This window comes from Vicia villosa, linkage group LG1 (genome assembly GCF_029867415.1).
Source record: "Vicia villosa cultivar HV-30 ecotype Madison, WI linkage group LG1, Vvil1.0, whole genome shotgun sequence".
NCBI classification, from domain to species: domain Eukaryota; kingdom Viridiplantae; phylum Streptophyta; class Magnoliopsida; order Fabales; family Fabaceae; genus Vicia; species Vicia villosa.
The window spans coordinates 210,778,648-210,850,736 of record NC_081180.1 but is presented as its reverse complement, the minus strand read 5'-3'; the positions used below and the strand labels follow the sequence as shown (position 1 = coordinate 210,850,736).

General features: G+C 37.4%; 4 protein-coding genes across 4 annotated transcripts; 2 read left to right on the top strand and 2 right to left on the bottom strand.

Annotated features, from left to right (window-relative positions):
• Window positions 1–14,617: 14,617 nt before the first annotated feature.
• On the bottom strand, window positions 14,618–39,954 carry LOC131644836 (uncharacterized). The gene is made up of 2 exons (XM_058915431.1): window positions 39,274–39,954; window positions 14,618–36,577 (listed from the first exon to the last, which is right to left on the bottom strand). Exon 2 carries the CDS (start codon window positions 17,203–17,205, stop codon window positions 15,925–15,927), a length of 1,281 nt encoding a protein of 426 aa, XP_058771414.1. The 5' UTR covers window positions 17,206–36,577; window positions 39,274–39,954; the 3' UTR covers window positions 14,618–15,924.
• A 6,611-nt stretch (window positions 39,955–46,565) lies between these two features.
• LOC131594411 (uncharacterized) lies at window positions 46,566–47,091 on the bottom strand. The gene is made up of 2 exons (XM_058866534.1): window positions 46,792–47,091; window positions 46,566–46,721 (listed from the first exon to the last, which is right to left on the bottom strand). Exons 1-2 carry the CDS (start codon window positions 47,089–47,091, stop codon window positions 46,566–46,568), a joined length of 456 nt encoding a protein of 151 aa, XP_058722517.1.
• Window positions 47,092–49,948: 2,857 nt separating this feature from the next.
• LOC131644835 (MACPF domain-containing protein CAD1-like) lies at window positions 49,949–53,780 on the top strand. The gene is made up of 6 exons (XM_058915430.1): window positions 49,949–50,475; window positions 51,712–51,950; window positions 52,041–52,236; window positions 52,345–52,528; window positions 52,615–52,769; window positions 52,917–53,780. Exons 1-6 carry the CDS (start codon window positions 50,200–50,202, stop codon window positions 53,559–53,561), a joined length of 1,695 nt encoding a protein of 564 aa, XP_058771413.1. The 5' UTR covers window positions 49,949–50,199; the 3' UTR covers window positions 53,562–53,780.
• A 3,354-nt stretch (window positions 53,781–57,134) lies between these two features.
• On the top strand, window positions 57,135–59,809 carry LOC131622248 (protein NRT1/ PTR FAMILY 4.6-like). Its single transcript, XM_058893276.1, has 6 exons — window positions 57,135–57,258; window positions 57,372–57,504; window positions 57,714–57,931; window positions 58,041–58,484; window positions 58,601–58,728; window positions 58,799–59,809. The coding sequence occupies exons 1-6, from the start codon at window positions 57,256–57,258 to the stop codon at window positions 59,682–59,684; spliced, it is 1,812 nt and encodes a 603-aa protein (XP_058749259.1). The 5' UTR covers window positions 57,135–57,255; the 3' UTR covers window positions 59,685–59,809.
• Window positions 59,810–72,089: the final 12,280 nt, after the last annotated feature.

Genomic DNA, 72,089 nt, shown 5'->3' with positions numbered 1-72,089 from the left:
TGTTACCTCCAAGGATCATAGAACCCAAATGCTATTCTAGGACAGGTTTTAACCAACTCAACTTCAGTGGGGAGGGTATCACCCATGGACTTCATGCAAGCCTTTAAACTTAAGGCTATTGTTTGATTTGTTTTTGTGTGCCACATGTTTGACATCATAACATCATAAGCATCATAAGCATATCATTTTTTCACTAATCATTTCAAGGATCAAAGAGTTTACCTTTTGTTATTGCAGGTAATGGCTCCCGCCACCAGAGATTACATCCGAATCAACATCTCAACGGCGCCATCTGAACTGAAAAACTTAGTATCAGAATTCCCCAGGAATGTTCAATTCACCGAAAAGCACGGTCACCTACTCCATTTGGTTACCTCAAAATTTGAAGAAGACATGATACGGGTCCTGTTCCAGTTCTTTGATCCCGAACATCATTGCTTCACCTTTTCTGATTACCAGTTAGTACCCACTTTGGAAGAGTTCTCTGAACTAATTGGATTACCTGTTCGAAATCAATTACCTTTCACTGGTTTAGAAAGGATTCCAAAACCTGAAACCATTGCTGCTGCCTTACATTTGCGAAAGTCAGAAATCGAGTCCAATTGGGAAACAAAGAGTGGAGTTAAGGGTTTGCTTGCTAAGTTCTTAATGGAAAAGGCTCGATTACTACTAGAAAACAAAAGTTACCCAGCTTTTGAGGAGGTTATGGCTCTTTTGATCTATGGGTTGGTTTTATTCCCTAATCCCGACCAGTTCATAAGTGTACACATTATCAATCTTTTCCTAACCCGTAACCCGGTACCAACATTGCTGGGAGACATTCTACATTCTCTACACACTCGTACCATGAAGAAACGAGGAACTCTCATGTGCTGTATACCACTGCTGGCTAGGTGGTTTACATTTCATCTTCCCCGATCAGTGTTGAGAAATGAACAAAGAATGCAATGGTCTCGCAGGATTATGTCTTTGTCTCATTCAGATATCCGGTGGAACAACTTCTTTCAAAGAGACATTACTATCATTGATCATTGTGGAGAGTACCCTAATGTGCCATTACTTGGCATCAAAGGAGGCATCACTTACAATCCCTCTTTAGCTTTACGCCAATTCGGATATGCACGGAGCAACGGTCCTCATGACATGATTATCCGTGGCATTGTGTTTGATTACGAGGATGATTCCCATAGACACCGACGAAGGTTCATACATGCGTGGGGAAGTGTCTATAGAATAGAAAGCAAAACTTTGGGACAATGGAATTCTATTCCTATGGAACCTTACCTCAGATGGGTTCGGGCTCATGCTCAGAAACTCATCATGCCATATCCGGCTATTCTACCTATGACTATTGAGCCAGAAGTCGAAGGAGACAAACCTCAAGTTATTCTACATCCGGATATGCCAACTGACCTGGAAGAGTTGCAGAAATCTTGGGTTCAACTAAAAGAGGAAAGAGATACCTTCAAAGCACACTGTCAAGACTATGAGAGAAGATTATTGGAGCTCACCGGACAACTCCAAGAAGAACAGCAGATCAACACATCCCTGGGTGCCAAGAGAAAGCGTCCATGGGAGACCTGAGGGATCCTTCATTTTCTTTATTTATTTCTGTTTTGTAAGCCCGAATGAGGCAAAAAAGAAAAAAAAGAAGAAAAAATAATAATAAATTGTTTGACTAACAAATGTTTGTTTTTATTTTGTTTTAACAAATCTAAACTCTAAGATCCTTGAAAACATTGCATATACATTTCATTCATTGCATACACATTTCATTCATTGCATATACATTGCATTCATACACATTGCATAACAGGTTCACATGACGGATTTCTCATCTCCTCGCTGTTTATTTCAGTCAAAAGAGATGGAATCTGAAACAAGCATCAAGAATCTCGAAGCACAGAACGCCCAAGTTCAAGTGGCAATTCTGGAACTGGCAAAGGGGCAACAAGAACTGAAAGCCCTGATAATCAAAAAGAAAAAGAAGTCCAAAGGATCTGTAGGCTTGAGCCAACTGAAAAGAAAGATCAAAATCCCAGCCAAAAAGTTCAAAAAGCCACCGATCCCTGAAATAGTCGGTGATGGTGAACAAGGAGACAATCATAGCAACCAGGGTTCTGCCAAACCCTCTCTCTCTTCTAATGAAGAAGATTATCATTCTGGAGACGAACATGTTGATAACAAGTATCAGCAGTTGGAAGAACGCATGAAAGCTATGGAGATACAAAAAATACCTGGCTTAGATTTCAATGATCTGGGACTCATCTCAGATGTCGTTATCCCTCCAAAGTTCAAAGTTCCTATCTTTGTGAAATATGATGGAGTTTCTTGCCCAAAACTACATCTGAGGTCCTATGTAAGGAAGATACAACCTCACACAACAGATAACAAATTGTGGATTCACTTCTTCCAAGAAAGTTTGTCGGGTACACAACTCGAATGGTACTACCAGCTGGAAAGTACAAAAGTTCATACCTGGGAAGATTTAGCTGCTGCTTTTTACAAACAGTATCAATACAATGCTGATCTTGCACCAACCCGTACTCAACTAAGGGGCATGTCCATGGCACCAAAAGAAAGTTTCAAAGGATATGCACAAAAATGGAGAGATATGGTTGGAAGGGTTCAACCACCCTTATCTGATCGCGAGTTGGTCGACATGTTCATGGGCACTTTAACTGGCCCTTTCTATAGTCATTTGCTGGGAAGCTCATCATCAGGTTTCACTGACCTGATATTAACTGGGGAACGTGTCGAAAGCGGCATTCAAAATGGAAAAATTCAAATAGGCTCTTCCTCTGGTACTACAAAAAGGCCCGTCAGTGGGAGAAATGAGGTCAACACAATGCACAGTCTGAAAGGTCGCAAAAGTGAGCAACACCAATCTGTGGGGGCAGTTCTGATCTCCGCATCTGCACCTCAAAAAGATCAACAGCCAAAATATACGCGTCGACCAGATGCGCCAAGAAGAAATTTCACCAGAATCAATATGCCGATCTATCAGGCATTGCAGCATTTGCTAAAAGCAGATCTGATCACATTAAAAGATCCTCCAAAGAACGTCAACACTTCCTCTCCGAGTTATCGCCCCGATGCAGCGGGTGCGTATCACTCAAACTGTCCAGGACATGACGCAGATCATTGTTGGGCCCTGAAAAATAAAATACAAGACATGATAGATGCTGGGGAAATTGAGTTCGATCCTCCAGAAACTCCAAATGTCATCACGGCACCCATGCCGAAGCATGACAAAACTGTCAATGCTATCCTAGACACTATTTACATCTATGATGTGACCGAATTGTCAACTCCGCTCCTCGAAGTCAAAGGAAAGCTAATCCAAGCTGGTTGCTTTCCAGGTTGTGACCCTGATTGCTTTTATTGCACTTACTCGCCCAACGGTTGTGAAAATCTGAGAATGGGAATTCAAAAGTGGATGGATCGCCGTATCATTATGTTTGAGAGGCTCCCTTCTATGGACGTGTTATGCGAAGTCTTTGCAAACGGGATGAGAATAGAGGATGTCTCAGTGATCTCCAGCTTACCATTCAAAATCTCTGCCAAGGCTCCTTTCAAAATTTCCTCTACACTCAAAGTGGCATCAGTAATCATTGCTAATCCAACTCCATTTCCATACACCTCAGACAAAGCTGTCCCGTGGGGTTACGACACTAATGTTTATATCCATGGAGTTAAACAGGATACCTTGACCAAAGAGGCCACAAAGTTAACTGCTCCAACTGTGGATAATATTGTGGGTACCAGCAAGATCACGAGAAGTGGAAGGAACTTTTCACCAGAAATTTCTCCAAATATTGCTGCTAGTCCAGTCCAGGTCCCAGTTCCTAATCAAAATGTCAACGCTCGAGGCAAAGAGCCACAAGTTGAACCAGTTCAAATACCGGTGGAGGTCACTGTTGAAGATCCATCGAAGCAAGAAATGGAGGAAATATTGAAAATCATCTGCAAGAGTGATTACAATATTGTCGAACAACTGGGGCACACTGCTTCAAAAATCTCAATGCTGTCTCTGTTAAAGTATTCAGAAGCTCATGCCAAAGCTCTGATGAAGTTCCTGAAAGCTGCGCATGTGCCTCAAGAGATTTCAGTCGATCAATTTGAAAATTGTGTTGCCAACCTAACAGTGACCAATGGCCTCGATTTCTCTGATGTTGATCTAACCCCAGCTGGAAAGAATCACAATAAAGCCCTACATATCTCCATTGAATGTAATGGCACCACTCTATCTCATGTGCTGGTAGATAACGGTTCTTCTTTGAACGTGTTACCAAAAACAGTACTGCAAAAGCTTGACTTCGAAGGAGTTGTGTTACAACCAAGCGATGTTGTGGTAAGAGCCTTCGATGGGTCAACAAGAACGGTGTACGAAAAGGTGAATCTCCCAATCAGAGTGGGCTCTCAGATCTTTGATTCTACCTTTTACGTAATGGAAATTCACCCAGCATATTCCTGTTTACTAGGACGCCCTTGGATACATGGGGCAAATGCTGTAACTTCTACCCTGCATCAGAAGTTGAAATATCTAGTAAAAGGAAAGATTGTCACAGTTTACGGCGAAGAGGAATATATGGTTAGTCACCTGAGCAATTCCAAATATGTCGAGTTGGATGACGAATTCATCGAAACTCCCTGCCAATCTTTTGAGGTGGTCTCTCCAGATGTCTCTACTACCAAGCATATTTCTGCTACTCCAGCTACAACTATGGCTTCTCTCAAAGATGCCAAAGTTGTGATCGAAAAAGGTGATTGCACAGTATGGGGACAGCTCCTCGATATACCTTACAAGTCCGACAAGCTAGGCCTGGGCTATGATAGTGGAAATCAAAAGAATGATCAAAGTCCTTGTTCTAGAGGATTAATGTCACATTTCATCAGCCAGGGAGTAAACGCCATTGAAGATGATGGAGTGTTCTTGAACCATATCATTCAGCCATATCCAGATGAAATTCCACCCATTTCCATAGGAATGTGGGATACTTTGGGAGATCCAAGCGGCGGATATAATTATCAATATGCCACACCTCAGAATTCTGTTATTGCTATGGAAGATATTACCCCAATTGGATGGGGTGATCAATTTGAGAATGAAAAAAGTCTCACAAGTCCCAGCACTCAGCAATATCAAAATCCACCTAAAGAAGTTTGGGATACGCTAGGAGAGCCAAGTGGCAAATATGACTTTATGGTGAAATATTCCGCTCCTCCGAGCTCACAAATCGCCATGGAAGACATTGTCCCAACTGGATGGGATGAACATTATGATGACAATTTTACTCCTGGAAACACCAAATAACGAGGGTTACTTTCTGTCACAGTACACTACTCAGCAGACTGCACAAGTCTCCCTCAAAGACATCATCCCGACTGGATGGGACGGCCTTATCGAGTATCTCGCTCAGCCAACAGAGGTACCTCAACCTGGATCCTCATATCCAACAGGTCATCCTACTTATCCTGAAAGATCACCGGCTCATTTCCCCACCAATGAAATCAATGCTGTGGGAGATGAAGAAGACAACTGCAACTGGAACAGCTGGATACTCCCTGCTCACAACAATGGATTGAACAAATGGAAAACTGAGGATGTGATCTCCTTCGATCAGGAGTAAATGCAATTTCCTGTTTTCTTTGTGTATATTGTGCAAAGATAAAAATGGTTCCTGTACTATCAAACCATGAGCTTGAAAGTCGTGTGCCTTGCCCGAAGCACACTGGTCCTTTTATAAGGGTTTATCATATCATGAGCATGTGCATTCAATAAAATCATGGGACGTTTGCATATTCAAATTTTGTGATCCTTTTTATTTCTTTTCTTTTCAAATAGCTATGTTTTCTTACACACACTCACATAAATAAAATGCAGATTCACATTCACGTTGGATCCAGTCGATAACGATTCTGCTATTGCCCGTCATGACTTTGAAAATCCGATCTACCAAACTGAGGACGAAAGTGAGGAAGATTGTGAAGTACCAAGAGAACTTGCAAGGATGCTAGAACAAGAAGAGAAGGCTATACAGCCTCATGAGGAACCAATTGAGGTTATCAACTTGGACAGCAACGAAGAAAAGAAAGAAGTCAAAATAGGGGCTGATTTAGAACACAGTGTCAAGTAAAGACTGATTCAAATGTTGCAAGACTACGTCGAGATATTCGCCTGGTCCTATGAAGATATGCCAAGCCTTGACACGGACATTGTGGTTCATCGCCTGCCAATCAAAGAAGGTAGCACTCCAGTCAAGCAGAAACTACGAAGGAGTAGGCCTGATATGTCAAAAAGATCAAAGACGAGGTTGAAGAGCAATTCAATGCCGGCTTCCTGAAAGTTGTAAGTTATCCTCCTTGGATAGCTAACATCGTGCCCGTACCTAAAAAAGACGGGAAAGTCAGAATGTGTGTAGACTACAGAGATCTAAACCGGGCAAGCCCCAAAGATGATTTCCCTTTACCTCACATCGATGTACTGGTTGATAATACTGCACAATGCAAGGTATTCTCCTTTATGGATGGATTCTCAGGGTACAATCAAATCAAGATGGCACCCGAAGACATGGAAAAAACAACCTTCACAACACCCTGGGGAACCTTTTGTTACAAAGTAATGCCCTTTGGTTTAAAGAACGCAGGAGCAACCTATCAACGTGCAATGGTAGCCCTATTTCATGATATGATTCATCAGGAGATAGAGGTGTATGTCGATGATATGATTGCGAAGTCCAACACCGAAGAAGAACATCTGGGTCATTTACACAAACTGTTTGACAGACTCAAGAAATACAGGTTGCGACTGAATCCAAATAAGTGTACCTTTGGAGTAAGATCCGGAAAACTCTTAGGTATCATCGTCAGCAGCAAAGGTATTGAGGTTGATCCTGCCAAGGTCAAAGCCATTCAAGAAATGCCTATACCCCGTACCGAGAAACAAGTCAGAGGATTCTTGGGACGTCTGAATTACATCGCCCGATTTATTGCCCACATGACTACTACTTGTGTGTCGATCTTCAAACTGTTGAAGAAAGATCAAGTGGAAAGGTGGAATGACAAATGCCAGTTAGCCTTTGACAAAATCAAAGAGTATCTCCAAAAACCGCCAATCTTGCTACCACCTGTGGAAGGAAGACCCCTGATAATGTACCTAACTGTGTTAGAAGATTCAATGGGGTGTGTACTAGGGCAACATGACGAGTCCGGCCGAAAGGAGCATGCAATCTACTATCTTAGCAAAAAGTTTACCGATTGTGAAACAAGATACTCACTACTCGAAAAAACTTGTTGTGCCTTAGCATGGGCGGCTCGCCGACTAAGACAGTATATGCTAAATCACACCACTTTCCTAATCTCCAAAATGGATCCTATCAAGTACGTGTTCGACAAACCTGCTCTCTCTGGAAGAATAGCAAGATGGCAAATGATCCTAACAGAATATGACATTCAATACACTTCACAAAAAGCAATCAAAGGAAGTGTGGTAGCTGATCATCTGGCTCATCAAGCAGTGGATGATTATCAAGCATTGAACTTTGACTTCCCAGACGAGGACATTATGCTAGTCAATGACTACAAACAACCAGGACCAGAAGAAGGACCCGAGCCAGGATCCCGGTGGACTATGGTTTTTGACGGAGCTTCTAACGCACTTGGCAATGGCATCGGAGCTGTGATCATTTCTCCTGCAGGAGGTTATACACCATTCACTGCCAGATTATGCTTCAACTGCACTAACAATATAGCTGAGTACGAAGCATGTATTCTGGGTCTCAAAGCTGCAATCGATCTCAGAATCAAATTCCTGAAGGTCTACGGAGACTCGGCCTTGGTAATTTACCAAGTCAAAGAGGAATGGGACACGAAGCACCCGAATCTAATTCCTTACAAAGAATATGTGCTGAGTCTGATTCCTTATTTCGAAGAAATCACTTTTGAACACATCCCACGCGAGGAAAATCAACTAGCTGATGCCTTGGCTACCATGTCATCCATGTTCAAAGTCAGGTGGGACAATGAGGCGCCGACGATCACCATTTACAGACAAGATGAACCATCCTACTGCAATGAGATCAATGCCGAAGGAACGGGAGAAAAACCATGGTTCCATGAAGTAAAAAGATATCTCGAAACTCAGGAGTACCCTGAAGGGGCGTCCATCAACGACAGAAAGTTTCAAAGGAGGTTTGCCGCCAAATTCTTTCTAAGTAATGGAACCCTATACAAACGCAACCATGACTCGACTTTACTTCGTTGTGTAAACAAGAAGGAAGCAGAACAGATTATGGAAGACATACACGAAGGTGCCTTTGGTACTCATTCAAGTGGACATACAATGGCTAAAAAGATCCTCAAAGCAGGTTATTACTGGTCTACCATGGAGACGGACTGTCATCATCACTCCCGAACCTGTCACAAATGTCAGATATATGCAGACAAGGTACATGTACCTCCAGTCCCGTTAAACGTGCTGACGGCTCCTTGGCCTTTCGCAATGTGGGGTATTGATATGATTGGAGAAATCAAACCTACTGCCTCCAACGGACATCGCTTTATCCTGGTCACCATTGACTACTTCACTAAATGGGTAGAAGCAGCTTCATTTGCTTCTGTCACCAAGAATGTTGTGGCCCGGTTTATCAAGCACAATCTCATTTGTCGGTATGGCATTCCCGAACGGATCATCACAGACAATGGCACAAATCTAAACAACAGAATGATTACTGAACTTTGCATACAGTTCAAGATCAAACATCATAATTCTTCTCCATATCGACCAAAGATGAATGGCGCAGTGGAAGCTGCCAATAAAAACATCAAGAAAATCATACAAAAAATGAAAGTAACCTACAAAGACTGGCATGAGATGTTACCTTTTGCTCTTCATAGTTATCGCACATCTGCGCGTACTTCAACAGGGGCAACTCCATTCTCCTTAGTCTATGGTATGGAGGCAGTTCTTCCAATTGAAATTCAAATTCCTTCCCTAAGGATTATGAAAGAAGCCGATCTAAACGAAGACGATTGGATTCAGACCCGGTTGGACCAGATAAACTTGATTGATGAGAAAAGGCTCGCAGCTATTTGTCATGGTCAGTTGTACCAAAAGCGCATGATCAAAGCCTTCAACAAAAAAGTCAAAAGTCAAGCATACCAAACCAGCGGCTTGGTTGTCAAACGCATCATCTTACCACAAGGTGATCCCAGAGGCAAGTGGACTCCCACTTATGAGGGACCATTTGTAATCAAGAAAATATTCTCCGGCGGTGCCATGTTGCTTACCACCATGGATGGCGAGGATTTCCCACACCCTGTGAATGCGGACATAGTCAAAAAATACTTCGCTTGAAAAGAAAAGCTCGCTAAGTTGAAAACCTGAAAGGGCAACTTAGGCAAAAAATGAGCGTCTCGGTGGATTGAAAACCCGAAAGGGCGGTCCAGGCAAAAATTAGAGACTAAATAATACTATCCCGGTAGGCTGAAAACCTGAAAAGGCAGCCTAGGCAAAAGTTAGGGAATAAAGCGTACAACTATGTTCTGTATAGCTGCCTACTCACCATCAAGATTCAACATATCGAATACGCCGATCAGTCCAATTACTTTCTTCCAACAAGTGAGGGATGAGATGCTCGAAGACAGATTGGCAATAGCAGAATTGAAACTTGACTGGATTGTTTTCACATAGCTATTTCACTTTATAAATATTTTTCAAAGCTTTATGACAATTTCCTACTACTAGGATTTTTGTTTCCTTGAACTAATCAGCCTATCATGGCTCTTTTTCAAAAATCAATGCAGCTTAGGCTCAAAATCAACATTTTCACTTTTTTCTGTTTTGAATACATAAACGTCCCAATGATAATTTTGAATGAACATGTGCATTTGAATATGATTGATATTTACCAGGAAAAACAGGAACAGCATTCAGGTAATGTCCCAATCATTTGGACATCATCCCGAAACCAGCATCAGAAGAAAATCCCCAAGAGAAATGCATTTCTCAGCAAATTCCTCGATAAGATTTTTCTCTCCAAACGAAGTGATTCGAGAAATCTTATCCCCCAGCAGGGCTGTTCCAGATTACTATCTCCAGAAGGTGTGGTCTCCACACCAGGACTTGGTCAAAAAGTGCATCGGAGGATTATGTATCTTCCTCATTCCCACTCAAAAGATCATCAACAATCACAATACCTTCATCTCCAAATGAGTGACTAGCTGGGATTTATTTTCCCAATCATACATCATATATCATACATCATACATCATACGTCATACGCATATTCATACACAGCATATAATATTTCATGACAAACGCATACATAACATGCATATTTCTCCTTTAGTTAGAGAATCTCATGCATTACATACATCATGCCATTGCATATCACTAACTTGATTTTTCAGGCAGACGGATGTCTTCAACAAAGATGTTCTCAATCACATACAGTGTTCCCCTTGAACTCTATTCAAATAAGCAGTCCTCTCAAATATAATCAAGCCAAGGATTCATTCTGAAGAGATCTCTCCTTTTCAAATTACTTATCAATTCAAAAAACAAGCAACGCAGATCTAAAGCTGATACCTCAGACGGTTCCAGAACGACCTACCATCAAAGATCTAAAGCTGATACCTCAGACGGTTCCAGAACGATCTACCATCAAAGATCTAAAGCTGATACCTCAGACGGTTCCATAACGATCTACCATCAAAGATCTAAAGCTGATACCTCAGACGGTTCCAGAACGATCTACCATCGAAGATCTAAAGCTGATACCTCACACGGTTCCACAATGATCAACTTTCAAAATCTAAAGCGGAAAAACTTTGGACAGTTCCGTAACGATCATCCTCCTAGACTTAAAACGGTAACCTTGGACGGTTCCGAAACGGTCGACGCAGAGGTTCTCAAATCCTTCATCCAGATATAATCAATGGATTCATTCTGGTGAACAAACCATCAACACAATTGCCAGATGGCATCTGAAAGCCCATCTCAGGTAATGTTTCAATCTTCCAACCACATTTCTCAGACAACATTCAAAGACAAATTCCAACATCACTCCCGATGGAGGTAAGTGCAAATTTTCAGGGCATCTAAAATATTCAATCATCTCCCACCTTCAGATTTCAGACAATCTCTTCAGGTTTAAGAAGATTGAATAGGGGCAACTGTTATACCTCAAAATTTGCCCGCATCTTTTTTCAAGAAAACTTCAATCTAAAAATTAAGAGTTTCATATAATCTTGGATTTTCACATCCTGATTTATGAATACTTGATTTTTAGAATTTTTTTCTTATCCAGTATTTTGGCTCGCTGTTGAATTTATTCTTATGCAAACGCCAGTTACTATTTATTACTTCACACACGCTATTTATTTGATATTTATTTACAGATAAATAGTACTGACACAATTGGCACAGAACTAAATCTTTTGCAGGCGCAGAGTCCGGGATTCAGACTGTACTGGTAACAAGTAAATTATTTCTAATTTTTGTTTCCCACTAACTTTTGTACTATATTCCATTATTTTCAAAATCTCTTTTCAAATCTCTTTTTCAAAAATCAAATCTTAACTTTATTCTACACATCTCTCTTTTTCCCAACACTATCATACACTTTCTTTCAAATCTTACTTCCACTCAAATTTTCCTTTTGTACAGAATCACTTCATTCCCCAACGTCTCTATCCTTCTTTTCATTCTATAAATACCTCTCATTTTTTTTCATAAAATCTCATATCAAATTCTAAATCATTTCTCAAATTTCAACTTCATATCCATTCTCTCTTCCTCCCCGGCAAAATGGCGAAGCGGATGGAAACATGTTTTCTTATGGTCATCACCATTGCTACGGTGATCATGTCCTTCTTCTGTCTGCATAGTCCTGAAAAATGTGGACCTGCGATGGTTACACTCCCGATCATCTATTTTCTGTTGGTCATAGCATGGGTTATTAATCGTCATTCTTAAAGTTTGTCGTATCTCTTATTTTCTTAAATGTACCGTTTACTCGTCGTACCGTTCATTATAGTATGTAATGTTTGTACTGTCAGTATTAAATGTTGTACTATTTGTCATATTGTTGCTTAATTATTCAGATAATATTTTGTGTGTTTTCTGCCAGTCAAATATTTATGTTTCTGTGCATTAAATGATTTTCAGGGTTATTATCGGTAATTTTGCTCGCGTACAGTAAATAATAATTATTTATTATGTCTGTGTTTTTTAACAAGTCATGTAAATAAACTTTCATCTTTCACATAAAACAAAAACAACAAAAAGAAAATTAACTTTGACTGTTGATTTTTCACTCTAGCTGTTACATGCCTGAATAGTCAGTTGACAGTCAAACTGCTGACAGTACAATTCTCCGTGTTTTGTACCATCAATCAAATCAAACTTATGCATTTCAAAATTCCAAGATTTTTGTCCTAGAAGTATTCTGAATATCACATGATTAGCAGAGACTCAACACTGCACAAAAATCAGGTACGCTTAACTGTCTCCTACACAAACAGTCCCTGATTAGGGTTTATTGTTTTTTCAGGAGAAACAAGTTTTTGAGACCTCAAATGGATTTCATGGACCTCCATATATCTCAAAGTGCCATCATACAAATTTTCAGACTTCAATTCACTCAGACGCACCGTCAGCAGCTCAAACAGTCAACAGACGACCCGTTTGACCAAAAAGTCAACAGACAGTCAAAAATGAAATTTTTTGTCAACATCCATATTTTGTCAAAGGATTCATCATTTGATCATTGGATGATCATAATTCATCAAGGAAAGATCAAAAATCAACAAAACCCTAAGATTCAAAATTAGGGTTTTCTCCTAAAAAGTCAACTGAACTTTGACTGGTCATAACTCTCTCATCCTTCATCCAAAACATTCAAACCAAAGCTCATCTTGAAGGAAATTAAATTATCTTTCAAATGCAATTGGTCCCATGGTCATTAGGTTCACCATTTGAAAAATATGAACCAAGACATTACAGGTCATTTTCAAAGTCAACAAAAAGACACTTTTTTCAAAAGGATACACAAGGAGCATCAAAAATAATTTTGACATGATACCAAAGAAATTGGTTAGAGGACTCTTTGATGTTTCCAAAAAGTGCAAGATCTCCTTCATATGACAAAAATTGAGGGATTTACACCTTGTTGAAGTTGGCTAAATTTTGGGAAAATGCATAAAACCAACATTGCTCAAAAATGTTTTTTTTCCAAATGGGACCAAGTTTTCATAGTTCAAACATGTTTGCCATGATATAATGGGCCTCCCACGACCAAGACAAAGCCCACACCATTTTTATCCATTTTTGGTTTAATTTTATCCTATTTTAAGATTAAATGAAAATGGAAAATGGAAGGATAATGGATAGGTTAGTTTCTAAGCATGAGTCATCCAAGAATCTTTAATTTTCTGCAGAAGATTGAGGTACAAGGCAAGAGCATTGAAGAGAAGCAAGACTTGGTCAACAATTCAAAGGTTTTAATATAAAAAAATCAAGAATTCAACAAAGGCAACCAAAGGCTTCTTGGCTTCAATTCTAAGCACAACATAGCTTATAAATAGGTTAGAGTACTTCACAAACAAAAAACATGAATTCAAGTCAGTTTCAATACAAACTAAACATTCAAACACCTTCCTCAAGTATCACTGAAACTATTCCAATCAGTTTCAAGCCTTGAAACACTCAGAATCATCCACGACACCTCACGGTTTGCTCGAACTAAAATTTACAAAAATCTCATCACACATGCATGATTAGCAAGATGTAGATTCATATTTAAGTTTAGTTTGAGGTCCTAATCATTTCTGGAAACTTAATTGAAGTTTGGACACCTATACGAAGAACCACCATTTTAGGGTTCTTACTTTTAAATTTAGGGCTTTACGATCCATGCAAAATTATAAACTCTAAATAGTACCATTAAACTCACGTGAACTAGACGAACCAAACCATGGCATCGCGCCAAATTTATATTGATGTTTGCTTGCATTCGCTATTTTCAACAGGTGTAAAAGGTTGGAGTTTTTACACCACCTACAAATGAAAGGTGTAAAAGATCCATCCTGGGGAAGAAGATGGTGCGTGGCGTCCTCTGATTGGCTGGAGGGCGCGCGCGTGTTTTTTTAAACTGACCTTGGATTCAGTGTTTTGCAGGTGTGTCACGTGCTATGGTCCCTCATGCTTTCCACCATCAGATCCATCCATCTCTCAATCCAACGCATCAAAACACTCATCCTTACCATGGACTTCATTTAATTCCCACATCTGATTACTATCTTTTTATTTTCTATTTTTATTTTAATTTCTTTATAAAATTAATTAAAAATAGTTTTAAATATCCAAAAAATACACAAAAAATATTTTTAAGTTTCTAAAATAATATTTTATTTTCTGATATAAAAATATTTTATTTTTCTTCATAATTTAAATATTTTGTATAATTAATTAGATAATATGCATATATTTATCTTTTAATTATTTTCAACCAATCAAAAATCATAAAAAATTTGTTCTTTATATTAAATATTGTTTATATATCATAGGCTAATTTTGTACATATTTAGAATAATTTTCTCTTTAAGTTTTAATTATTTGTGTAATTATTTATATAATTATGTGTTAATTAACTTAATCAATTTCAAATCAATTTCAAAAAACCCCAAAAAAATTAGTTTTGTTTTAAAATTAATTAACAAGCATTTTGAACATATTTTGAACTTAATTTCTAGGTTTGAAATTTATTTTCATCTTTTTTCCTCATTTTAGTTTAATTAATCATGCATTAATTATAATTAAAAAACAATCATAAAAAAACCAAAAACACTTCTTTTATTTTCTTGCAATTTAAATTCCTAGATAAATGTATAGGTTGTCAAATTCATATAAATAGCGTAGTTTACATTTCCTGCACAATCGATGTAATAGCGTAGATTTACTTTCCGTATTTTACATTTTCGCATTTTAAATTCCAGCACATATAAACTGCGTGTATGTCAAAGATAAAATTGAATCGTTAGATCACTAACTTCAAAGATAAAATATCTGAATCCAAACACAATCACACTTGCACCTCTTAGGGTAATCCCTTTCTCATTCTTTTCAAAATCAAAATCAAATTCTATTATTTCAAACCCAAAATCGAACTTTTGTTTATATCCGGTGAAAGGATAGATTTTTAAAGGAAATAGGATAAAGACCTTATAACTCAGGGTAGACCTCCTAATTTGCTTGCTCAAATCAAAACAAACAAATCTCTCATATATCATTGTTTTTTTTTCAAAATAAAACTTTCAAAAAGACAATACTTTGTATATATCCAAACAAGGATCATTACGAAGTTAACACTCTTTTTTCCAAAGCATCTTTTGAAAGATAAAAACACTTTGTATACATCCGCACAAGGATCATTACAAATTCAATTTACAAAGGTATTTGAAACCACACACGAGCATTTAAAAGCAATTGAAAACAAGTGAGCTAAGCAAATTAAAGAGCCCATGGATAACCATGGATACAAAGGGTGCTAACACCTTTCCTTTGTATAACCTACCCCCTTACCCAGAATTTCTTAAAGGTCTTTTTTCTGTTTCTTTTATAAACCTTTCCTTAATTGGATAAAATAAAAGGTCGGTGGCGACTCTCTGATTTTCAAACACAAAAGCAGAAACAAAAAGAGTCAGTTCGCGTATCTCTCCGCGAGAGGTATGGCAAAAAACCGAGCGCGCGACAATCTCATGCCAGTACTTGTACGTAACAACCATCTTTTGAACAATCTTTTTAATATTCTTATTTGCTGCTTCAACAGCTCCATTCATCTTTGGCCTATAAGGCGAAGAGTTGTGATGTTCAATCTTGAAGCTTTCACACAATTCTCTCATCATACTGTTATTCAGATTTTAGCTGTTATCAGTAATGATCTTGCTTGGTACACCATATCTGCAGATGATGTTGTTCTTGATAAATATGACCACAACTTGCCTTGTCGCATTAGCATATGAAGTGGCTTCTACCCATTTGGTAAAGTAATCAATTGCTACCAGGATGAATCGATGTCCGTTCGAAGCCTTGGGTTCAATCATGTTAATGATATCAATACCCCACATAGAGAAAGGCCATAGAGAGGAAATAACATTGAGAAGTGTTTGAGGCACATGAATTTTGTCAGCATACACTTGACACTTGTGACACTCCTTTACAAACTTGTAGCAATCAGATTCCATTGTCAGCCAATAGTAACCTGCTCTAAGCATCTTTTTAGCCATCAAATGTCCATTGGCATGAGTACCAAAAGAACCTTCATGAATTTCATGCATCAACATGTCTACTTCGTGTCTATCCACGCATCTAAGCAGGACCATGTCATAATTTCTTTTATACAAAACATCCGCATTGATGAAAAAACTGCCAGCCAATCTCCTCAAAGTCTTCTTATGCTTTTTTGATGCCCTAAGTGGGTACTCTTGGGTCTGAAGGAAATGTTTAATATCGAAATACCAAGGCTTCTCATCTGTTAATTCCTCAACTGCAAATACATGAGCAGGTCTATCAAGACGCCTGATTGTAATTTGAGGCTCCTCATTATGGAAATTCACTTTGTACATGGAAGACAATGTGGCCAATGCATCAGCCATCTGATTCTCATCTCGAGGGATGTGGTGGAATTCAACTTTGTTAAAGAATGTCAACAGCCTTCTGGCGTAATCTTTGTAAGGGATCAAGCCAGGATGACGCGTTTCACATTCTCCTTTAATCTGATTAATCGCAAGTGCAAAATCTCCATAAACATCAAGAATCTTAATTCTCTGATCAATGGCTTCTTCAAGTCCCATGATGTAAGATTCATATTCAGCAATATTATGTGTACAATCAAAACATATCCTTGCAGTGAAAGGAATATGTGAACCTTGCGGGGTAATAATTACAGCACCAATACCATGACCATGAATATTAGAAGCTCCATCAAAAATTAAACCCCATTTAGATCCAGGCTCTGGTCCTTCTTCTGGCAACGGTTCATCACAATCTAGAGATCTTAAATACATCACATCCTCATCCGGGAAGTCCATTCTGATAGATTGATGATCATCAATTGGTTGGTGAGCAAGGTATTCTGCCAACACACATCCTTTCACAGCTTTTTGAGCTCGGTATTCAATATCATATTCAGATAGCAACATTTGCCAGCGAGTAATCCTTCCGGTTAGTGCAGGTTTTTCAAATATTTACTTAATCGGATCCATTTTGGAAATCAATAGGGTGGTGTGATTCAACATATACTATCTCAGTCGGCGAGCAGCCCACACCAAAGAACAGCAAGTTTTCTCAAGCAGTGAGTATCTTGTTTCGCACTCGGTAAACTTTTTGCTAAGGTAGTATATTGCATACTCTTTTCGACCAGACTCGTCATGTTGATCCAACACACATCCCATTGAATTCTCAAGCACTGTGAGGTATATAATCAAAGGTCTTTCTTCAACTAGGGAAAGCAAAATGGGAGGTTCAAGCAGATATTTTTGATACTATCAAAAGCTTTCTAACAATCTTCATTCCACTCACATCCCTGATTTTTCTTTAACAACTTGAAAATTGGCTCACAGGTAGCAGTCATATTGGAAATGAATATGGAGATATAATTCAAACGTCCGAGGAAGCCTCTCACTTGTTTCTCAGTCTTTGGCGCTGGCATTTCCTGAATTGCTTTGACTTTGTCAGGATCTACTTCGATTCCTTTCTGACTAACAACAAAACCCAATAATTTTCCGGAACGGACTCCAAAAGTTCATTTGTTTGGATTCACGCGGAGACGATACTTCCTCAAACGCTGAAACAACTTTAAAAGATCCTCAATGTGCCCCTTCTCTGACTGGGACTTGGCAATCATGTCATCCACATAAACCTCAATCTCTTTGTGCATCATATCATGGAAAAGAATGGTCATGGCCCTCTGATACGTCGCGCCATCATTCTTCAACCCAAAAGGCATTACTTTGTAACAGAATTTTCCCCATGGCGTAATAAATGTTGTCTTTCCATGTCTTCGAGTGCCATCTTAATTTGGTTGTATCCTGAAAAACCATCCATGAAGAGAAAACCTCGAACTTTGTCGAGCTATCTACCAACATATCAATGTGAGGTAGATGAAAATCATCTTTTGGACTGGCTTTATTCAAATCTCTATAATCAACACACATGCGAACTTTTCCGTCTTTCTTCGGAACAGGCACAATATTGGCAATCCATTGAGGATATACAGAAGTGACAAGGAAACCTGCATCTATCTGCTTCAAAACCTCATTCTTAATCTTCTCCACCATATTGGGATGACTTCTTCTTAGCTTTTGCTTGACATGAGGGCATTCAGGTTTCAACGGCAAATGATGCTCCACAATATCTGTGTCCAACCCAGGCATACCTTGGTAGGACCATGCAAAAATGTCAACATACTTTTTAAGAAGCTCTAAATCCTCTTCTTAACATCTTGACCAAGAAGTGCCCTAATCTCGACTTCCTTCTTATCCTCTTCAGAACCCAAGTTGATGACTTCTATCGGCTCTTAATATGGCTGAATGGTGTCTTCCTCGTGCTCAAGCAGTCGGGAAATCTCATCAGGAATACATTCATCACTTTCTCCTTCCGCCTCATACACAAGACACTCGAAGTTGGAAGAGGGTGCAGGGTCATTACTTTCAACGGTTTTATTGATTAATATGCACAAGTGATTATTATTTCAGGAAAAGGAAAGATATATGCAAACATGTAATCGTGCAGATTATGGCAAATGAAAACATATTTTTAAGGTTTTTTGTGTTACCACTTTCCAGAAAAAGCAAAAAGATAAAAAGCATATATATGCAGAAACAAAATGACTTTTATTGATGATTTTAATGTTTGAAACAGACAGAAAAAACCCCAACAACTTCACTTTCATCTTGGGCAGAATGAAAAGATTTTTTGAAAAACATAAAAACAAATTACTTTGAAACATGAGTACAATCAGGAACATCAATGGTGATCCAATTCTTGATCATCTTTCCATGGATCACAAAGTTTGGCATCTCTGGCTCTGATTCATCTTCAATAATAGCATCCACCTCTGGAGGAGTCGGATGTAGGAACCCAGCACTATGAAATATCTCTTGATAAGGGCGAAAAGCAGATTATAACAGACTTGTTTGAAGCAGAAAATCCCAGACCAGTTCTATTCTTGTTATCTTGTAGACTCACCACTTGTCTCCATACTCCTGAATGCCCGTTCTGAACCACCAGCTGAGCATCTTTGAAAGAGGCAATGGAAGCTTCATCCTTCTTGAATTCATCATTAACAGACAGGGCTTGGAACGCGGTTCCAATGACTACTTCATCGGCTTATATAGCACGGAACGAAGAGAGATGACTAATCAGCAAAACTTGTTCTCCATTCACGACAACCATCTTTCCATCTTTCACAAATTTCAACTTCTGGTGAAGAGTCGAAGTAACTGCCCCAGCTTCGTGGATCCATGGGCGTCCCAACAAACAATTGTATGCTGGAAAAATGTCCATCACTTGAAAAGTAATCTTGAAGACAAACGGACCAACACAAATGGGCAAATCAACTTCCCTAACCACTGACTTCTTCGATCCATCAAAAGCCTTCACAATCACATTGCTATATCTCATTGGTGTGCCTCCATAAGACAACTTAGCAAGAGTGGATTTCGGCATAACATTCAACGATGAACCAGTATCAATCAACACATTAGACATCGAATCCTCTTCGCAACCAACAGAGATGTGTAGAGCCAAATTATGATTTCTTCCTTCCTCGGGCAAATCTTCATCGCTGAAGCTCAAATTGTTACATGCAGTAATATTACTCACAACCCTATTAAACTGATCCAAATGCAACTTATGATCTATATAAGTATTGTCTATCTCGTCATCCAATAGTTCCAAACCTATCAGTGTTTGAACATCATCTTGGAGGGCATCACATCCCATAGGATCTTCACCACACAAGGGACAACCATCATGACTAAAATAGATCACTCCTTTTCTAACAAACCTCTCATTTATCTCTTTCAAAGATCCACGTAGAGCACAAATATCAGGCACACGGCAGTGTCTCAAACTATGTTCAACCATATTGACAGCAGACGCTTCATGAGGCGGCAATGGATTATTTTGCATATTAGGACCAATGTCACGGAAGGAAAGCATACCAGAACGAACCAATCTCTGAACTTCATTCTTTAGAGGCCAGCAATTCTCTAAATCATGCCCAGGGGCATTCTGATGAAAAGCACAAGTGGCATCTGATACGCCCCAGACTGCTTTCGGGGTGATCGACTGACCCCACAAACCAACACGAGTCTTTTCAGCATGCTTTGACCTCACTCACACGCTTTCCGGGAAACTTCCCAGAAGGTCACCCATCCCAATACTACTCCAAGTCAAGCACGCTTAACTGTGGAGTTCTTATGGAATGAGCTACCGAAAAGAAGATGCATCTTGTTGGTATAGGTAGTGAAGGATAGAAAAACACTTAGAAAGGGGGGTTTGAATAAGTGTAGTCTAAAAACTTGAACGATAAAAACAATTTGCACAGTTATTTTTATCCTGGTTTGTTGTTAACTAAACTACTCCAGTCCACCCCCACAGAGTGATTTACCTCACCTGAGGATTTAATCCACTAATCGCAACAGATTACAATGGTTTTCCACTTAGCCCACGACTAAGTCTTCTAGAGTATCCTGATCACAACCTGATCACTCCAGGAACAAATGCTTAGACACAAGCTAAGACTTTCTTAGAGTATCCTGACCACCACGTGATCACTCTAATTACAACTGCTTAGACACAAGCTAAGACTTCCTAGAGTATCCTGATCAACACTTGATCACTCTAGTTAGTTACAAATTAATGTAATCAAATAAGAGTTTTACAATGCTTCTGAAAAGCTATAATCACAACAGTGATATTTCTCTTACAGTTTAAGCTTAATCTCACTAATATATTACAACAGCAATGTAGTGAGTTTTGATGAAGATGAAGTTTCTGAGCTTTGAGTTGAACAGCGTTTCAGCAAGTTTTTCAGAATAAGTTCGTTCAGAATTGGTAACCTTGCTTCTCATCAAAACTTCATATTTATAGGCACTTGAGAAGATGACCGTTGGGAGCATTTAATGCTTTGCGTATTCCGTACAGCATTGCATTTAATGTTTCACTCTTTTGTCAACTACCTCGAGCCTTGTTCACGCTGTGTCTACTAACGTTGCTTTTAATAGCTTATAACGTTCCTTTTGTCAGTCAGCGTAGCCTGCCACTTGTACTTGCTTCTGATCTGATGTTTGTGTATACAACGTTTGAATATCATCAGAGTCAAACAGCTTGGTGCATAGCATCTTCTTGTCTTCTGACCTTGAAGTGCTTCTGAGCGTGATACCATGAGAACTTCAGTGCTTCTGCTTCTGATCTCAAGTTCTTCTGATGCTTCCATAGACCCATGTTCTGATTCTGCTTTGACCATCTTCTAATGTCTTGCCATACCATGTTCTGATGTTGCATGCTGAACCTTCTGAGTCAAAGCTTCTGAGCGCTGATTTGTGCATACTCTTTATATATTTCCTGAAAGGGAAATTGCAGTGTATTAGAGTACCACATTATCTTACACAAAATTCATATCCTTGTTATCATCAAAACTAAGAATATTGATCAGAACAAATCTTGTTCTAACAATCTCCTCCTTTTTGATGATGACAAAAACATATATAAATGATATGAATTTGCGATCAGAAAGAGCAGACGGCTAAAGACAATTACACAGCTAAAGCATAAGCATGTGAATATGTCTCCCCCTGAGATTTACAATCTCCCCCTGAGATGAATAATCTCCCCCTGAAATTAATACTAGAAGAATTTTATAAATAAAAGACTTCCCTGAGTATTTCAGTAGAGACGTTCACATATGCTTGATCTTCAGAACATTCACAGCTTCTGATTCCTGCTTCCATCGGACAGCTTCAGAACTTGAATTTCTTTGATCTTCAGAACATTCACAGCTTCTGATTCTTGCTTCCATCGGACAGCTTCAGAACTTGAATTTCTTTGATCTTCAGAACATTCACAGCTTCTGATTCTTGCTTCCATCAGGACAGCTTCAGAACTTGAATTTCTTCTTTCATCACTTCATGCTAGATTGTATCAGAACATTGTTGAATGTACCAGAGCATCATCAGAGCATCTCTACATCCTGAAATGTTACAGAACAACGCTAAACGACAAAAGTCAGCATGAATGAGTTAGAACATATAATATGTATCAGAGCCATATAAAATGTATCAGATCCATATAAAATGTATCAGAACAAATAGACATAATGTTTCAGATCATATTCTATCATCAGAATATCTGAACATTCTTCCTTCTTGCTTCTGATCCTGAAGCTTTATAGCACTCAGCTTGCTTCAAGAATCCAAGAGCTTGATTCATCTTGTTGCTTCTTATGTTGATCTTTTAAAGAGAATCTTCAATTCCTGCAACAACACAACTTAAAGCATAGAGCTTTGCAAGTTCTGTTAGTAATGTGGGGCCTTTTTACCCGGTAACTGATAATATATTAATCAGATCATTTATCACATTTTCTCCCCCTTTTTGTCATAACATCAAAAACATAAAAGATTCAGATGAAAAACAAAAGGAAACAGATGGAAGAAAAAGATAACTTTCATTTAGGCTCAAGAAGACAGAAGTACAGAAGTACAAGAGGATAAGCAAGAGAAGATGCACAAAACAGATGCAGCAAAGCAAAAAACGAAAACAAAACAATTAAGACTCAATCTAAGATGACCCTAGCTTCGACAAGATCTGCGCCAGTATGTCATGAATCCTGTCAGTGCTTGCCGTTTGCCTTGCCATGAAGGAGAGAAACTCAGCATTGGTTGCTTCTTGCGTGTCCAAACGAGAAGGTTCACCAGATGAAGAAGCGCCAGAACTTCTGCCAACAGGGACAGCAATCTCAGCAGGGCGATCTTCTGGAAGGTCTTCAGCTTCTGCACCTTCCATCTCAACATCTGAGTCTGACTCAGAAGCAGCCTCAGCATATTCTGGTTCGGGCAACTTAGAAGCTCCAACTTCCAACGCCTGAAGAATAGCAGCAAGGTTTGTTGGAGGAGTTGGACCAGCAACTTCTGCAGGATAAACCACTTCTGGAAAGACCATGTGAGGAGCGCTTTCAGAAGGGTTCATCAGTTGCCTTTCTCTTTTGTTTGCGATCAGTTTCTTGATTTGATGAGCTTGACGAAGGATTCATGGTGACTTTGCAGATAGAGGAAACCGCTAGGGTTTATGATATGAATGCAAAGAGAGAGAGAGAGAGAGAGAGAGAGCGAGAAAAAAAAACTGAATGCAAGAGAGAGAAATATAAGAGGGAAATGAAACGTTTGAAGAGTATAAAAAGAAAAAGAAATAAACTGAAATGATGAATGGCATTTAATGTTACGTGACATGAGGAGAGAGACTTATGACAAATGAAGTGATTAGCACAGTTACCTAAGTAGGCGTCCCCTCAACTGCACGCATGCTTTTCCAGAGATACGTGAATACGTGTTCATTTTCTGGAGAGACTGGTGACATCTGTTTTGCTTTAAAAGAGCTTCTGAATCAACTTAGACAATGAAACGTTAGTAATAACAGGATCATTACTTCTAATTGATTAAACTCAGAACTTCTTATGGCTGCCTAGTCTTACCATATTTCAGAAGATACTCATACAAAGATCTTCTCATCTTCTCATTTTGGGCACAAGTCCATACTGATATTCTTCAGAATGAACTTAAACCTATCTTCAGCAAGGGGTTTTGTAAAGATATCAGCCCATTAATGGTCTGTATCCACAAAGTTTAAAGATATAACGCCCTTTTGAACATAGTCCCTTATGAAATGATGTTTAATCTCAATATGTTTAGCTTTTGAATGTAAGATAGGATTCTTAGATAAACATATAGCAGAAGTATTATCACAGAAAATAGGAATGTTACTCTCATATATCTGATAATCTTCTAGCTGACTTCTCATCCAGAGCATTTGGGTGCTACAACCAGCAGCAGCAACATATTCTGCTTCTGTTGTTGAGAGGGCAATAGTAGCTTGCTTCTTGCTGTACCATGAGATCAGATGACTTCCAAGAAATTGACAACTTCCAGAAGTGCTCTTCCTTTCAATTCTATCTCCAGCATAGTCAGCATCACAGAATCCTACTAAGTTGTATTCTTTGGATCTTCTGTAGACTAAACCAACATTAGTAGTACCTTTCAGATACCTCAAAATTCTCTTAACAGCAGTTAAATGAGATTCTCTTGGATCTGATTGGAATCTAGCACACAAACAAACACTGAAGAGAATGTCAGGTCTAGAAGCAGTTAGGTATAGAAGAGATCCAATCATACCTCTGTACAACTTCTGATCTACCTTCTTACTTACTTCATCCTTACCTAGGACACATGTTGGATGCATATGAGTTTTGGCTTCTTTGCTTTCAGAAAGATTAAACTTCTTCAGAAGTTCTTTCACATACTTCGTTTGATGAACATAGGTTCTATCAGACGTTTGGTTGATTTGAATCCCAAGGAAATACTTGAGTTCTCCCATCATGCTCATTTCAAATTCAGCCTGCATAGACTCAGCAAACTCCTTTCCAAGTGTAGCATTAGATGTTCCAAAAATGATATCATCAACATATATTTGACAGATTAAAATATCCTTTTTAAAGGTTTTACAAAAGAGAGTAGTTTCCACTTTTCCTCGAGTGAAACCATTTTCCAGAAGGAAAGAACTTAAACGTTCATACCAAGCTCTAGGAGCTTACTTCAATCCGTATAATGATTTCTTTAATTTAAAAACATGATTTGGAGACTTGGAGTCTTCAAAACCAGGAGGTTGATGGACATAAACTTCTTCATCTATATAACCATTTAAGAAGGCACTCTTGACATCCATCTGATAAAGAGTGATGTTGTGTTGAGTGGCAAAATAAATTAATAGACGAATAGATTCTAACCTGGCCACTGGTGCAAAGGTTTTTGTGTAGTCAATCCCTTCTTGCTGACTATAGCCCTGAGCAACCAGTCTGGCTTTGTTTCTTACCACTTCTCCCTTTTCGCTTAGCTTGTTTCTGAATACCCAATTAGTGCCGATGATGTTAAATCCTTTTGGTCTAGGAACCAAGTCCCATACATCATTCCTTGTAAACTGATTGAGTTCTTCTTGCATGGCAATTATCCAGTCTGGATCTTCTAGAGCTTGATCAACAGAAGTTGGCTCGATCAAAGAAACAAGACCTAATTGACAGTCTGCATTGTTCTTAAGGAATGCCCTTGTTCTAATGGGATCGTCTTTCTTCCCAAGGATCACATCTTCTGAATGAGCTGATGCAAGTCTAGGTGATCTTCTGACTGTTGGCTCTTCAGAAATCCTGAGATTCTCTAAAGATGCAGCAACTTGATCTTCTGATCCATTGCTTCTGAGACTATCAGCTTCTGCAGCTTTGCTTCTTGGTTCTACTGCTTCTGATATATCAATATCTATATCTGCAAAATTCTCAAACTGCTTTGGTTTTTCAAGACCAAGCTTATCATCAAACCTGATATTGATTGATTCTTCTACAATCAATGTTTCAGTATTGTATACTCTGTAGCCTTTAGAGCGTTCAGAATATCCAAGAAGGAAACACTTTTGTGCTTTAGAATCACACTTACCAAGATGATCTTTAGTATTCAGAATAAAACATACACATCCAAAAGGATGGAAATATGAAATGTTGGGCTTTCTGTTCTTCCACAATTCATAAGGAGTCTTATTTAGAATAGGTCTGATAGAGATTCTATTCTGAATATAACACGCAGTGTTTATTGCTTCTTCCCAGAAATGCTTAACCATATTGGTTTCATTTGATCATGGTTCTGGCCATTTCTTGTAGAGTCCTATTCTTTCGCTCTACAACTCCATTTTGCTGTGGAGTTCTATGACAAGAGAAATCATGGGCAATACCATTTTCTTTGAAGAACTCCTCAAAGAATCTGTTCTCAAATTCGCCACCATGATCACTTCTGACCTTTATGATCTTGCACTCCTTCTCAGATTGGATCTGAGTGCAGAATTCAAAGAACACTGAATGAGACTCATCCTTGTGTTTTAAGAACTTTACCCATGTCCAGCGGCTATAATCATCAACAATGACTAATCCATATTTCTTCCCTCTGACAGATGCTGTTTTGACTGGGCCAAACAGATCAATGTGCAAGAGTTCTAACGGCCTTGAGGTAGACACAACATTCTTAGACTTGAATGCAGGTTTGGAGAACTTGCCCTTCTGACATGCTTCATAAAGAGCATCTGATTTGTATTTCAGATTTGGGAGTTCTCTGACCAGATTTAGTTTGTTAATCTGAGAAATCTTTCTCAAACTAGCATGTCCTAATCTTCTGTGCCAGACCCATTGCTCCTCAGAAACAGACATAAGACAAGTCACCTTCTGCTTCTCAAGATCAGAAAGATCAATCTTATAAATGTTGTTCTTTCTCTTGCCTGTAAATAGGATTGAGTCATCCTTCTGACTTACAGCCTTGCAAGACTTTTGATTGAAGATTATATCATAACCATTGTCACTTAATTGACTTATGGACAATAAGTTATGCGTTAATCCTTCTACAAGAAGTACATTAGTTATGGAAGGAGAGTTACCGAGACTTATGGTTCCAGAGCCAATGATTTTGCCCTTCTGATCTCCTCCAAACTTGACTTCTCCATCTGGTTTAAGCACCAAGTCTTGGAATGTAGACCTTCTTCCCGTCATGTGTCGCGAGCACCCAGAGTCCAGGTACCATGACATTTTGCTTTTTGTCCTCTTTTCCGCCAAGGATATCTGCAACAGAAATTATCTTCTCCTTAGGTACCCACAATTTCTTGGGTCCTTTCTTGTTAGTTCTCCTCAAGTTCTGATTGAACTTGGGTTTAGCAAAATATTTAACAGGAGGAACAGCATGATATTCTTTAGGTTTGTCAGCATGATATTTCTTAGGATGTGTCACATGCTTCTTGGTGTGAACAGTGTTAAAGCTTTGTGCATGTGAAGTGAGCCTAATATCATGTGCATGGCCATATTTGAACTGATCATACAATGGCTTGTATGTGATCTTCAGATCATCAACAGGTTCAAACTTATGTGAGGTATCACCCTCATAGCCAAAACCAAACCTTCTGTTTCCATAAACACCATATATCATAGAAGCAAGATGACTTCTGCCAATACTTCAAGATAAGAACTTTCTGAAGCTCGGGTCATATTCTTTCAGAATATGATTCATACTAGGAATGGATTTTTTTTGTTTCAGAAGGAGATCCACTATCTTTGGATAGATTTAAAACTTTTTCCTTCAGTTCAGAATTTTCCAATTCCAGCTTCTTAGTTTCAAACTCAAACTGCTTTTTCAGCTTTTTGTATTTGATACTAAGATGAGCCTTGAGTTCCAGAAGTTCTGTTAAACTGAAAACTAACTCTTCTCTAGATAGTTCAGAAAATACCTCTTCAGAATCTGATTCTGATGTAGATTCTGATCCATCATCTTCTGTAGCCATCAGCGCGAAGTTGGCTTGCTCTCCTTCAGAGTCTGATTCTGATTCTGATTAAGAATCATCCCATGTTGCCATAAGACCTTTCTTCTTATGAAACTTCTTCTTGGGATTCTCCTTCTAAAGTTTTGGACACTCGTTCTTGTAATGTCCAGGCTCATTGCACTCATAGCAGACAGCCTTCTTCTTGTCAGATCTTCTGTCACCAGAAGATTCTCCTCGTTCAAATCTCTTTGAACTTCTGAAGCCTCTGAACTTCCTTTGCTTGCTCTTCCAGAGTTGGTTTACCCTTCTGGAGATCATGGACAGTTCATCTTCTTCTTCTGATTCTGATTCTTCAGAATCTTCTTCTTTAGCCTGAAAAGCGTTAGTGCATTTTTTAACATTAGATTTTAATGCAATAGACTTACCTTTCTTTTGAGGCTCGTTTGCGTCCAGCTCTATTTCATGGCTTCTCAAGGCACTGATAAGCTCTTCCAAAGAAACTTCATTCAGATTCTTTGCAATCTTGAATGCTGTTACCATTGGACCCCATCTTCTGGGTAAGCTTCTGATAATCTTCTTTACATGATCAGCCTTGGTGTAGCCTTTATCCAGAACTCTTAATCCAGCAGTTAGCGTTTGAAATCTTGAGAACATCCTCTCAATGTTTTCATCATCCTCCATCTTGAAGGCTTCATATCTCTGGATTAGAGCAAGAGCTTTAGTCTCCTTGACTTGAGCATTTCCCTCATGGGTCATTTTCAATGACTCATATATATCATAGGTCGTTTCCCTGTTAGATATCTTCTCATACTCAGCATGAGAGATAGCTTTCAGCAAAACAGTTCTACATTTATGATGATTCTTGAAAAGCTTCTTCTGATCATCATTCATTTCTTGCCTTGTAAGCCTTACGCCACTAGCTTTCACTGGATGTTTGTAACCATCCATCAGAAGATCCCATAGTTCACCATCTAGACCAAGAAAGTAACTTTCCAGTTTATCTTTCCAGTATTCAAAGTTTTCACCATCAAATACTGGTGGTCTAGTATAACCATTGTTACCATTGTATTGCTCAGCAGAGCCAGATGTAGATGCAGGTGGATCTGTTGGAATTTCACCAGCCATCTTTTATTGAAGCGTTTTTCTCTTCCTGAATCTTTTCTAAACACGGTTAAGTGCTTGCACCTTAGAACCGGTGCTCTGATGCCAACTGAAGGATAGAAAAACACTTAGAAAGGGGGGGTTTGAATAAGTGTAGTCTAAAAACTTGAACGATAAAAACAATTTGCACAGTTATTTTTATCCTGGTTCGTTGTTAACTAAACTACTCCAGTCCACCCCCACGGAGTGATTTACCTCACCTGAGGATTTAATCCACTAATCGCAACAGATTACAATGGTTTTCCACTTAGCCCACGACTAAGTCTTCTAGAGTATCCTGATCACAACCTGATCACTCCAGGAACAAACGCTTAGACACAAGCTAAGACTTTCTTAGAGTATCTTGACCACCACGTGATCACTGTAATTACAACTGCTTAGACACAAGCTAAGACTTCCTAGAGTATCCTGATCAACACTTGATCACTCTAGTTACTTACAAATTAATGTAATCAAATAAGAGTTTTACAATGCTTCTGAAAAGCTATAATCACAACAGTGATATTTCTCTTACAGTTTAAGCTTAATCTCACTAATATATTACAACAGCAATGTAGTGAGTTTTGATGAAGATGAAGTTTCTGAGCTTTGAGTTGAACAGCGTTTCAGCAAGTTTTTCAGAATAAGTTCGTTCAGAATTGGTAACCTTGCTTCTCATCAGAACTTCATATTTATAGGCACTTGAGAAGATGACCGTTGGGAGCATTTAATGCTTTGCGTATTCCGTACAGCATTGCATTTAATGTTTCACTCTTTTGTCAACTACCTCGAGCCTTGTTCGCGCTGTGTCTACTGACGTTGCCTTTAATAGCTTCTAACGTTCCTTTTGTCAGTCAGCGTAGCCTGCCACTTGTACTTGCTTCTGATCTGATGTTTGTGTATACAACATTTGAATATCATCAGAGTCAAACAGCTTGGTGCATAGCATCTTCTTGTCTTCTGACCTTGAAGTGCTTCTGAGCGTGATACCATGAGAACTTCAGTGCTTCTGATTCTGATCTCAAGTTCTTCTGATGCTTCCATAGACCCATGTTCTGATTCTGCTTTGACCATCTTCTGATGTCTTGCCAGACCATGTTCTGATGTTGCATGCTGAACCTTCTGAGTCAAAGCTTCTGAGCGCTGATTTGTGCATACTCTTTATATATTTCCTGAAAGGGAAATTGCAGTGTATTAGAGTACCACATTATCTTACACAAAATTCATATCCTTGTTATCATCAAAACTAAGAATATTGATCAGAACAAATCTTGTTCTAACAGGTAGTACCTATCAATCCTTATAAGACATCTTTCAACCATGCAGTCTCATCCCTGCACAGCCTTAGGATCCCTCTCATTCCGATGTGGCGACCACCATTGCCCTCTTCGGCCTCAAGTGTTCCATGCGGTGCAACCACCTCTCGCCTTCTTCGGCCTCAGGTGTTACATGCCCACCAGCTTCTGCATGGTTCGTCCTCGAACCATATCGTACTGGGAGAGGTCTGGCTCTGATACCATTTGATACGCCCCAGACTGCTTTCGGGGTGATCGACTGACCCCACAAACCAACACGAGTCTTTTCAGCATGCTTTGACCTCACTCACACGCTTTCCGGGAAACTTCCCAGAAGGTCACCCATCCCAATACTACTCCAAGTCAAGCACGCTTAACTGTGGAGTTCTTATGGAATGAGCTACCGAAAAGAAGATGCATCTTGTTGGTATAGGTAGTACCTATTAATCCTTATAAGACATCTTTCAACCATGCAGTCTCATCCCTGCACAGCCTTAGGATCCCTCTCATTCCGATGTGGCGACCACCATTGCCCTCTTCGGCCTCAAGTGTTCCATGCGGTGCAACCACCCCTCGCCTTCTTCGGCCTCGGGTGTTACAGCATCAGCTTTGTACCACCAAGGGAGTTTCTCTGGAACAGGAGGCGGTGACCTTGGTTGAACCAACTTCTTATGAATTAGAGCATGATACAATTATGTGTTTGTCATGGGGATAGGATCAAAATTAACTCGAGGATACGGATTCCGCCTTGCTGGCTGTTGATTAGTAGGAGCTATAGGCACTGAATTCACAACAGGAGTCACTGACGCCACTTGTTGAGGTTGACTTCTGGATCGGCTATTCCTTCCATGAGAAACAGCATTAGCATCTGATTCCTTCTTCTTTTGGAAAGAAGAACCATACTTCTTCGCACCACCGGACGGATTGTCATTGTCATACCCCAAAATTTGCCCACCACATTTTCATACTTAAACTCACTTGAATATCAAAGTCTCAATACTTGACTGGATGCACACTCTCCTAGTCAACTACCCTCCAACTAGGGTTTTGTTCTTCTCAAGGAGAAGTCAACTTCTGACGCCTCAAATGGACCCCATGGCCTCCATATGACTCATACTATCCTAATGCCAAGTTTCGAGCTCTGATTCACAAGATTGCTCTGTCAAAAGTTCAAATGGTCAACAGTCGACTAGTTGACCTAAAAGTCAATTGTGGTCAAAGTACAGTCAAAACTCCTGATTTTTGTCAACAACCTTATTTTGAAGTATCATTCACCATTTGATCAAGAATTGATCATGGTTCATCAAGGAAAGATCAGAAATCAACAATTTCAAAAGTTTCTTAATTAGGGTTTTCATAGGAGAAAGTTAACTGAACTTTGACCAGCCATAACTCCCACATGGAACATCAAAAATTTCCCATACAAAGCTCATTTTGAAGGAAATTGAATTCTCTACAACTTTGTCTCTCACATGCCAAGTCTAAAAATGCTTCATTTGAGAGATATGGATCAAAAGATTATAGGTCCTTTTTTGAAGTCAACCAAAAGCAGTTTTTTGTCAAAGCAAATATCATCAAGATAAAATCCTCAAATGGAAAAAAAGCTTCCAAAGTGGATTGTAGAGAACATCTTGAGGTTTTCAAAAAGTCCCAGAACTCTTCCATATCTTAAAAATTGATGGAGATATGCCTTGTTAAAGTTTGACCATTTTAAGAGAAAAAATATGAAGTAAAAGACTCCAAAATGGATTTCTTTGCAAATGGGCTCAATTTTTTGTGATCCAATCTTGATCCACAAGTTATCCAAAGCCCCAAATTTGATTACCACGAATTTTTGATTTTTATATGATTTTATATGATCCACAAGTTATTCAATTAAAGATCTTATTCCAATTACAATCAATCACCATAATGCTCCATATTTGATACAAAATTCGTGCAATTGGAGATTGAAAGAAAAGATTGAAATTTGACCATATTTGGAAGGCTTAAAATCAAGATTCAAACCAAATTGCAATCATCAAAATTAAGGAGATTTGATTTAGTTTTTTAACCTGATTTGATCTCCTATATATGCATAAACACATTCAGATGCAAAAGAGAAAAAAAAGAAGGCTGCAGAAACCCTATTCAGAAGCAAACAAAATCGTAACCAAGGAGGAAGGAGGAGGTCGAATTCCAGGCCAATTCAAGTGACTCCGAGCATCAAACAAGGTTCTCGATCCCGTTCTGAAGATAACCGAATCGTTGCCATTAGCCAGAGCTTCTTGAATCGAACGTACTGAGTATTACGGTTTGCATATTTTTTTATTCTTTGATTTTGGCAATTTATGCACCATAAACATGTTTTGATCATATATTTGTGTTTAAAGTGATGTTTGCAAGCCTTTTGTGTGGTTTAATTCGATTTTGGTTGTGGATTAAAGATTCCACCATAGCTAGGGTTCATAGGTTTCAATTTGGGGCCATACAAATAAAAGCCAAATTGATTAAAATTGATGATGTCATCGCGCTTAAGGAGTAATGTTTATCTGATCTGGGCTTTTATTTGAGGTTTATATGGTTTATATCGTGAACTGGAAGGTTGCAGGTATTAGCCATGGTGGAAATCCGTAGCTAGAAGATGGTGAAACCGTGGGTAAAAGTTTTGTCCTCACGAAGAAGATGATAGGGGTCAGGGCGCGCAAAACGTTTTTGATTTTTTTTAATATTATACTTTTTGAATATATTGCTTGTGAATCATGTTATTATCAGCGAACAAACCATGAACGAATGGCGGATGGAAGCAATATAAGTTCTTCACGCGTGAGTGGGGGGGTTCAATCCCTCGCTCCAGCTTATTTTTTTTTATGAAATATTTGCCTCCTGATCCTGTGTGTAACATCCATGGAGTCTCATGACGCGCCCTCACGCGTCAATCATTGGATTTCCAATACAGTCAGATCAAAGGGTCCTGGAGAGCCGGTCCACCATGTTCCTCCAGAAGCGGGGTACACCTGATTACCAGCTAAGTATTCTAAAATTTATTTTTTGTTTTAATTACATAATATAGTTTTCTGTCTTTATTTTATTTTGCTTGTTTATTTTATTTGTTTTCAAAATTCTTTTAAAGTACTTCTTTAACAAAATTGTTTTAAATTTCTTTTTTAAAAAAAAAAACATCAAAAGTAAAAAATAATTTATTTAATATCAATTATTGATAATAATTGTATTTGGTTGAAAGGTTTTAAAATTAATTTAAATTGTTAATAATTTAATTAATTATAAATGTTTTTTTATTAATTGATTAGAATACACAATAGGGTTAGGATATTTGATCAAAATTTTATTTCGGCCAATAATTAATTAATTTCAAAATTTTATTTCGGACAATAATTAATTAATTAATTTGATTTTATTCATTTATTCTATTAACCAGGGTTAACTTGTGCCCTAATCAGGGTTTACGAAGATCATGCCTACACTAAAATTTTCTCTTTGTTGTGTAGTTTTCCATGGATGCAAAGGGTGCCTTACACCTTTCCTTTGCATAAATTACCCCCCGAACTCAGTTTTTATTTAAAAGGTTTTTCCTGTTCTTTTAGCCTTTCTGTTAATTTGGATAAAATAAAAGTCGGTGGCGACTCTTGCTTACCGTACATTTCGAATAAAGTCAGTTCACCGTATTACAGTCATTCTGAACCAGACGACCTTCTCGCACAGCTTCTTCAAGTCTAACACCCATACCCACCATTTCTGTGAAGTCTACAGGAGCACTTGCAATCATCTTCTCATAGTAAAATGGACCAAGAGTCTTCAGGAAAATCTTAGTTATCTCTTTCTCTTCCATTGGAGGAATCACTTGGGTGGCAACCTCACGCCATCTCTGAGCATATTCCTTAAAGGATTCTTTTTCTTTCTGCATCATAGCTCTCAACTGATCTCGATCAGGAGCCATGTCCACATTGTACTTGTATTGCTTAATAAACGCCTCAGCTAGGTCATTAAAAGTGCGAATATGGGTGCTATCAAGGCCCATATACCACTCAGAAGCAGCTCCAGTCAGACTGTCTTAGAAATAATGGATCAATAGATGTTGATCATCAGTGTCAGTGGACATCTTCCTTACATACATCACCAGATGTGCCTGAGGACAGGAATTTCCCTTATACTTCTCGAATTCCGGCAACTTGAACTTAGCAGGTACTTTCACATTGGGAACAAGACAAAGATCATGCACATTCTTTCCAAACAATTCTTTCCCACGCAGGGCTTTCATCTCTTTCTGCAATTCTTCAATCTGGTCTTGGAAACCATCCATTCTGTCGTGAATACCCAAACCTTCACTTGGCGCAGCATCATAAATGGGCTCTGGGGCAAAAGGACCAGTATGAACAATAGGAGACGTAGTGACCATGACAGGAGTCAAAGGACAGGTCATCTCAGGAACAGACAGCTAACCTTCAGGCATACCCTAGGGATATCCATTAGGAGTAGCAGCGGCAGGAACAACAGGAATTGTTGTAGCAGCGATTTCAGAGATCACAGTGGCCTGACCTTGAGCTGGGGCATTAGAAGGAGGAGGAACCTGATTCTGATTCTGATTCTAATTCTGAGTAGCCATCAATGTCTCTACTAGAGCAGTGAGACGCTCCACCCCAGATCTCAAAGAAACAACCTCTTCACGTAGTTCTCTGTTCTCTTGTTCAAGACCTTCCATCTTCTTTTTGCAGTTAGCTCGAGTGTTATACCGGTGAGACAGCTTGATTCTGTATGAAGAACACTGAATAAGACATTGAGAATACTCTCGGAATGATGCATGAAATGCAATGCAAATGATTTATATATATTTTGGTTTTCAAGGAACTTTAAGACATTAATTGTAAACATTAAAAACACAACATAAAACATAGTAAAATTCTTTCATTAATAATGGAAAAGCTTACAAAAGGTTCAAAGTTCAAAATTACAAAACAACAGAAAAGCTAAAAACTAGAAGGAAACGCCTCTGATGAAGATCCAGCTTCTCTTTGCAGCTTCCTACAGAGCTTCTCCAACTCATCTTCATAAAAGGCTTTCATGTGAGTCTTCTCAACCATCAGCTTATCAGCAACTTCCTTCCATGCAACCGAATCTTCCTGACTACCAGAGGAAAATAAATCCTCTTGTTGTCTCTTCCTCTCTTCACCATGTTGCTGAGGTAGTTCTTCCTGACGACGGATCTGATTATCTTTCTCCATCAACCAATCATCTTGAAGATAAAGCATATCATCCTTTTCTTCCAGTTGTTTCTTCAACTCTTTCTTCTCAATTTCTGAAGCATGAAACTTCTTCATCCAAGTATCTCTTTCCATTCTCATCCTAGCCACGAACTCTTGGTGTTCCTCACTACTCTCAATGGGAATAGTGGAAGATGATGATGGAGCAACAGGTAGAGAGAGTTCTTCGAGTAAATAAGGCATCTGAAGAGTGTGAGCTCTAGCTTGAACCCAATCAGTGTAGTCTTTGAGAGTAACACATTGCTTATTTCCCAAATCTCTTCCTATCAATATGGTGCCAAGCACGTACAAACCGATTTCTCATATCCGAATCTCCATCCTGTTATGATAAAAGATTCCTGACACAAGAATACTAGCAGGTCGCTCCTTCATGGGGTAACAAAATTGACGCCTTGCAAGAATAGGGTTGTAGGTAATTCCTCATTATATACCAAGAAGAGGTACATTAGGGAATTCTCCGCAACTAACAATAATCTCACCAATGTCCTAAGCAGGATTGTACCAATTGATGTTCCCATTAGTAAGAGGCATGATCTTCTGAGGCCATAAGAGACCGTCAGGGTTGCTCAAGAAATTCTTAGTTTGAGGTAAGTGCGAAATAAACCACTTATAGAGCAAAGGAGTGCAACAGTTGATAAGTCCACCTTTCTTATCGGTCTTATGGTGAATAGAATGATAAGTATCCCCAAGCAAAGTAGGCACATGATTCCCAATCGTGAATATCCGAATAGTATTAACATCGACAAAGTTGTCAACATTGGGAAAGAGTATCAAACCATAGATGAGCAAGGCCAGGAAAGTCTCAAAAGCGATCATACTTCCTTTACTAGCCAACATATAAGCCTTCCCAATCAAGAACTTAGAAGTCAACCCCCAAATTCCTCCTTTTTTGGTCATGTTTGCTTTCACATCTGATATCTTCAAGTGAAGAAGCTCTGCTATCTCATCAGCCTTAGGATCTTTCTCTAGACCATTGAACGGTATATCATCTGTAACTGGCAAACCGATCCAATAAGAATACTCCTCCAAAGTGGGCATAAGCTGATAATCCATAAAGGTTAAACAGTGATAAACCGGGTCATAAAACTGCACAAGAGTCTCAATAATCCCCTTCTCCACTTTGGTCTTCAGAATAGAGATCAACTTCCCATAACAGTTTCTGAAATTGTCAGGATTAGGAACCAAAGTTGCTAGCTCTTTCAACTCTTTCGCACTTGAGTTCCTGAAAGTGTACTTCTCGATGCTTCTCTTTCGATCCATGGTACCTGTGATGTTTACAAAAAAAAGTCTCTAAGTTCCTTGAAAACTATTCGTGAAGAACGTTTTTATGAATGCATGAATGCATGATTTATGCATCAACCACAATCAAGAGTACATAAGATCACACAAAATCACACAATCCAAGTTCAAAGGTTCGACGTCACGAGCATGGAGCCATGGGTCTAACCAGCCCAAAAGGTATGATCTAGGGAATTTTGTACCTGTCGATCGGGTTCTACAAAGGTTCCCAGAGTTTTCAATCTTCTATCGGATACTACCGACACGCACAATTGCTCATGGGCGCCAATAATATGCCTAAAAAGACCTCATCTGAGCGTAGCATCGCATGACAACAAGCTTAAATTGGTACTTAACCTTGTTTCTGCGCTACATCCTAAAAAGGCTTAGATGGGTTAAAAAGGTTCTAGGCCATTCAGCTTCTACGGACACTCATTATTGAAAGTAATAGCGTTCTTACGATGGTTCGTAACAACATCTACTACCTTCCATGAGGCCTCCACTGATTGGGGTTCGACCATATGACGCTCATGTTAAGGATTGCTCCTGACATGCGACTATTGGTCTTACCACCTCCTATCTCAAGTTACTCACCAAAGTCCGGGTTAGTACTTTATCTCATCACAGAGGAACCATCGAGAACCAAAAATAAAAAAAAATAAATAAACAAACATAGCACACAACTCGGATAGAAATCAACGAGTATGCCACTAGCTCTCTCACGCATAAAAGATCTCATTATATCAATCAATTTCAAAATCGTGGGGTATCACCACTCGCTACAACAATTAATTGTGTCTAAACTTTTGAAGAAAAGCCAATAAGGGCAAAAGATATTTTTTAAAAAAGATTTTTTAAATAAAGATAACAAACATAAGAAGATTTTGAAAAAAGGAGAAAATTTTGAAAATCTAAGAAGGGGAGGAGATGAAGAGGCTATCCTAGTGCGTAAAATAAAAGTACGATCTAACCGAAATAAGAAACCAACACTTAGACATTATGAGTCAAGGTAGATTTCCCATCCTTTGGAATATCAATACTAAATCAACATATTATCACTTGGGAATCCAGATGAACTTATTTTCTTTAGCACCATTTTGCATTAAGCACATTAAAGTTCTGACGAAAATCGGGCAAAGTAACGACTGTTTTTGGGTAAAATCCTTATCGCGACGCCTTGGAATTAACCATCAAGGGCTTTCAAGGAAATACCTGCACACATAAACAGACAACAATCCAATGCCAGACAGACAGAATAACGACAGAGTAACAACAGAATAATAGGGTCCAGAGGTACTAAGTCCAAAAGTCCAAGTCTCCAAAATGCCCGGGATAGTAACCAATAGTTCATAGAGAACCTTATGTGTTTTTTTAGATTTTTGTTATTTATTAATGTTTTAGCACAAAAATAGATGTAGCAATCTGCCCTAAAAATTAAAGATTTAGAGTCGTCACCTATTCTACCAAGGCGAATAGGAAACCTTACGTAGTTGAGAGATCGGGGTAAGATACTATATTCAGATCGAGGGAATGTGTTAGGCACCCTCAACCCTTTCCTATGGTTTGCATTATAAAGTCAAGTTTTATGGCTAAAAGTTAAGGTTAATAGCTAAGGAATTGAATAGGGGAAAAATTGAGATTTTAGGGAGGGGGACTCGCCTTGTTGCCAAGTGCCTATGTATCGTAGTTCGGGAAAAGGGTTGTACGCCTTAGAATTTGAAATTTGATATGGTTGGAAATTGCTTCAAAGGCTTTTTGAATGGCCTATGATAATCTGTAGTTTGGTACTAGGAATTTGAAAAGGTTTGGGAAGTGTTTTAGGATTTGGGCGTACAACCCTGGTTTTAATTTGTACTATTAATCGCAATCATCAATAGGTTTGATCACCATAATTAATAGATTAGTAAAGAATTGCTGGCAATTCTAATCGATTGATTCGATTATCACTTTTAGCAAATGGATGTATTTTAATTATTTAATTTTATCGTTACCCCTCATAATCAATAGCTTTGATTAAAAATAGTAACGAATTTTTAAAGGAAAATATGCTAATCATGGTAACCAATAGATTTGGTTAAAACCATTTAGCAAAATAAATTTATTTGAATTATATTATTTAATTAAAGATTTATATATATTTTTATTTAATTACTCCATTTTTAAGAAAGATTTACTTATAAATTATAAAGTATTTACGAATGTATTTTTATTCCTAAATACAGGGCTTTGATAAATAAAACATATAAGTGGGCCTAAATAACATTTACAGTCCAAAATGACACCAAAAGATCTATTATAACAATAGAAACAAAATAATGATTAAACAAAAAAACAAATATCAAAAAATAAGTAAAAATAAAAAAGGGAGATAAAGGGGCACGCCCCTGCTAGTTACGTGAATATATAAAAAATCAAATGGAATGATGGTAAGGATGACTAATTCAACCCTTTTTAGCGGACCAATAGGATGACGACAAGTGTCCATTATAATTAAAATGAAAAAACATTTAATAGGAAAACCAAATGAAAGAGAGCATGTTTTTTCTAGATCTCAGTTTTCTCTCTCGCTTACCAAACACAATAATTCTTTCTTCTTCCTCAAATATCAAAATTGAAAATCATAACCATAACCAAAGCTTTCAACATAACAATTTAAATAAAATAGAAGGTGGAAAGATCTGACCTTAAGGGCATATCGGCTTCACGACGGATGTGGCTCGAGAACAGAGGCGGCGATCTTGTGAACCTGTAGCTGCGTGTAGTTGTCGCGACTGGCTTGCAGAGTGGAGGCCGATGATGGTTCGATCGGAGGGTGTCCGTTCGCGGTGGTCGGAGCGCAGCAGATAGAGGCGGACCCGCGGCTGCGCGCGGTGTCTTTAAGCGGTGAGCGGGTGGTGGTTCCGTCGCGATTCCGGCGTTGCGTCGTGGTGGGCGTAAGCTTGTACGGTTCGTCGGAGATTCTCGGTGATAATGTTGTTCCATGTAGAAGCGGTATATTCGCGGGGTGGACCGATTCACTTTTCTTTCTTCCGCTATAGATACTATTATAAACCTGCATAAACAATTGTTTACAATTTGAACTCTACTGTTAATATGAGTTATACGAAATCGGCAAAGACATGATTATGTTATTGAGGATTATGATAATTGCAATGGTAGATTTTGTTGAGACTTTAGTGATGAAAGCTATCTCGATGTTGAAACGGTGGTATTTGGATATTTGTTTTTGTACATTACACGGCTGATTTATGTATCGGTGAGTATATGATGGTGGTAAATGTCATGGTGGTAATTTGATGAATGTTGTTTAGAAAGAAACCATATAAAATATTGGATGTGAAAACAAAGGTTTTCGGATGGTAGGTTATTGGTGTCCCCTAATTTGTTAAAATTTGTGTTATTTATATTAGTTACATTAGGTTTTTTCTTAATGGGCCTAGTGCCCAATTTAACCTAATAACTCAAAATAATTTAAATTAAAATTGATAATAATTTTATTATAATATTAACCTTGGAATAAAAATAGAATACTAATCCTAATCAGACTATTATTAATCCTGAAAATAATCCCAATATATATTAATAGTTAGTAAAACACAATCATACTAATAATAAGATTGCAGCTAAAAATTCAAATAAAGTGCAAAAATAAAAGAATTAAATAGTGAAACCAATTTATAGTACAAATATCTCAAAGAGGATGATAAAACCCTTATGATAAGATAATTGGGCCAACTGTTTGGGCCCAAAATATTTGCTGATTACAAACCCTTTTTTTGACTAGTTTATTAGAGAATGAGTTTAACAATATGAATGTTAAACCCCACGGCTCCAAATTTGGTATTTCCTTAAAGAAATGATCAGGCAAATTTTGGGGTATGACAATAGAGTATGGTCCAAGTGGACAAAAAGAAAATAGCGGAAACATAAACTAAACGTCCAAATGGACAAAGAGAAAATAGCGGAACGTAAACGTCCAAATGGACAAAGAGAAAATGGCGGAAACATAAACATGATGAAATGATAAAATAAAGCATAAAGCGAGAAATAAAGAGCAATATAATAAAGTGCGGAAACTAAAGTCAATTGTTAGATGTTAAAGATAACCATCTTGAAACTTGTCAAGTATGTTATCAAAGTTAGTAATGAAGATCGATGGTGAGTGAAGGATGTTCTCGGATTTAAATTCAATGGAAATTTATTAGAAGCTTGATAAAATCATAGCGACTACACGATAAACTTCCATAAGTTTTAAATCAACCGCATACAATTCTCTTCCATGTTTGATCTTTTTTATTTGGGACACGAAATATTGTGCTATGTTAAGCAGATAGCCAAGTGATTTATGTAGAAATCACCCTACAACGAGGCCGGTAAAAGCTTTATGTGCTAATGCATGCGAGAGAAGCGATATATAGATCACTCTCCGAAAGTAATACCGCGCGAAAAGAAAATAGGTAGCGATCTAGTCTTTACCAAGAATCCATAAGAATTCTCAAGGTATCAAAGACTTTCATCGATCAAAAGAAAAAAAGAAGGAGAAGAAGAATAAAATACATAAAATAAAATCACTCATACTATCATTAATATCATTCATCTAATATTATAGATTTGGTCATTACAAACCTATCAACATCCTAGATCCAATGATATTAATAAAGTAGAGGAAGAAAGAAGGCAAAACAAGCATAAAAACACAAAAAAAAACATTTTGCCTCAGTGGAAATCGATTTACCTCTGTAGGAAATCGATTTCCTGAGTGCAGATTTCAAATCTGGCGCAAAAAACAAAGTGGAAATCGATTTCATGTGCACAGTTTTCAAAAAAACAGCATTGGGAAGCATAAAACCTTGTCTAAGCAATAACACAAACACCTTATGATCTCATATATCAATGTGCACGAATTTTTCATCTAATTTTCACAAAATGTCATCAATATAGCATCAAAGATGCATCACACACAAGCACAAAAGAATCACATTGTGAAAGATGAAAAAGGATGTAGAAATTTACCAAATCTTGAACAAAACTTAGATCCTCTTCAAGAACAACCAACACAAATCTTGATCTCTCAACAATTGAAGAAAAAAGTGAGATGGATGATGGTTTAGCTCAAATTTAGTGAGGTTCAAGATGTAACTCACTAACTTTATGAAAGAAAATAGAGCTTTGAGTGAATTTGGGAGGGATGAGGAGAGAAATTACAAGAGTTTATTTGGCTATTCAAGCTTGTCAAATGAAGAGGTGAAGGCCTCTATTTATAGAATTGGAGAGAGAGGTGTGGGCAATTTGGTAATTGTTCAATTGGTAATTAATTTGTGTTTAACTTGATAAAGCGGGGTTAAAGTGAGGTTAATGAAAGAAATTAATTTGTGGTGAGGTGGAATATTGGTAAATGACAAAGAATAATCAAGAAAAATGTGTTTGGTGCCAAAATGATGTCATGCTTCCCTCTTTTTTTCAAATTTTGTCCAGGGAAATCGATTTCCTATATGGGTAAATCGATTTCCATAGTGAAATTTTCAAAAATCCATTTTCTTGCGCTGTTTTGATTTTTGCCCGATCTTTTACCTGTAAAATATAAACAAAAGAGACAAAATACATATTTTTGGATTTTGGTTAGTATAAAACAAATTAAAAGCTAGAAGTGCTTGATGATTCCCCTTAGAGATAATTACAATATCAAAAATAGAGCTTCGGAATGGTCCTCTTGATTAATGATTAAATGTAACTGATGTATGATCTTAGGGTCAAAAATTGGGGTATGACAGGATCGTTACTTAGGGGGGTCATTGACTATGGTTTTAGGCTACACAAGTCTCTTAATGGTCTTAAGCAATCTCCGAGAGTTTGGTTTGGCAGATTCTTCATTGTATTACAACAATTTGGTATGGTCTGTAGTGAAGCTAACTATTCTATGTTTTATTGTCACTGAATCTAAGGGTGTATTTATCTTATTGTGTATGTAGATGATATTTTCATAACTGGTAGTGATCAGTAAGGAATACTCAAGTTGAAACAACATCTCTCGAATCAATTTCAGACAAAAGACCTTGGTAAACTCTACTATTTTTCGGGTATTGAGGTAGCTCAATCTAAAGATAGTTTTGTGATTTCTCAACGAAAATATGCCATTAATATTTAGGAAGAAACAAATATGTTGAACACTAAACCAGTTGATACTCCTATGGATCCAATTGTCAAATTCCTATCCAATCAGGGGGAGTCTCTTTCTTAGTCGGTTTTCTGATCTAGTTTCTGCTCTTTCAACATCATCTTCCTTAGATTCCTCTTAACTATACTATAGAAGGCCCCCTCAATGGTTCTCAAGGAGCTCCATTCTAGTGATGTTATGTCATGTTTGACTTCATCTCTTCTATATCCCATTATCCTCTATGTTCTAGTCACATGTTCGCAGGGAGTTCCTCCCAAGATTGGAATAACTCTCTATTTGTCTATATGTCAGTCTCTCACTTGAAGTTCATAAGAGTGGGAAATCTCTCCCATTCAATGAAAGTTCCGCCGAAAAAGGTATATGCTAGCAAAAACTCCTTCTTTTCCTCCTCATTAGATTGTTTTTTTATTGGCAACTTGATCCACTTCACCTCATTTCCTCTATGGAATTCCTTCTCTTGACATCCTTTCTCTGGTCATATCTTTGTCATGGTTGATGAACCTCGATAGTCTTCCTTTACAGATTAGGTCTTATATGGTCATTGTTTTTGTGGAAGCAACAATACTGAGACTTGTCGATGGTAGGACACTCTCAGATCTATTTTGGAGTTTTTATTTGTTCCTCCATAAACTCTTTGTTGATGCAGAATGTGTTCTTTTGAGGTGTTCAAAGGTGTGTAGTCTTAATATTTAAATGGAGGTTAGTCTATGTTTTTAGACCTGACAGAGTGTCATTCTTTCCTTTGTCCCCCCTCTCTGTACTTTGCCTCAACTCTAATTAGCTACTTTTTTATCTACCTGAATCTTTTATAAATTTCCATCACATTTCCTCCATAGATCGTTCTACTTATTACCAATTTTTCTCATAATGTACATATTTTCAACTATTGCTACTAGATTGTCAGAAGTTTTAGGGGCTTTAATCCTGATGCTTTATGAGAACTTGGACCCTGGTTGGAGTCTGCGACTTAACAAATACTTCATCACTTCGTCCTTGACACTTTTGAATGTCCTTCTTGTTGAACCTTTCGATGCAAGATCGTAAAGATTCATCATTTTCCTGTCTAATTAAGCCTAAACTTTCCGTTGCCATTAATTGCCTCCGATTGATTCATTTTTAAGTTCCCTAAACAAAACCATGACCCCAACCTTCAAAGTTATAATGGAAAACTTGCACTTTATTTGGACCTAAGGCTCATATGAAATTTAAGAGAGTGTCGACGAGTTCCACATATTCATCATAGTAGGTTGTTCCGTCATAAATTTTCATTTCCAAAGATTTTTTTGAAAGTTCTTGCGTCTTAGGGTATTCATTGATTCATATTTTGTTTTTTTTTTTTTTAAAGTAAACATTTTTCTAAATATTCTTTAAGCCATAAAATCCTTATTTTATAGTGAGGCACCAGAAAATTATACCCCGTACCCCTACATTTATCCCAATACCCCTACAAAAAAATTTTCGGAAAAATTTACCCCTGTATAAATAGTAAAAATTTCAAATTTTTTCACTTTTCACTCATTCAGACATTTACGTTTAAGGGGAAAAAAGAGGAATTTTTTTTTCAAAACCGGATAACCCAAGGCCCCCATTTTCGGTTCTGCCATTTAACGCTATCAACCAACCGGATAACGCAATAGTGAGTGTTCCGGTTCTTGGAATCCTCAACCGGACAACCCAGCATTGGGATTTCCGGTTCTTGTATTGCTAGCCGGACAACCCCCCTTGGGATTTCCGGTTTTTACTTTTTTTTCGTTTTTCGTTTTTATTTTTTATATTTTATTTTTATATTTTATTTAATTTTTAATTACATTTTATTTAATTTTTAATTATATTTTATTTATATTTTTTAGTGGTTCGTAGAAGAGGAGGTTCGATCGACGGAATGCGTCATGGAGGAAGACAACGTCGAGAGGCTGATGGCGAGGGACATCAGGATGCTGCACCTGAGGTTGGTCTGCTGCACCCGGCATTTCCCGGAGGACCGACTGATACTTCTATATTAACTAGATATCAGAACCATGTTGCCTGTCATTTATGGTTCGACGAGGTACGTAAATTTTTTCTTTTAGGTTCAATAATTTAAAAATTTAAGGTTAAAAAATTTTAAATTATATGTACTTATATATTAACACATATATTACAAATTATTTTCAGGAGAGACGACCAAAGTCAACCTTAAAGGTTGCTGCACATGGCAGCAAATTAATAGGATGGGTTCCACCAATGCTCCCAAGGCAGATGAATGATTGGTTAGTTGCATTTGGTCTGTCATCTCTGCAGTATACTAGTTTGGCCAGGGTAGATACGCATCTTTTATCTGCTTTTGTTGAGAGATGGCATCCTGAAACATCGTCATTTCATATGTCGTTCGGCGAGATGACCATCACGCTAGATGATGTTTCATGTCTTTTTCATGTACCGATTAGGGGCGAGCTGGTTGACCCTGATTATGTTGTCACCGATTATGATGCTATCCATCTAGCTGTTGAGTTGTTTGGTGTTTCACTGAGTGATGCAACTAGGGAGGCTTCTTCTGTAAGGGGTCCTTATTATAAATTGGATTGGTTGAAGCAAGTTTTTGAGCAACAAAGAGCTGCAGATAACTTTATAGGTGCTACCAGAGCATACATAATGTTGCTGTTAGGTTGTACTATTCTTGCCGACAAGACTTTTACTCTTGTCGAGGCAAAATATCTACCACTGTTGAGAGATTTGGATACTTGTGGAAGATATTGCTGGGGGCAGCTGCATTGGTTACTCTATACAGATATTTAGGGGATGCTTCATTCTATTCATGCAAGCAGCTTGGCGGTTATGCCCCTCTTCTTCAGGTACAAAATTTTACTTATGATTTAGTTATACTTAATTATTTAAATTACAAATGATCCATTTTTTATTATAATTTAGTTTAATTTATAATAGTAATGTTTTGTTACAGTGTTGGATTCATGAGTATTTTCCAACTGTTGGAAAGAGAGGTACTTTTGGGTTATGTGGCATTGATAGTCCAATGGCTAGGGCGATGAAATGGGAATATAGGCAGGGGACGCAAAAAGTGAATGACATCCGAGCTGTGTTAGATCAGTTGACCCCTCACGATATCATCTGGCGCCCTTTTGAGGATCATAGGCAGCACCGTGCTTTTGATGATATCTGTTTGTACCGGGGTGGCTTGAAGTGGTATGGTACTGTAGTGCTATATTTACCTGACAGGTGTATGCGTCAGTTTGGATACAGACAGTACATACTGATTGCTCCTTCTAATGTAGACACACTTGATGTCGATGTTGAGTGGGCTACATATGTGCTGAGTGTGTTGCAGGTTATCCAATCCCCAGTTGGTACCCCAGCCGTGTTTGCCACCATACTATATGAGACAAATGATGATTATTTGGCGTGGTATTATACGGTGTCACATCCTCGTTTGAGAGCACCACGACGTGATCAGCCGATGGAGGTACCAGTGCCTCTCTATGACGTAGGACCGTCAGCCCCGTGGTTATCATTTATATCTCATGAGCTTCATCATTACTTACAGCGTCATCAGGCACGTCCTAAAGACGAACAGTTTGTGGAGATATTTCAGGCACTCAGATTTGCACAGGGCGGACCATTACCTAGGGAAGGTCCAATTACTTATGACAATGAGTCTGATTGATGTCATATTTTATGTTTATGTTTATATTTTAGTTTGAGACTTAAGTATTATTATGAGACTTATAGTTTGAGATTTACTGTTTATAATCCATTTGTCAACATATTAAAATCCAATATCATAAAATCAAACTAAATAGTACATCTCACAAGCTGACATATTTTGGCAGTATAGGCGTAAGCCGTTGCCAATGTTGTAACCGCCCGACAAATCCTACCATCCAAGAAGTTGCATCTTTTGTGCAATATTTCTTCCAATCAGTTGTGACAGGTGGCAACGGGAACCCTTCATTCATGTTTACCTGCACATAAAATAAATATCAGAAAAAGTCAAATAGGGATTGAATGTACCAAAATTGTGTTACTAATTACCTGAACCCAATGATTTCCATCGACAAATCCGATGCAGTAAATGGATGCATTAGGTGAATGTGCACTCGTCATAGGAAAGTAACTCAAACTAGGGTGACCTAAAGAGACGAGAACAACGTTATACCGATTAGCTATTACATAGCCCATATCAGGTAACGTCATCCATTTATTTGGTGGCTGTTGTCCTAAAGTTTCTATCACCAATGATGATCTCACTGTTGAAAGGCGTTTACCAAATAAATCCTCATACAACTTGCTTCTAGGACCTATAATTTCTTTCTCCAAATCCCGACGAACCATTTACCATCCATCTGTGCCATAACCATGCAAAGATGCAATGGCTATAAACCCACAATTTCCACCGTCTCTTACATCAACAATGTCATCAATAAATGGTCTGATGTAATCTGGAAATTGTACAACATATTTATCAGATTCTTTTTTTTAAGGTTTGGGATAATTGTGAACATAACCTCTTTGAAGATTTTTTGGAACTCGAGTGTGCTTGATCAACATACTCATATCCAGAAGGGTCACGATAAACATCATATCCCACAGGTCTCTTATCTTTCTTCTTCACCCCTCCTTTGGTTTTAATTTTTTCAGGCGGTGGACACATCTTTGTTGTAGTCAGATAAGCAATTTCACGCACTCTGCTTTTTAATGCTCTTTTGCCTACAACATCTAGTGACCTGTACCTTTTCCAAATTTCATCGATTGCATTGGTCATGTCTATTTCTGATCCATCATCTGCATCTACATCTTGATTACCTTCCATACTTAGATATCTCCAATGAATATGAATAGCCTCGATTGGCATCGGATCACCACTCAATGTATATCTCCCTAACTCACAAGCACATGGTAACCCGTATACTTTTCTATGAGTACACCCGCACTTTTGAGTATCTGTACCTACCATGTCAATCCTCAACCACTCTTCAGCAATCTGCCTCAATGCAGCTCTTGATACTGAACCACGCAAATTCGCATAAAAAGGACTACTGTGTGCATGCTCAACTTCATTAAAACTCTTCTGAAATGAAGCTCTAATATTGCCCACTTGTATCTTGATATTGTCATTCATAGCCTCCCAAAATTTGCATAAATCACCTAAGCTGTTCTCTAACATTTGCTTAAGTTTCCAATGCACAGACTCCACCCTTTAAATAAAAAAAAACTAATTAGTCGTAATATTAAGATAACGAAATGATATCTATAAGATCACATAAATATACCTGTTAGTTGTGGTGTTGCCTAAATGTAACACTTGATTGATTCATGCTTCGACAAATCGATGTCTGTGCGGTGTCAACCATGTGTCATTCACATAAATCAATAAAACCTTTGGAGTCAACACATGCATCCTCAAGTTGTTTTAATCTTTGATGGTACTCCATCTCATCACTGGCCCTTGTAAGTTCAAACCACATTTTCTCCACTGTTTCTCGCATATCATCCACAACATGTTCCTTACACTTTGATTTCACGTTTTTGTTGATGTGAAATCGGCAAAGCAAATTAGTTGTCTTTGGAAATACTGTTTCAATGGCTTTCATCAAAGCAAGATCTCTATTGGTCAAAATTACTTGTGGACAAAAATCCTGCTTACTAAACAACTGTTTCAACTTATCCAATACCCAACAAAAAGTCTCTGTCTTCTCAGATTCCATATAGGCAAATGCAACAACAAATGTTAACTTAGTTGATGTCATACCAACTATTTCAAACAATGGTTTCCTGTATTTGTTTGTCTTGTATGTGCAGTCCATAATCAATACAATAGGAAACATATTCAACAGCTTTACTGATTCTGGATGAGCCCATAAAATATCTCTCACAACTTCTGACTCATCCTTTTTCCTGCTCCAGTAAACATAACCTGATTCTTCAACCAACTTGAGCAATTGTTGCATTTCTGTTTTGGGACCCCTTATGTCTTTTTGTATCTTACTCTTATGTTTGTATATTTGCGTGATCCGAGTGACATTCTCCGGGTCACGCTCTTGCAATGACAATAATATGTGTCTTGGTGGGACATGTCGTTTTGTCAAATCCACAATATGTTGTTGATCATCTACATTTAGTCGACTAACAAAAGCACGACCTTCAAATCTATCAGGTAAGCCATGGTTGTGTAATCCGCATTTTACATCGATCTTCCATCCAGAACCATCTTTCGACGGTGTTGACCTAATTTTGAAAGGACAACCGCATCTCTTACTAGCACTTTGAGTTTCACTATCTTTTTTTTTTCTTCGTATTTTCCACCTTTATCACAACCAAATATTAATTTGTCACTTCTTCCTCTCTTGCCTGTATTGGTATCTGAACGAGTTATTATTACTGTAACTTTATTCCTGATTTCAACCTCCCTAATCCAGCTTATCGCCTCTTCTCTTGTAGCAAATTTTTGAGCAGTTACAAAAACATCAGTTGTATCCACACATGTTTGATTTACATCGCATTTCATCAAAGGAGGATCCACACCTTAATATATAAAATTAATTTAGTTTAATATATAATTAAAAAAATTAAAAAAAAAATTGCAAAAAAAAAACAGAACCGAAACACCCATGAAGGGGATATCCGGTTGAGACAATTATAAACCGGAACACCCATGAGTGGGATATCCGGTTGAGACATTTACAAACCGGAACACCAACAAGTGGGTTATCCGGTTGATAAAAATAGGAACCGGAACACCCAAACCTGGGTTGTCCGGTTTTGTATATTCACTAATCGGAATTCTGCATCTTTGGATATCCGGTTGAAGCAACGTAACAGGTTTCAGTCACTCAGGTATCCGTACAAACAATAAAAATAAAAAAATTAAAATTAAAAGTTAATAGTTGAAAAGAACAAAATTAGAATTTTTTTTAAAATTGTAGGGATATTGGGATAAATGTAGGGGTAAGTGGTATAATTTTCGAGGCACCATCATTTCACATTAACTGTTTTTATAAAAATCTTGACAATCCAATTAAGAAACAAAAACCTCTCACATGAGTCACATCCCAAAAAAAAAAAAAAAGACTAGTCAACTAAGAATATCACAATTTGTCAAAAATACCAAAATCTCATCATAATGTCACAAATGAAAGAAAAAAAGAACTACTCCTCAAAAAGGAATGAGAAGCCTCCTCTCAACCATGTCGATATGGTCCCTACAACTTACTTCAAAAACGCGTTTTCAAACAAAACATTATTTAACATTGTTGTTACAGTCAAACAAAACCCAATACTTTCTATACCTTTTTAGAACAAACAAGAACAAAAACAACAACAACTTCAAACCTCACCAACAAGGTCCAACCCAACCTATTCATTCAATTCAAACCCACTTCACTTTTCTCAATAACAAATGCTATATTGTTCCTTAATCAATCTAGTTCTTGTTCATTGACTATGGAAAACCAAACTCCAACAAGAAACTCTGATTCTCTCTCTGCAACTCTTGGTAACTCAATCCAAGCTTTAGGTCGTGGTTTTGATGTTACATCGGATATTAGGCTTCTTTATTGTAAAGGGGCACCTGGGTCTAGGCTTGTTCATCTTGATGAGGAACATAGTAGGGATCTTGTTCTGTCTAGAGAGGTTGTTGTTCCTAATGTTTCTGCGGACATTGATTTCTCTCTGGGGAAGAGTGGTGTTGAGAAGACCCCTGTGTGTAGTTTCCAAGAGGTGATTGTTTTTATTTCTTGATTTTTAATTTGTTTTGTTGGTTGCTTGATAGGGGAATATCTCTGAGGAAGAAGATTTTTCCTATGTTTATTCGTTTGTTTTTGCTTTTGTTTGTGTGTGTGGGTTGGTTGGTTTGTGATTTCAATTTGTTGCATTGTGGTTTCTAAATGCATTGCTGAATTTGATACTTGTGAGTTCTGTTCCTCAGCATGTTCTAGATTGATGCATTACTTGAAATTTTTTGTTAGGAATGTACAATGCAATATTAGATAATAACAAATCTAAACTTCTGCGGTTGGTCCGATGGTGAAAGCTTGGGTCTTAAGAGTGCGCCCCTTTTAAAGACTTAGCTTCTAATCTGGTTAGGTGCTAACAATTCTTGTGTTGGGTCAGTCTATATAGAGTTTTTCTCTAGTTTTAAATGGGACCCCCACAAGTGGACGGTGGGATTGGTTTCACTCAGATTAGTCGCTTAGATTAGTCGGTCCTATGGTTGGATACTGAGTTAAAAAAAAGAAAGATAATAGCAAATCTGACTTGAATTAGACTTTGCATTGTTACTAAGCAATTATGAACTGTTTAGCCAAGCTCTGAATGCATTAAATTGATGTTTTATCTATCTCCAACAAAGCTTTATTTTATCTTGATTTCCAACAAAGTTTCTACTTATTATGTTATTGATACTAACTAATAGTATGATAGCAGTGTTATTGAATAACGGCCATGGTGGTTATCAGTGGCAGTTTTTGATCTCGCTGCAATGGTAAATATCGGTTGATATTGGAGGGTTTTCCGCTATGGCAGCGCCACAAAGTGGCTTGTATGACAGGATTTTAGCCCTCTGCCACGGACCACCATCTGCCATTGACAACACTGTATGATAGTATCTTTGCTCTAAAGGAAGTAGAGAGGTTAAGAGAATATTCAAGGGTTGGCTTAAATTCTTTATTACAAAACATTGAGCTGTTTTAAATTCATAATAAGTCGAAGAGTAATATAAAACATTGAGTTGTTTTAAATTCATAATAAATTGAAGAGTAATGCGGAGAATTATTAGAAAATGTGGGGATGATAAAATAGTTTAAATGTGGGTGGATTGCGAAACTGTCCTTTATTTGTATAAGATATGCATTATTTATTGTGGCTTACTTTGATATGATCAAAAGAGATAGCTTCGTTTCTCTGACTACCATGCATTGTATGTTGGTGACCTTATACGATGAATGAATTTTTCAGATGGCGAAATATTTCAATGAGAGATCTGGCATAAAGGAAAAAATTCCACTCGGAAGCTTTAATTCTATGTTTAATTTTATTGGCTCCTCGACGGTTGATGCAGCAGCCACCAAATCACTTGCCATGGTTGGATATTTCATTCCACTCTTCGAAGTTAAATTAACTAAACTAAATTTGGTCTTGAATGAGGAAGTCAGGCGCGCTGTTCCTCACTCTTGGGATCCAGCATCCTTGGCTAGGTAAACTAAGTTTTTTTATATATATTCTATTTGCTTGATGTGATGTGTAGTGTCAAGTTCTAATCGGTAGCTTCTTCTGTTTCTTCTCAGTTTTATCGAGAATTACGGTACACATATTGTTACATCTGCAACAGTTGGTGGAAGAGACGTGGTGTATATCAGGCAGCACCAATCATCTTCTTTGTCTGCACCGGATATTGAAAATTACGTAAAGGACATTGAAAATGATAGGTTTCATGATGCGAAAAACTCGTCAGGACCCGCTGCTTTGAAGTACAAGGAGAAGGTTAGACAAGCTTTAATGCTTCTTGATAGGAAATGATTTGGTCACTGAGTCATAGACTTTGTCACTTTACGAATCTCAGTGTAGCAATTGTTCGTAATGTTGATGCAGGATGTTACAGTAATTTTTAGGCGAAGAGGAGGGGATGATCTTGAGCAAAGTCATACTAAATGGGTGGAAACTGTAAAATTGGCACCGGACATCATTAACATGAAGTTTACACCCATTGTTTCGCTTCTTGAAGGAGTACCCGGTGTAAAGCTTTTAACCCGTGCTATTGATTTATATCTCGAATGTAAGTTCTAATTCAGTTAATATTGCTACGAATTCGATTTTATGACTGTTGGCAATAATAATCGACCCGTCTGATAAATTAAACAGACAAACCTCCTATCGAAGACTTGCAGTATTTCTTGGATTTCCAAATAACTCGAGTTTGGGCACCGGAGCAAAATAATCTACAAAGAAAAGAGCCTGTATGTCAATCTCTTCAATTCAGCTTAATGGGACCTAAGCTTTTTATCAGTCCAGATCAGGTATTGTTTGCTAAATCCTATTTACTATAAGCGTCGGTGTCAGACACCGAACACGCCTTTCATATCTTATGTTTGCTCCATTGATATGCATGTTGTTAACTCTAACTACAAGTGAGTGTGAAACAAAGTCATGATATGTCATTGCAGGTAACAGTTGGACGCAAACCCGTGACCGGACTAAGGCTGAACCTAGAAGGCAACAAACTAAACCGACTCGCAATTCATTTGCAGCATTTAGTCTCACTCCCGAAAAACCTTCAACCTCACTGGGATGCACACATGGCAATCGGTGCTCCAAAATGGCAAGGTCCCGAGGAGCAAGACAGCCGTTGGTTTGAGCCGATTAAATGGAAAAACTTCTCGCACGTAAGCACTGCACCAATTGAGATAACTGAAACCAATATTGGAGACCTCTCCGGCGTTCATATTGTCACCGGGGCCCAACTTGGTGTTTGGGATTTCGGTGCCAAAAATGTATTACACCTCAAACTACTTTTCTCAAAAGTACCGGGGTGCACTATAAGGCGATCCGTGTGGGATCATAACCCTTCCACTCCGGCAGTTACACACAAATCAGACGGCGCTTCGTCGTCATCCACAAAGAAAACTTCTGACGAGAAAAAGGAAGATAGTTCGGTCCATAGTGGAAAACTCGCAAAAATTGTGGACATGACGGAAATGTCGAAAGGGCCGCAAGATATTCCTGGTCATTGGTTAGTTACAGGTGCTAAGCTTGGAGTAGAAAAAGGAAAAATTGTACTGAGGATAAAGTACTCCTTGTTAAACTATTAATTCACATTTTCTCCTCTTTCTTTTGATTATTTATTTTTTTCCCCTTCACACTAGAAACAATAGCCAAGCATTTTTTGCACAGAGAATCAATCTTTTGAGTTCTTTTGTGATATGTAGATTTTCCTTTTTAGTTGATGATGATGATGCAGTGGTTTTATTATATTTTTATAACTGTATTAAATTTTGTTTATTCAATGGAATAGTGACATTTAGAGGTGAGTTTCTTCTTCATTTTTGCTTTAATGATTTATACTCATGCATGGTTGGAAAAAACCAGATTGGATTGCACTTCATCAATAGATCCTTTACCATAATAACCGATACTAATTGTGATTCTATTGCTTGGGAAAATGCATCTAAAATATGGAAAGAATTAAAAGATCGATTTTACCAAGGAGTAGTCTTGATAATAGTTGACACTCGTGAAGAAATCCACACAAAATTGTGACATTACTTGCAACACTATAGACAAAATATATGAATACAAAGATGGTGATTAGGTTACTCGTTTTTTAAAAGGTCTTAATGATCAATATTCAGTTGTTAGATCTCAAATTATGCTAATGATTCCCCTTCTCAAAATATACAAAGTTTATTTCTTATTTGTTCAACAAAAAAGACAAATTGTCATGGTTTTAGATGACTCAAAGATTCTTTCTTTTTTTTCTAACAATAATTTTCAAGGTAGGGGAAATTCAGTGTCTCGTGGAAGAGGTTTTACAGGTGCTAGATTTCCTAACGGCAGGAGGCACCAGAATGTGTACTCATTGTGGCATGACCAACCACACTATTGATACTTGTTTTAAGAAATGTGGCTTCCCACCTCATTAACAACAAAATAGCATGATCAACAATTGTGCAGCTGCTCATGGACATAAAGATGACTCACAGTCTGAGATTAATGACGAACATCAAAATAAACAAGATCAAGACTCAATGATGTTCACACCTTAACAACACAAGGCCTTGTTAGCTCTACTTCAAGGTTCATAGTCTAAGATTAATAACTAAACTTGAAGCCTTTATTCTATACATTGGTGTGCAATTGACCATTTGTGCTATTTCTGAAGATTTTTTGGTGTATGAAGAGAATTAACCCCTTAACCATAAAACTTCCTAATGTTTTTCTCTAGTAACCACCTGGAGGAAATATTTTTTTGATAACATTTTTTTCCTTCATGATGTACTATATTTGCCTAAATTTTATTCAATTTAATATATGTACTAAAATTGACATATAAACTCAAAGAAATTTTAATAACAATGATTGAATAATACAAGACGTTTACTCCAAGATGATTGATAAGGATGACAATTTGATATCTTCATAGGCATCCGCAAAAATATCCATAATGGGTAGGTAAAAACTCGCAAAAATGAGTACGGACATATGCTTAAGTAATTACCCAATAAAAAAAGTGGGTATGAGTGCGGGTATGAGCACCTTAGTACCCAATCCGCTCCATACCTGCATTCTATAAATATTTATATATTTTAATAAAAAAATGTGTTCAGACAATTTGACACGCTTGACTTCGTAGTGCCGGAGGTAGTTAATATGTTACAGAGAGTTCAAATACTCATGCATAACAATGTTGTGTTTCCTAGAACGATGATCATAATTTTTAAAATGATTGAGTTCCCCATCAAAAAAGGATAGTAATGCTATTTGTTCTCCGTTTACCTACTATTTCTATGTAAATAATATAATCCTCTATAAATATATGTTGGGTGGTCGTTAAGGGGAAACACTCAAATTAGGTCAAACATTCACCTAAATGTTAAAGACTCACTCAAACAAGCGAGGGAGACACTACATATTTACTCAAAAATTTAAGGCAGTGGATGCATGAGTCATCTCATTTATAAAATGCTCAACCTTTACTTTTTTAAACAATGTGAGACTTATACAACTCGCACTTGTTTCTCAATAATCTCCATCTCAGGTTTGAGTCCATCCATTATGCTATCCCTCAAGCAAAAACTCTTTCATCCACATACTTTTACCACCGTTAACATACACCCTTACCACGTCACAACACTTCAACGGGACACGGCGCCTTAACACCACCATGTCAGGAAGACTTTCGATACAAGGAGACGACACCTTACTCTAACCAGGCTTTGATACCACTGATGAGTCATCATTGAGGGAAAACATTTACATTAGATCAAACACTTACTTAAAGGTCAAAGACTCACCCAAACAAGTGAGAGAGACACCACATATTCATCCAAAACCTTAAGACAATGGATGTATAAGTACTCTCATTTATAAAGTGCTCAACCTTCACTTTTCTAAACAATGTGAGACTTACAAACTCACACTTGTTCCTCAACAATATAATGCATCGTTTTAAAACCTCAAAGTTTTTTACATTGGACAATTTATCAGATGAACATGTGTTTATAAGTAGAAACAATTCTTATTTTACAAATCGGTTTTATAAAGTTGAGTCAGGAAAATCCACAATTCTTCGGGAAAAAATTGCTGAAACTCTTAAGTTTATACTAAATTTTAATTAGGGGTGGTAAAACGGGTCCGGTCCATAGAACATGTCCGTTTTGTCCGCACTTTTTTGTAGAGCGGCTAAAAGAGGTTTTGGGCCCGCTCTTTTTTGTAGAATGAACAAATGTTTTATGTCCGCACCCTTTAATGTGTCCGTTCTGCTTCATTTTTTTGAGATGTTAACATAATTTTTTTCATTTTTTTAACTTAAAGTGTAAAATCTACGAGTCTGCTATCCTATTTTTTTTGGGACGGGTTATAGTTTTAACCCCACACCTTTAATTATACTCTCTCCACCCTATTTTTGTTTTCAAGTTTTTGCCCAACAAATTTAAACGGGACTCTTACTTTTAACTACTATAAAATATTAGAAAATAAATTTAATTATTGGCTTAACTATAGAACCCATGAAATTTGGGTAGGTTCAATTGCCAAGCATTATTGATGATCTCATGAGATAAGAGGACGAGGATGAAAAATAAGAAATGACAGAGGAGCATGTTCTGACATTTTATTCTTTTAAAAAAGATTTTGTTTTCATCCAATTATAACTCTGCATTTCAGTTTTACATTACAAACGAACATTCTGGTGTAAGAATCAAGAGTCCTTTTTGATACCAACTTATAGTAATAGACGTATATGCCAAATAGCATACATTTGTTTTTACAAGAATTTCTAGAGATTATCTATATTCTATATGAGTTTAAATTTAGCAAATTTTGGAGCCATGTTATTGTTATGCAGTTCCTTGGCATTGTGATTCTTGTTCATAAATTGACTGCAACTTTTGGAATCTTATGCAATGCATTTCAAAGTTACATTGTGTCTAAGTAAAACCGTTATCACCCCATCCAGCTGTCATATCTTACGAGACAACAGTTACTTCTGATAATATATTTATAATATAAAATTCATATACACCGAGTTCATCCTTGCAATTATACGTCTATCAACTGAGCTGATTTAACGAGACTTGACTACTTTTAAAGTTACACACATGATTAGCTGTGTTAACATGCATTTAAGCTTTTATTTTATTTTTTATTATTGTAAATAATGCTTAGTTTAATTGAATATAATGTGTATAAATAAACAGACATTGGTCTTCTATGTTGTCATTGTAATTTGGCCAGCTTAGTTTTCTTCTTCTTTTGAATTGGTTACTCAAAGTACTCTGCTTAGCCATGGTATTACATTTTTCTTTGTTTTCAATGTGCCTTATGTACCTCACCTTTTTCCATTTTCCTAACTCTTACTAAATACTTATTATTATTTTTTTTCTTCATTTTTGTCCATGCAGGACAAGTCTGAGTTTGTTGATATGAAGTTAGCATCAGAGCTTAATCTTGTTGATGAAAATAAAGTGGACTGGAAAGGAAGAAGTGCTTTGAAATTCAAATATGGTGGAATGAAAGTTGCTTTGCTCATATTAGGTAAAGATATTGTCATTTGATTTAGTAACAACTGAATGAAATTGAATCTTCAATAATTGTAGTATGATTTTGCAGTTGTAAGTATCGTTGAATTTAGAGAGATAAACAACTATACGATCGTATGAATTTTCTCTCTAAATTTAACCGTACATCTGCAACATCATACTAGAAGATCCAGACACCTAAATGATACTTATGTTTTGGTGCAGTCACATTAGGTTTGGAAAACTTGGGAACTTTCTCACTAGCTGTGAACTCGGTTCCATATTTCAACGGAATCATGCATTATGAACTACAAGATGCAGCTAACATGCTCACCAACTATATGGGTGTTAGTTACATACTCTCGATTTTGGTGGCTGTCGTTGCTGATACATGGATTGGCAGATACAAATCGGTAATATTTTCGGGCTTCTTCGAGTTTTTGGTAAGATCTGAAATTCCTCTCAATACCTCTTCAACATTTAAGCCAAATTCTAGGATGAGTTTATCGAATACATATTCATGAAGTTATGTTTTTGTGATTCACCTTGCAGGGTCTTGCGTTGCTTACAGCGCAAGCACACTATCCTAGTCTACAGCCACGCGTTTGCAATATCAATGATATAACCGCTCATTGTAAGACACCAAGTAGAGGCCAAGAAGCCGTTCTGTTTCTTGGCCTATACTTGTTGGCGTTTGGCAGTGCAGGAACCAAAGCTGCATTGCCATCGCATGGTGCAGATCAGTTCGACGAAACTGATCCTAAGGAAGCAAAGCAAATGTCCACATTCTTTAACACTCTATTGCTTGCTGTCTGCTTGGGTGGTTCTGTTAGCTTAACATTCATTGTGTGGATACAAATAAACAAAGGATGGGATTGGGGCTTTGGCATCGGCACCATAGCTATATTTATCGGTACCATAATCTTTGCTTCCGGATTGCCACTATACAGAATTCAAGTTCCCAAAGGAACTAGTGATCTCATTGAGATCATACAGGTATCTACCTAGGGAAAATTTCAATTTCAACTTGAAATGAAATAAAAAATCGAAATTTGAGAAAGATTCGAGGTTTCTGAGGAGTTTGCTTTAACTTTTGGTCATGTTTTTGCCAGGTCTACGTTGCTGCAATCCGCAACAGAAACCTTCCCTTGCCTGAAGATCCAACAGAACTATATGAAATCGAACACGACAAGGAAGCTGATGAGGAAATTGAGTTTCTACCTCATAGAGACATTTTCAGGTTCAAATGTTCAATTCTAGCTAACCGAAACATACATATTAAAATCTAAAATTTAGTTTCATTTCGACAGGTTCTTGGACAGAGCAGCCATAAATTCAAAACCTGATATACAGTTAGAGAAATCACAATCACAGGCTCCAAGTACAAGTCCATGGAAACTTTGCAGGGTCACGCAAGTAGAAAACGCGAAAATCATTCTTAGCATGGTACCAATATTCTGCTGCACAATTATAATGACCCTTTGCTTAGCTCAGCTACAAACCTTTTCAATTGAACAAGGCTACACAATGGACACAAGCTTCACCAAACACTTTCACATCCCACCTGCATCCCTTCCAATCATCCCAATCATGTTCTTAATCATCCTCGTACCTATCTACGAGCGCATTTTCGTTCCCGTCCTACGTAAATTCACCGGCATTCCCACCGGTGTAACACACCTGCAACGTATCGGAGTTGGCCTAATACTCGCTTCGTTATCCATGGCCGTAGCTTCAATTGTAGAAGTGAAAAGGAAAAGAGTGGCGAACGATAACAACATGCTTGATGCTTATCCAGTACTTCAGCCGTTGCCTATAAGCACATTTTGGCTTTCGTTTCAGTATTTCATATTCGGCATAGCAGACTTGTTTACGTATATCGGTCTTCTTCAGTTTTTCTATTCAGAGGCGCCGAAAGGACTTAAATCTACTTCAACTTGCTTCCTTTGGAGCTCTATGGCACTTGGATATTTTCTGAGTACCATAGTGGTTAAGTGTATCAATGGTGCTACCAAGCATAGTAAAAGTGGGGGTTGGTTAGTAGGGAATAATATTAACAGAAATCATCTGAACCTGTTCTACTTGTTTCTTTCCATTGTCAGCTTGATCAACTTCTTTGTCTATTTGTTTGTTTCGAAGAGGTACAAGTACAGACCTCGAGGCCCGAAGGTCGATGCCGATGGCAACTCGAAATAGAGACTTGGTAGTTTCATTTGTTCCAAATTTGGAAGGTATAGTCTCAAAGATTATTCATAATCCTTGAGAAAATAATGTGTATGCCTTTAGGCCTAATTGATTAATGTTTAATCTTCTTGTCACAACTCACATGTCTTTAATGTATATCTTTATATATCATCTTAGCATTCCTGAAAAACCTCTCTGTAACTACCTCTAATACCTAACCTAACATAACCAACAAAGATTGAATTAAGAGAAACACTATCGAATATATAACAAGAACAATACTCTTGGATGATCATGCTCCTGTAACCATCGAAAAGCTAGAATGCAAATAAAAATGGTGAATAACAACATAAGAAAGAAAGGAAGAAAAAGGCTTTATATAATGTAGTTTAATTAACAACACTCAGTTTACAAATTGAGTTTTTAACTGAATTTTCATATTATAAGAATACAGTGTTTGTGAAGTTATTAAGTGAATACTTACATTAAAATCAATCTCTATCGAAGAACGCTCAAATGAAAATGAAATGATGAAAGATCTCGTCGACTTCGGCAAGACAACGGATCGGTCGTGGACAGTTTTCATCTCCATTATATCAACAGCTCCATCCTTAGTTAGATTTCTAAGAAAATGAAACCTCACATCGATGTGTTTACGTCTTCCATGAAAAACGGGATTCTTGGCAAGCTTAATGGTAGAAGAATTATCACAAAACATTGTAACACAGTCAGATTGAGTACCTTTAACTTGTTTTAGGATGTGTTGCATCCAAATACATTGGCAAGCACAGGACGCAGCAGCTACTTATTCGGCCTCAGTCGTAGAAAGAGTAACTACTGGCTGCTTTTTGGATGCCCATGCAACAGTTCCACCACTTAACATGAATACATAGCCTGAAGTACTCTTCCTGTCATCTATATCACCAACATAATCGCTGTCTGTGTAAGCTACTAACTCGTCTTTGCATCCTTTTCCGTAGAAGATGCCGAGATCAATGGTTGACTTGATGCACCTTAAAATTCTTTTGGCTGCAAGCATGTGTACTTCCTTTAGATTGGACATGAATCGACTAATAAGACAAAGAGAATACATTAAGTCAGGCATAGTTGCTGTCATATACATCAAACTCTCCACCATCTGCTTGAAAAGAGTTCCATCAACTTGCTTCCATTCCTCTTTTTTGGCAACTTAATACTTCCAGGGACTATTGGATTCTTTACTCCATTATAGCTTCCCATGTCGAATCTCTCGAGAACTTCTCCCGCATACTTCTTTTGGCTTATGTGTATTCCTCTCGCATTTTGACGCAATTCAACTCCCAGAAAGTACTTCATTTCGCCTAAATCAGTCATCTCAAATTCTCTTTTCATAGAATTTTTGAAACTTTGCATCATGATCAGATCATTACTAGTAAAAATAAGATCATCAACATAAAGACTTACAATCAATATTTTATCTTCCTCCTTTTTTATGAAAAGAGTGTGTTCATAGCAGCTCTCTTCGAAACCTTCATTGACAAAGTAACTTTCGATCCTGCTGAACCATGCTCTTGGAGCCTGCTTCAACCCGTAAAGTGCCCTTTTCAGCTTGTAGACTTTGCTCTCCTGTCCTTTTACTTCATATCCATGCGGTTGTTGTAACACCCCGAAAATTATTTCTAATTATTTAATTTAAGTAGGAAAATTATTTAATTGGAATAATTGATTTTATGAGGAACATTGAGAAATATTGGAAATTTAATTAATAATTAGAATTATTGGTGGTTTGTGGAAGTTAATTGGAAAAGAATGATTTATGATGTCGGGCCACGTGTGGTGTTAAGGAATGGGGGGGTGTTATATTAGTAAAGGCCCTATTCTAATTAAAGGTTATTTTTATAAAATAATAAGGAATTGGGAGAAAGGAAAAAGGAACGTGAAAAGCAGAGCAGGGAGATGAGAAATTGGAAAGCTGATACGTGAAAAGGAACAAAGAAGAAGAAGACCAATCGAGAAATCTTTGGCTAAGGTAAGGGGTAATTACTCTAATTATATGGTATTATGATTTTGATGATGTTAGGATTGAATTAAGGGATTAGAATCTCTATTTGGGATGTTAGGTTTTGTGAAATACCAACACTGACATGTATGATTTGATGAATTAACTACAATTGATGATGTAGTATTGTTACATGGTGTTTTGGTATGTTTGTGCATTAGAATCATGTATTTGGAGTATTTTGATGTTATTGGTGATCAATTTCGTAATGGTATGAGTTAATATGTGTTTGGGATGCATAAAAGCCTTAAAAATCATGTTTTTCAGCTACTGGGTTCGTGGGAACCGGTTCCCATGTGGGAGGAACCGGGTTTCACTGTGTTAGAGCGTTAAAAACAGCATTTTTGGGTCCAGGAACCGGTTCCCGTGTGGGAGGAACCGGGTTCCAGTACAAATTCCAGCAGCACGTTTTGAAAACTGTTCTAACTTTAAAAGCTTCTAATTTTCAAATCGTAAGTCCGTTTTATATGCCGTTTTGGATGTTGTTCCTTAAATTGAATGCTCTACCATATGAAGTAAAGAAAACAACAATAATTTGATTTTATTTTGAAAATCTTAATTTATTTCGTTTATGGCGTGTTTTGTACACTGTGTGCATGATTTGGTTAATGTGACAATGTGGTGATGTTGTAATGATATAACTCTGATTTGACGTTATATGTGGTGTGAGTTATGTATGATGAATAGGTGATATGGACGTAAGGTCCGAGTTTTGTATCGTGTTTATAATATTTATTGGGTGATGTCTTACATGTATGCGTGTGATATATTGTATGAATGCTAAAACATATGCATGCTTATTGGTGATGAATTGGTGATTGATAATGAGACGATGTATTACATCGGATGGGTGATGTTGTAAGCATGTTATACATTGCATTCATTCGCATACATTTTGGTGATGGATCCCGGTGATGACAGTGGATCAAAATGGTGGGCATAATTCCCATTGTGAGGAATTTGTGCTGGTTGGACTGTATCTTGGTGATGAAAAAGATCAGTTGGATGAGTTTAACCCATGTATGGTACCACATGCATAAGAGTTTGCATGGTCTTTGTATAAATTGTGACATGTCAGGATGAAATCCGGTGTTATGATTGTGTGGTGTTATTGGTGCATACTTTTGACTTGTGCTTGTGTTTGGTATGAATTGATAAATCTGAATATGCTAAGTAGGGTGGATAATTGCTTATGAAATTCTATATCTGATGATTTATAATGCTATTTAATTATGATGTAGTCTCACCCTTACTTTGATGATTTCAGATTGAAGTAGCGGTTTAAGCGATCGGTGAGGATGACTAGTAGAGTTTATCCGGTTATGTGGAGTCGTGTCGGTCATGCTCTGATCTTGTAACACTGGGGGTCGATAGTCTTAGAGTTACTTGTGATACATTGTTTTGCCATTATTGGATTATGTACCGTTGATTTCGTTGAAAATGTTTTATAACACTGTTGATTGAGTTTCCGCTGTGCTGGACATGTGTTTTAATATTTTTGGATTATTCCTAATAAAGCATGACAAACGACTTGGAGTTTTCTTTATTTTATTAATTGTAACATCCTTGTTGTATGATTACTCTGATTATTATTGTATTTCCGCGGGGGTTTTAGAAGGGTGTTACAATAGTGGTATCAGAGCAGGTCGGTCCGTCCGGCCAATTGTAGAGTCAATTGAGTTGCACGACAGTTGAATACTGTCGGTATATTATCCCTTGGTACGCGACATGTGAGTGAATCACTGTCGGTACTTGGTTGTTTGTTGCGGAAGTTGGTTTGAAACAAGTGGGGGAGAAGCTTCGCTTCTTGGTTATGTTTCAGTTGTAAGACGATTGATTCAGTAGGCTGTTGTTGGCAACCGTGCAAGCGTTGTTGGAGTTGTTGTTTTCTGAATCGAAGGTGACTTGAAATTAGGAATTGACTGGTAGTTAAGTTGGAACATCTGGAAGGAAATGATTAGAGGTAATTGATGATTATTGGTAGGAGAGGGAAATTAAGAAGTTGTAATGTATCAGCTTTGCTGATGGGCTGCGAAGTTGTCAGTTGAGTAGCCGTGCGTCTCGGAAGAGGTTCAGTTGCAAGTTTGCAAAGAGGATTGTTGTCGTAATATTTCAGAAATCGCACTACGGCAATGGGATGTGTTGCTCAAGTTATAAGAATGTATGGAAGTGAAGAGATATGATAAGGGGCTGTTTGGAATATGATCGAGTTGAAGAGAATGAGTTTTGGAGTGAAATTTTTGTAAGCAAAACGCCGGAAAATTGCTGAATAGCTGCAGAACTTCGAAAATTCATAACTGGAGTTCTGGACATCCGATTTGAGTTCCGTTTGAAGCGTCGGAAAGCTAAAGAGATGAAATTTGTTATAAAAATGGTTGCAGCAGCTGTAACATATTTAATTGTGACAGGATGATGTTGGAAAGAGGTGAAGTTGCGGTTACGCGTGCTCTTAGAACTAGACTTGTTTGTTGGTACGGCACGGGATGTCAGTGTCAGAGTTGAACGGATTGAAGGAATAATTAAAAGGTTTGTTGAGAAGAAATTTTAGGAATTAAGTGTACCATTTGAGGAGTTTTGGAAATATCATCTAAGGTGTCGCTGCATGGCGTCAGTGTTGCAATTTCGGACAACGATTGGAAAATTCATATCTTGAGATCCGAGTGTCTGATTTAAGTGCCGTTTGGGGCATTGCGAAGCTGACTTAATAACCATGATATATGTTGTTAATTGATGTTTAAAACTTGTTTGAAATGTGTTCTCATTATAAAAACAGAGGAGTGGGAATTTTGGGTTGTTGGGAACCGGTTCCCAGATAGAGACAACCCGGTTCCCCATAGTAAAAATCAAAGACGAGTTATGGGAAGCAGCCAGGAACCGGTTCCTGTGTGGGAGGAACCGGGTTCTACTGTGTGTTTTTGGAAAATTGTTTTACTTTAAAAACCCATAACTTTTGATCCTATGAGGAGATATTCTGAAGTCGGTTAAGGAAGCGCAAAACTTGTTGAATAGGAATGTCTACTACCGTGATTGTTTGAAACAAAATTGAGTATAATATGTTGTTGAGGAATAAGTTGATGAGATGTTCGGTAATAAAGATGATTTGAGTGCCAATGGATTTTAGTGAGGAGTGAATTAGTAGGAAAGGTGGAACAAACTTCGGGAACATTTGAAGTCGTATTTGTGATACCAATGTAACGACATGTATAGAGGAAGAATTGTTGAGATTCCGAGTGGAATGATACTTGGACGCAAAAGATGTCATGGGATTTAGAGTGAAACCACGAGTTATGAATGTTATCACGGTCTTTTGCTATATGAGGATTTTGATTCAGAACGAGATAATTAGAAAGGTACGAGTATATTAGTGATTATGAAGTTGGGAGTATTTAACAGGTGTGTGCTGCTAAGTGACCATGAAGCAGATTATGTAACATGTTTGGATGTTGGTATCTCACTGACAAGATCCACTGAGAGGGAAGTGTGTGAGTTGTAACGACTCAGAGTGAACTATTGAACTATGACGATGTTAATGAGTTTGAATGCAAACTCGGAAAAGGACACTATTATGTAGTAACGACAGTTTATGCTTAAATATGGTTGTCGGCTATCTATTGACAAATTGAGGACTTGATCACCCTTAATCTCTTGTTGATAGTAGACGGAATCATATAGATAGGATGAGCTTGTTTGTTACCTTAATGGTTTAGGATATTGTTATACCCCAAAATTTGCCCACATATTTTTCAAAGAAAACTCCAATCTGAAAATTAAGGGTCTCATATAATCATGGATTTTTATTTCAACAAATATCCTGACATATGAAATACTTAGTTTTTAGAATTTTTCTTATACAGTAATTTGGCTTGCAGTTGAATTTATTCTTACGCAAACACCAAATACTGTTTATTACTTCACACATGCTATTTATTTATTTACAGATAAATAGTACTGACACAATTGGTACAGAGTTAAATCTTTTTGCAGGCGCAGAATCAGGAAACTCAGACTGTACTGGTAACAAGTAGATTATTATTATCTTTTGTTTCCCACTAATTTTTGTACTATATTCCATTATTTTCAAAAATCTTTTCAAATCTCTTTTTCAAAAATCAAATCTCTCTTTTTTCCAACACTATCTCCACTTTCTTTCAAATCTTACTTCCACTCAAATTTTCCTTTTGTACGGAATCACGCTATTCCCCAACGTCTCTATCCTTCTTTCCATTCTATAAATACCTCTCATTTTCTTCCATAAAATCTCACATCAAATTCTAACTCATCTTTCAAATTCCTATCTCATATCCATCTCCTTTTCTTCCCTAACAAGAATGGCAAAATGGATAGAGACACTACTTCTTACAGTCATCACCATTGCTACGGTGATCATGACTTTCTTCTGCCTGCATAGTCCTGAGGAGTGTGGACTTGCAATGGCTATGCTCCCAATCATCTACATGTTATTGTTCATAGCATGGGTCATTAATCGTCATTCTTAAAATTTGCCGTATTTCTTATTTCTTAAATGTACCGTTCATTCGTCGTACTGTTCAATATAGTATGTAATATTTGTACTGTCAGTATTAAATGTTGTGCTATTTGTCATAGTATTGCTTAATTACTAAGATAATATTTTGTGTATTTTCTGCCAGTCAAATATTTCTATTTCTGTGCATTAAATAATTTTCAGGTTATTATCGGTAATTTTGCCCGCATACCGTAAATATCAGTTATTTATTATGTTTCTGTTTTCTAACAAGTCATGTAAATAAATTTTCATGCTTCACACCAAACAAAAACAAAAATAACAAAAAAAAAAAAAAAAAAAAGAAAATTAACTTTGACGGTTGATTTTTCACTTTAACTGCTGCTTCAGTACACGAACAGTCGGTTGACAGACAAACTGCAGACAGTACAATTCACAGTGATTTGTACAATCAATCAAATCAATCATTCACAATTCAAATTTCCAAGATTTTTGTGTTAGAAGTCTTCTGAATATCACATGATTAGCAGAAACTCAACACTGCACAAAAATCAGGTACGCTTAACTGCCTCCTATACAGACAGTCCCTAATCAGGGTTTTTCTTGTTTTAACAGGAGCAACAAGTTTTGAGAGCTCAAATGGATTTCATATACATCCATACATCTCAAAGTACCATCATACAAATTTTCAAACTTCAATTCACTCAGACGCACCGTCAGCAGCTCAAACAGTCAACAGACGACCCGTTTGACCAAAAAAGTCAACTGACAGTCAAAAATGAAATTTTTTGTCAAAGTCCATATTTTGTCAAAGGATTCAACATTTGATCATTGGATGATCACAATTCATCAAGGAAAGATCAAAAATCAACAAAACCCTAAGATTCAAAATTAGGGTTTTTGCCTGAAAAGTCAACTCAACTTTGACTGATCATAACTCTCTCATCCTTCATCCAAAAAATGTCAACCAAAGCTCATTTTGAAGGAAATTCAATTATCTTTCAAATGCAATTGATCCCATGGTCATAGCATTCACCATTTGAAAAATATGGCCAAAGACATTACAGGTCATTTTCAAAGTCAACAAAAAGACACTTTTTTCAAATGGACACACAAGGAGAACCAAAAATCATTTTGATATGAGACCAAAGACATTGGTTAGAGGACTCTTTGAGGTTTCCAAAAAGTGCAAGATCTCCTTCATATGACAAAAATTGAAGGATTTACACCTTGTTGAAGTTGGCTAAATTTTGGGAAAATGCATGAAATCAACATTGCTCAAAAATGTTTTTTTTCCAAATGAGTCCAAGTTTTTATGGTCCAAACATCTTTGCCATGTTACTATGGGCCTCCCACGACCAAGACAAAGCCCACATCTTTATTGGCCATTTTTTGCATAATTTTATCTTACTTTAAGATTAAAATTAAAAGGAAAATGCATGGATAATGGTTGCTTGATCTCCAAGCATGACTCACCACAAAGAATCTTTTATTTTTCTGCAAGAATTGAAGAGCAAGGCAAGAGCATTGAATGGAGTCAAGGCTTAGTCAAAATTCAAGGTTTTTTAAATATTAAAAAACCAAACTTTCAACAAAGGCAACAAAGCTTCTTGCTTCACTTCCAAGCAGCCTTTGGGCTATAAAAGGAGCTCTTCTACATCCACAATAGGAAGGGACACGAAATATTGCAAGGCATAGTCAAGAAAGTCACCAAAATTCTCTAAAATTTCCATAACTTTGTAAATTTCAAATTCAATTCTCCAATCAACATTAATACAAACCAAGCTTTCTAATCATCTTCTCAAACATTATAGAGTAAGATTGAACTCTAAATATAGGCCTATGAGAGTCGTATAGTGCATATAAGTGTTCTTCATGTATATATGCCTTAACTTTCATTTTCATATTTGCAATTAATTTCCATATGAACTAACCACCCTAACATGTTTATGAGGTCCTACATAAGTGATCTGGGTCTTAACATGCCAACTCCCACGTGAGGATAGCCATATGCCATTAACATAAGCTTATGAGTGTTCATACTTTAACATCTTCGAACCTATAGCTACGAGCCTCAAATCACGAAACTAATGACATATTTGGATTCAGGGCATCATGTTTAGTGGATCTGGGTTGCTTTCATGTGTTGCTAACGTGTGTTCTTGCAGGTTTGGGAAGCTACCAAAAATAACGTTTTCTTATTGTAAAATAGAGGGGGTTCAAAACCCCCGCTATCTGTCTAGAAAAAATGCATGGGACGGAGGTTGAAGACGACCACGCGTCCGAGCGTGGTTCGTCAGTCAACAGTCAGCTCTCTCTCCCTCTGTTTCCATTGGTCCACGCAGGCGAAGGTGGGGACCAGTCTGACTTTGGTCTCCCACTAATCCCATGATCTACTTTAACCATGTGCATCATGTGACCTCAGATCTGAACCCTTGGATCACTTCAATCTTCAATCCAACGCCTCACACACGCAGCTCCATGCTATGGCCCCTCAATCAAACCACACAGGATTAGTATCCTTTTATTTCTGTTATTTATTTTCTATTTTATTTTAATTTCTTTGTTAAATTAATTAAAAATAGTTAAAAAATCCAAAAAAATCCACAAAAAATATTTTAAACTTCTAAAAATATATATTATTTTCTGAAATAAAAATATTTTATTTTTCTTCAAAATTTCAATATTTTTCATAATTAATTAGTATGTATTTATATATTTGCTTGTTAATTATTTTAATTAGTCAAAAAATCATAAAAAAAATTGTTCTTTGTGTTAAATATTGTTTATATATCATAAACTAATTTTGTACATATTTAGGATAATTTTATCATCAAATTTTAATTATTTGTGTAATTATTTGCATAATTATGTTTTGATTAACTTAAAATATCCAAAAACAAATTTCAAAAATTCCAAAAAAATTAGTTTTGTTCTAAAATCAATTAACAAACATTTTGTACATATTTTTAAACTTATTTGCTGGGTTTAATCATATTTCCATCTTTTCTTTATTTTAAATTAATTAATAATGCATTAATTATATTTAAAATAAATCACAAAAATACAAAAATATGCCTTTTATTTCTTGCAATTTAAAATTCCTAGATAAATGTATAGGATGTCAAATTCATGTAAATAGGCTAGTTTACATTTCCCGCACAATCGATGTAATAGCGTAGATTTACTTTCTGCACTTTACATTTCCGCATTTTAATTTCCAGCACCCATATAAACTGCGTGTATGTCAAAGATAAAACTGAACCGTCAGATCATTAACTTCAAAGATAAATATCTGAATTCAATCACAATCACATTTGCACCTCCTAGGGTAACCCCTTTTCACTCTTTTCAAAATCAAAGTTACATTTCTACTGTTTCGAGTACAAAATCGAACCTTTTGTTTATATCCGACGAATGGATAGATTTTTAAAGGGAACAAGGATAAAGACCTCCTAACTCAGGGTAGACCTCCTAGTTTGCTTGCTCAAAATCAAAACAAACAAAATTCTCATACACTGTTGTTTTTTTAAAACGAATTTTCCAAAAGACAATATTTTGTATACATCCAAACACGGATCATTACAAAATTAACGATCTTTTCAAAACATCTTTCGAAAGATAAACAAGCATTTGTATATATCCGCACAAGGATCATTACAAATTCTATTTGCAAAGGTATTTCAAAAACACAGGTAAAGCATTCCGAATCAATTGAAAAGTAAAGCAAATGAGCTAAGCAAACTAAAGAGCCCATGGATAACCATGGATACAAAGGGTGCTAACACCTTCCCTTTGTATAACCTACCCCCTTACCCAGAATCTCTCAAAGGTCTTTTTTCTGTTTCTTTTATAAACCTTTCCTTCATTGGATAAAATAAAAGGTCGGTGGCGACTCTGTAAACTTTTTCAAAAGTGACGCGAAAGCGTCCGATCGACAAAAAAGAGTCAGTTCACGTATCCCACCCACGGAGGGGTATGGCCCGAAAGGACGGTCCACAGAACTGGCGACTCTGCTGGGGAATACAAATTCAAAATGTTTTCAAAAGGGGTTACCTTTAGAGTATAGATCATTTCGATGTTTTCAATTGTTTGATCTGATTGCTTTACTTTTCACAGGTTTGCTTGGGTACTTTGCTTGTGTGAAAGATTCTAACCCGAATCTCGAGATACCTTAAGTATATGACAATAGACCAAGGAAACTGTACGGCATGTACCGATACGGTTGATCTGGTAGTCATCGTTAGTGTGATACTTTGGTTTATACTGATGTCCCTTGAAAGCGATCAAGGAGTATATTAGGCTTCCGAAGTGTCATTAACACTAATTTGTCTTAGAACCTTTTAGTTGAACTTGACTTGTGGCCTATTAAGTGGCTAGCTTTGAAATTGATCGAAGCTAGTTATCCTCGAGGAATATTCTTGATCGGCCGTCCGAGCGCCGTATTGAGATGTTGTCTCCAAGGATCATAGAACCCGAATACTATTCTAGGACAGGTTTTCAACCAACTCAACTTCAGAGGGGAGGGTATCACCTATCAACCTCATGCAAGCCTTTAAACCTAAGGCTATTGTTTGATTTGTTTTTGTGTGCCACATGTTTGCATCATAAACACATCATTTTTCACTACACATTTCAAGGATCAAAGAGTTTACTTTTGTTTTTGCAGGTAATGGCTCCCGCCACCAGAGATTACATCCGAATCAATATCTCAACGGTGCCATCTGAACTCAAAGTCTTGGTAGCAGAATTCCCCAGGAATGCTCAATTCACTGAAAAGCATGGTCACCTACTCCATTTGGTTACCTCAAAGTTTGAAGAAGACATGATACGGGTCCTGTTCCAGTTCTTCGACCCTGAACATCATTGCTTCACATTTCCTGATTACCAGTTGGTACCCACTTTGGAAGAATTCTCTGAATTAATTGGATTACCAATCCGAGATCAATTACCTTTCACTGGTTTAGAAAGAAAACCAAAACCTGAAGTCATTGCTGCTGCTTTACATCTGCAAAAGTCAGAAATCAAATCCAATTGGGAAACAAAGAGTGGAGTTGAGGGTTTGCTTGCCAAATTCTTACTGGAAAAGGCTCGACTACTGCTAGAAAACAAAAGTTATCCAGCTTTTGAAGAAGTTATGGCTCTTTTGATCTATGGGTTGGTTTTGTTCCCTAATTCCGACCAGTTCATAAGTGTACACATCATCAACCTTTTCCTAATTCGCAACCCGGTACCAACATTGCTGGGAGACATCCTACACTCTCTACACACTCGTACCACGAAGAAGCGAGGAACTCTCATGTGCTGTATACCACTGCTGGCTAGGTGGTTTACATGTCATCTTCCCCGATCAGTACTGAGAAATGAACAAAGAGCACAATGGTCTTACAGAATCATGTCTTTATCTCATTCAGATATCCGATGGAACAACTTCTTTCAAAGAGACATTACTATCATTGATCATTGTGGAGAATACCCTAATGTGCCACTCCTTGGCATTAAAGGAGGTATCACTTACAATCCCTCTCTAGCTCTACGCCAATTCGGATATGCAAGAAGCAACGGTCCTCATGACATGATTATCCGTGGCATTGTGTTTGATTACGAGAATGATTCTCACAGACACCGACGAAGATTCATACAGGCTTGGGACAGTGTCTATAGAATAGAAAGCAAAACTCTGGGGCAATGGAATTCTATTCCTATGGAACCCTACCTCAGATGGGTCCGTATTCATGCTCAGAAACTCCTTATGCCATATCCTGCTGTTCTACCTGTGACTATTGAGCCAGAGGTCGAAGGATACGAACCTCAAGTTACTTTACACCCGGATATGCCAACTGACTTGGAAGAGTTGCAAAAATCCTGGGTTCAACTCAAAGAGGAAAGAGACACC

Excerpts from the sequence above, each read along its gene's own strand:
- LOC131644835 (XM_058915430.1), top strand. The coding sequence starts at position 50,200 with ATGGAAAACCAAACTCCAACAAGAAACTCTGATTCTCTCTCTGCAACT. Across the intron at positions 51,951-52,040 it reads GATCCAGCATCCTTGGCTAG|TTTTATCGAGAATTACGGTA; the intron begins GTAAACTAAGTT and ends GTTTCTTCTCAG. Across the intron at positions 52,237-52,344 it reads CTTTGAAGTACAAGGAGAAG|GATGTTACAGTAATTTTTAG; the intron begins GTTAGACAAGCT and ends ATGTTGATGCAG.
- LOC131644836 (XM_058915431.1), bottom strand. The coding sequence starts at position 17,205 with ATGTTGCTATCTGAATATGATATTGAATACCGAGCTCAAAAAGCTGTG.
- LOC131594411 (XM_058866534.1), bottom strand. The coding sequence starts at position 47,091 with ATGGTTCGTCGGGATTTGGAGAAAGAAATTATAGGTCCTAGAAGCAAG. Across the intron at positions 46,722-46,791 it reads ATGGAAATCATTGGGTTCAG|GTAAACATGAATGAAGGGTT; the intron begins GTAATTAGTAAC and ends TTTTATGTGCAG.
- LOC131622248 (XM_058893276.1), top strand. Across the intron at positions 57,505-57,713 it reads AGTTGCTTTGCTCATATTAG|TCACATTAGGTTTGGAAAAC; the intron begins GTAAAGATATTG and ends GTTTTGGTGCAG. Across the intron at positions 58,729-58,798 it reads CCTCATAGAGACATTTTCAG|GTTCTTGGACAGAGCAGCCA; the intron begins GTTCAAATGTTC and ends TCATTTCGACAG.